This window comes from Ranitomeya imitator, chromosome 7, assembly GCF_032444005.1.
Source record: "Ranitomeya imitator isolate aRanImi1 chromosome 7, aRanImi1.pri, whole genome shotgun sequence".
NCBI classification, from domain to species: Eukaryota; Metazoa; Chordata; class Amphibia; order Anura; family Dendrobatidae; genus Ranitomeya; species Ranitomeya imitator.
Window position 1 is genome coordinate 209312712 of NC_091288.1, and position 72089 is coordinate 209384800.

Genomic DNA, 72089 nt, shown 5'->3' on the forward strand with positions numbered 1-72089 from the left:
ATATATAGATAGATGATAGATAGATGATAGATAGATAATAGATAGATAGATAGATAGATAGATAGATAGATAGATAGATAGATAGATAGAGTGCACATATGACGGGTGCCCCCATTACGGCCCCTCTCGGGGATTATTATTTCCTTCTTCTCGTGGATCATATCTTCTGTATCATGGAGAAGTTGGGGCAGGATACTAGTTTGGGATATGGGCGGCTGTGACTTTGTTTTTTTCTTGCAGTATTTATTACTTTATCCCCAGAGTGCGGGTGACAGAAAGCGTTCAATCTCGGCTGGCGTGTTTGAACGGTGGAGACCCACTTATCAGGAGCGGAATGAAAGCCCCACAACTCCACACCACGACGTCTCCTCCCACCATGGAGACCAGGGCGACGTCTGCTAATGAAAAATCCCCAATGTGTCAGTGTTCCCAGTGTGACTCCGCGCTGCTCGCCCCGAACCGCCACTCACCGTCCTCTGTTCTGATTTGTTTGGCAAACCAATTACGCCTCAATAATTACCATCCGAGGGGAAATACTACAAGACGGGAAGCGAAACGTACAACAACAACAATGTGTAAGATGAAAACGAAGAACCCGGAGTGTGAAATCTACATACAGGCACCAGAGAGGAATAATCTTCACAAATTGTGCACAAAAATATATGGCTATGCTGTGGCTCCCAGGGCCAGGTTATAGCATGGGTGTAGAAGCCCAGAGCCCCAAGATCTGCGCTGTTATGGGGATGTTCCATGAAGATGAACCCTGTCTAGAAGCCCCTCTAGGACCCCTGTATGTGGCTAGTCAAAGCTTCAGCTCATGGGCGGCTTGTCTCGGAATTGTCTACTTGTCAAAAGTTCTGATTTTGCTTGTACAGCCTGAGCTAAGAAAAAAAAAATGGCCGAAATGTCAAACTGTTTTAGTGGATCCCTCCTGCTTTCTTTCTATTTGCAATAAGCAGATTATTTCAGCATCGAACATTGGAGTTCTGAATTCTTTTTTACCTGTTTATGGGCTGGAACCCTATTTAAGCACCCTATAAGAGTGCCTGCCACACAGCCATTCAACAATAATAAGTGGGCTTGATGTCACCGGACAATTCAAAGGTGACATCAACCCCACAACTATGAACCCCACTTGCCACCGCTACAGGGCAAGTGGGAAAAGCCGGGCAAAGCATCAGAATTGCTGCATCTAATAGATGTGCCTTTTCTGGGCGGCTGCGGGATGCTATTTTTAAACTGGGGGCCAATATCTATGGTCCTTTACCAGCCTGAGAATACCAGCTGTCTGCTTTAACAAGGCTGGTTGTCAAAAATGGGGGGGACCCCACACGTTTTTTTTTAAATTATGCATTTAAATAATTTAAAAAACAGTGTGGGGACCCCTGTATTTTTGATAACCAGCATTGCTAAAGCTGACAGCTGAGGGCTGCAGCCCCCAGCTGTCAGTTTTGCCTGGCTAGTTATCAAAAATACAGGGGAACCCATGCCGTTTTTTTAACTATTTATTTAACACGCAGGCGCTGGCTGACGAATACTCCCATCAGACGCCACCTGCTCTCACTGTTATTAGCAGCAGCAGCAGGGGTAGGCTGATGGGAGCAGCAGTCCCACCAGCCGACCCCAGTGACCGGAGGTAAACTTTTTACCTCCAATTATAGCACGGGAACCCCGGATATCTGACAGGCGGTAATGATTTTACCGTCGATCAGAAGCAGTGTCTGCCGTGTTGTCATATACATGGCTGTGCGACAAACATCCAGTGTTCGGGGGGCCGAACCCGAACAGTAACACAGACTTCTTGGTGAAGTCTGTGTTCGATGTCCGAACAGTAAGTGTTGGGTACAGACGCCAAACTTTACAATTCGGGTTCACCCATCTCTACTTATTATCATCTGTTGCTGGCACTTTTTTCCCGGTAGATATATCTTTCATGCGGTCATTTAGTCATAAATGATCAGGAAGGAGCTTTAGGAAGGACAAATAAAAGAGTTCCAAACTTTTGGAACTTGCTCACTGACTGATTCATTGGTTAACTCAATCTGCTGCCAGCAAAATTGTGGTTGTAGAAGGGAAACTGTGCAAAATTTGGATCGAAAAATTATTTTTCGTGAAAAATATATCAATTTAGGTCAAATAAAATTGTTTCCAAAGTTGGACAACCCCTTTAAGAGTGCCATCTTCGTTCATCCAGGTGCAAGGATTGCTCTTGCCACGCTCCCCCGCTTATAAATATCCTGTAAATGATATGATCTCCTCTTCTTCAAGGCAGAAAGGACAAGCTGTTTGGTGAAGCCTTGGTGGGACTAGTGAGCCAATAAACTAGGAAAAAATACAAATTTTTCCTCCATTTTTGTTTTTCTTCCCAGGGATCACAGGAATGACCTAAAATTTATCTGGCCACTATCGCAAAGAGAAATGACACTCCCTAAATATGAACACGCTGACGAAGGTAGAGTACCTAAATGGGGTAGGACCCCAGCACCCAGTGACTTCTCAGGGAGGAGAGCAGATCTAGACTAAGCTCCCTGGTCTCCTGGGGTGTTGGCCCAGGAGGATGGTTTCTCCCCAAACTTAGGGAATGGGAGGGTTCCATTTCATGACCATCACTGTGCTTTTCTTGTACAGAGAGAAAGGTCTTTTTTTAACATCCTTCTGTTTACCCAACCCTTGATGAGGCCTTCTAATCACTTATTTTGCACTTGGGTGAAGAAAGTCTTGATCCAATGTCTTTTCCATCAAATTTGGATTCAGAAGTAACGTGGTCCGTCCTCCGAAATGTACTGACATCCGTGGATTTCTACATCATGTGGCAGCGACTACAAAACGAGATGTGAAAGCCGAGCTAAGGACATGAATCTAAGGAGAATGCGAGTGCGTCCTCCTCCCCAACGCCAACCTGGCACTTGCTATAGATCCCTGCACATCCGGCTAATTTACAGAGGAGGACACTAAATCACCAGCCAGGAGCTGCCCCAGAGCCGCACTGCTACTGACCAGCATCTTCCCCCATAACAAGTCCTGACGTCTGCGACCTATGAGAAAGACGAGGAATCAGAGGAACAATCACCCTCATCTGTCCGAGCCTGGTCACCAATAACGCTCAATCTACAGCAGAAAATATACGTTACTGTATTATATCGCTGTACAGAGGGGGCAGTATTATAGTAGTTATATTCTTGTACATAGGGGCAGTATTATAGTAGTTATATTCTTGTACATAGGAGCAGTATTATAGTAGTTATATTCTTGTACATAGGAGCAATATTATAGTAGTTATATTCTTGTATATAGGGGCAGTATTATAGTAGTTATATTCCTGTACATAGGGGGCAGTATTATAGTAGTTATATTCTTGCACATAGGAGGCAGTATTATAGTAGTTATATTCTTGCACATAGGGACAGTATTATAGTAGTTATATTCATGTACATAGGGACAGTATTATAGAAGTTATATTCCTGTACGTAGGAGCAGTATTATAGTAGTTATATTCTTGTACATAGGGGCAGTATTATAGTAGTTATATTCTTGTACATAGGAGGCAGTATTATAGAAGTTATATTCCTGTACGTAGGAGCAGTATTATAGTAGTTATATTCTTGTACATAGGGGCAGTAATATAGTAGTTATATTCTTGTACATAGGAGGCAGTATTATAGTAGTTATATTCCTGTACATAGGAGGCAGTATTATAGTACTTATATTCTTGTACATAGGGGCAGTATTATAGAAGTTATATTCCTGTACGTAGGAGCAGTATTATAGTAGTTATATTCTTGTACGTAGGGGCAGTATTATAGTAGTTATATTCCTGTACATAGGAGGCAGTATTATAGTAGTTATATTCTTGTACATAGGGGCAGTATTATAGTAGTTATGAAAGGTTTAGTACACCAATGGTGTGAATATTAATAGTGACTGGGATTTTGGCTTTCCTATATATCTGGCGCTGACTCCCAGACAACGCCACCTGTAAGTAATAGTCATACGGACATTTTTATTACTAAATCTTTGCTCTTGCAGACAGATGAATGCCTCGCTCAGTTGACTGTTTCCTATTAGTAAATTGCCTCCAGTAGGACGTGGCAGCCATTGGGCACTGGGTAATTAGGATATTTCCTAAAACTCCAGGACACGGGTGATGAGATTTCTAGTAATACATCAGTCTCCGCGCTCGGCCCAGTCATCACTCATGTGTCATCACCGTTCCTCACTCCTATCACATTATTACACCGGTCAGTGACAGGGAATGAATCCGCCGCGGCTTCTACCTAATAAACGGACACAATCCATTCCGTTCCCTGCAGAGCGAGGCCGGATCGAGTCCCTCAGACATCGGGGATCTGCAGGATACGGAACATTTCATGTTTCTGATCTCAGTCTCATTAATTCCAGAATGTTCTGATGATTTGGTTATTTTACATCTTGTTTTTGGGGCGACGGAAAAGGAGGAATTTATTGTCGGCATCAATGGAACTGAATCAGGACGAGGTCCTCATCAGGGACCATGGAGCGGCAGGGGGGCTGTATACTGAGCCAGGGGGGCTGTATACTGAGCCAGGGGGGCTGTATACTGAGCCAGGGGGGCTGTATACTGAGCCAGGGGGGCTGTATACTGAGCCAGGGGGGCTGTATACTGAGCCAGGGGGAGCTGTATACTGAGCCAGGGGGGCTGTATACTGAGCCAGGGGGAGCTGTATACTGAGCCAGGGGGGCTGTATACTGAGCCAGGGGGAGCTGTATACTGAGCCAGGGGGAGCTGTATACTGAGCCAGGGGGAGCTGTATACAGAGCCAGGGGGAGCTGTATACTGAGCCAGGGGGGCTGTATACTGAGCCAGGGGGAGCTGTATACTGAGCCAGGGGGGCTGTATACTGAGCCAGGGGGGCTGTATACTGAGCCAGGGGGAGCTGTATACTGAGCCAGGGGGAGCTGTATACTGAACCAGGGGGGCTGTATACTGAGCCAGGGGGAGCTGTATACTGAGCCAGGGGGAGCTGTATACGGAGCCAGGGGGGCTGTATACTGAGCCAGGGGGGCTGTATACTGAGCCAGGGGGAGCTGTATACTGAGCCAGGGGGAGCTGTATACTGAGCCAGGGGGAGCTGTATACTGAGCCAGGGGGGAGCTGTATACTGAGCCAGGGGGAGCTGTATACTGAGCCAGGGGGGAGCTGTATACTGAGCCAGGGGGAGCTGTATACAGAGCCAGGGGGGCTGTATACTGAGCCAGGGGGAGCTGTATACAGAGCCAGGGGGAGCTGTATACTGAGCCAGGGGGGCTGTATACTGAGCCAGGGGGAGCTGTATATGAAGCCAGGGGGAGCTGTATATGAAGCCAGGGGGAGCTGTATACTGAGCCAGGGGGGTTGTATACTGAGCCAGGGGGAGCTGTATACGGAGCCAGGGGGAGCTATATACTGAGCCAGGGGGAGCTATATACTGAGCCAGGGGGAGCTATATACTGAGCCAGGGGGGCTGTATACTGAGCCAGGGGGAGCTGTATATGAAGCCAGGGGGAGCTGTATACTGAGCCAGGGGGGCTGTATACTGAGCCAGGGGGGCTGTATACTGAGCCAGGGTAGCTGTATACTGAGCCAGGGATAGCTGTATACTGAGCCAGGGGGAGCTGTATACTGAGCCAGGGGGAGCTGTATACTGAGCCAGGGGGAGCTGTATATGAAGCCAGGGTAGCTGTATACTGAGCCAGGGGGAGCTGTATACTGAGCCAGGGGGGCTGTATACTGAGCCAGGGGGAGCTGTATACTGAGCCAGGGGGAGCTGTATACAGAGCCAGGGGGAGCTGTATACTGAGCCAGGGGGAGCTGTATACTGAGCCAGGGGGAGCTGTATACTGAGCCAGGGGGGAGCTGTATACTGAGCCAGGGGGAGCTGTATACAGAGCCAGGGGGGCTGTATACTGAGCCAGGGGGAGCTGTATACTGAGCCAGGGGGAGCTGTATACTGAACCAGGGGGGCTGTATACTGAGCCAGGGGGAGCTGTATACTGAGCCAGGGGGAGCTGTATACGGAGCCAGGGGGGCTGTATACTGAGCCAGGGGGGCTGTATACTGAGCCAGGGGGGCTGTATACTGAGCCAGGGGGAGCTGTATACTGAGACAGGGGGAGCTGTATACAGAGCCAGGGGGAGTTGTATACTGAGCCAGGGGGAGCTGTATACTGAGCCAGGGGGAGCTGTATACTGAGCCGGGGGGCTGTATACTGAGCCAGGGGGAGCTGTATACAGAGCCAGGGGGAGCTGTATACAGAGCCAGGGGGAGCTGTATACTGAGCCAGGGGGAGCTGTATACTGAGCCAGGGGGAGCTGTATACTGAGCCAGGGGGAGCTGTATACTGAGCCAGGAGGAGCTGTATACTGAGCCGGGGGGCTGTATACTGAGCCAGGGGGAGCTGTATACAGAGCCAGGGGGAGCTGTATACAGAGCCAGGGGGAGCTGTATACAGAGCCAGGGGGGCTGTATACTGAGCCAGGGGGGCTGTATACTGAGCCAGGGGGAGCTGTATACTGAGCCAGGGGGAGCTGTATACTGAGCCGGGGGGCTGTATACTGAGCCAGGGGGAGCTGTATACAGAGCCAGGGGGAGCTGTATACAGAGCCAGGGGGAGCTGTATACTGAGCCAGGGGGGCTGTATACTGAGCCAGGGGGAGCTGTATACTGAGCCAGGGGGGCTGTATACTGAGCCAGGGGGGCTGTATACTGAGCCAGGGGGAGCTGTATACTGAGCCAGGGGGAGCTGTATACTGAACCAGGGGGGCTGTATACTGAGCCAGGGGGAGCTGTATACTGAGCCAGGGGGAGCTGTATACGGAGCCAGGGGGGCTGTATACTGAGCCAGGGGGGCTGTATACTGAGCCAGGGGGAGCTGTATACTGAGCCAGGGGGAGCTGTATACTGAGCCAGGGGGAGCTGTATACTGAGCCAGGGGGGAGCTGTATACTGAGCCAGGGGGAGCTGTATACTGAGCCAGGGGGGAGCTGTATACTGAGCCAGGGGGAGCTGTATACAGAGCCAGGGGGGCTGTATACTGAGCCAGGGGGAGCTGTATACAGAGCCAGGGGGAGCTGTATACTGAGCCAGGGGGGCTGTATACTGAGCCAGGGGGAGCTGTATATGAAGCCAGGGGGAGCTGTATATGAAGCCAGGGGGAGCTGTATACTGAGCCAGGGGGGTTGTATACTGAGCCAGGGGGAGCTGTATACGGAGCCAGGGGGAGCTATATACTGAGCCAGGGGGAGCTATATACTGAGCCAGGGGGAGCTATATACTGAGCCAGGGGGGCTGTATACTGAGCCAGGGGGAGCTGTATATGAAGCCAGGGGGAGCTGTATACTGAGCCAGGGGGGCTGTATACTGAGCCAGGGGGGCTGTATACTGAGCCAGGGTAGCTGTATACTGAGCCAGGGATAGCTGTATACTGAGCCAGGGGGAGCTGTATACTGAGCCAGGGGGAGCTGTATACTGAGCCAGGGGGAGCTGTATATGAAGCCAGGGTAGCTGTATACTGAGCCAGGGGGAGCTGTATACTGAGCCAGGGGGGCTGTATACTGAGCCAGGGGGAGCTGTATACTGAGCCAGGGGGAGCTGTATACAGAGCCAGGGGGAGCTGTATACTGAGCCAGGGGGAGCTGTATACTGAGCCAGGGGGAGCTGTATACTGAGCCAGGGGGGAGCTGTATACTGAGCCAGGGGGAGCTGTATACAGAGCCAGGGGGGCTGTATACTGAGCCAGGGGGAGCTGTATACTGAGCCAGGGGGAGCTGTATACTGAACCAGGGGGGCTGTATACTGAGCCAGGGGGAGCTGTATACTGAGCCAGGGGGAGCTGTATACGGAGCCAGGGGGGCTGTATACTGAGCCAGGGGGGCTGTATACTGAGCCAGGGGGGCTGTATACTGAGCCAGGGGGAGCTGTATACTGAGACAGGGGGAGCTGTATACAGAGCCAGGGGGAGTTGTATACTGAGCCAGGGGGAGCTGTATACTGAGCCAGGGGGAGCTGTATACTGAGCCGGGGGGCTGTATACTGAGCCAGGGGGAGCTGTATACAGAGCCAGGGGGAGCTGTATACAGAGCCAGGGGGAGCTGTATACTGAGCCAGGGGGAGCTGTATACTGAGCCAGGGGGAGCTGTATACTGAGCCAGGGGGAGCTGTATACTGAGCCAGGAGGAGCTGTATACTGAGCCGGGGGGCTGTATACTGAGCCAGGGGGAGCTGTATACAGAGCCAGGGGGAGCTGTATACAGAGCCAGGGGGAGCTGTATACAGAGCCAGGGGGGCTGTATACTGAGCCAGGGGGGCTGTATACTGAGCCAGGGGGAGCTGTATACTGAGCCAGGGGGAGCTGTATACTGAGCCGGGGGGCTGTATACTGAGCCAGGGGGAGCTGTATACAGAGCCAGGGGGAGCTGTATACAGAGCCAGGGGGGCTGTATACAGAGCCAGGGGGGCTGTATACTGAGCCAGGGGGGCTGTATACAGAGCCAGGGGGGCTGTATACCGAGCCAGGGGGAGCTGTATACCGAGCCAGGGGGAGCTGTATACCGAGCCAGGGGGAGCTGTATACTGAACCAGGGGGGCTGTATACTGAGCCAGGGGGAGCTGTATACTGAGCCAGGGGGAGCTGTATACTGAACCAGGGGGGCTGTATACTGAGCCAGGGGGAGCTGTATACTGAGCCAGGGGGAGCTGTATACTGAACCAGGGGGGCTGTATACAGAGCCAGGGGGGCTGTATACTGAGCCAGGGGGGCTGTATACAGAGCCAGGGGGGCTGTATACTGAGCCAGGGGGAGCTGTATACCGAGCCAGGGGGAGCTGTATACCGAGCCAGGGGGAGCTGTATACTGAGCCAGGGGGAGCTGTATACTGAACCAGGGGGGCTGTATACTGAGCCAGGGGGAGCTGTATACTGAGCCAGGGGGAGCTGTATACAGAGCCAGGGGGGCTGTATACTGAGCCAGGGGGAGCTGTATACCGAGCCAGGGGGGCTGTATACTGAGCCAGGGGGAGCTGTATACTGAACCAGGGGGGTTGTATACTGAGCCAGGGGGAGCTGTATACGGAGCCAGGGGGAGCTATATACTGAGCCAGGGGGAGCTATATACTGAGCCAGGGGGAGCTATATACTGAGCCAGGGGGGCTGTATACTGAGCCAGGGGGAGCTGTATATGAAGCCAGGGGGAGCTGTATACTGAGCCAGGGGGGCTGTATACTGAGCCAGGGGGGCTGTATACTGAGCCAGGGTAGCTGTATACTGAGCCAGGGATAGCTGTATACTGAGCCAGGGGGAGCTGTATACTGAGCCAGGGGGAGCTGTATACTGAGCCAGGGGGGCTGTATACTGAGCCAGGGGGAGCTGTATACTGAGCCGGGGGGCTGTATACTGAGCCAGGGGGAGCTGTATACAGAGCCAGGGGGAGCTGTATACAGAGCCAGGGGGGCTGTATACAGAGCCAGGGGGGCTGTATACTGAGCCAGGGGGGCTGTATACAGAGCCAGGGGGGCTGTATACCGAGCCAGGGGGAGCTGTATACCGAGCCAGGGGGAGCTGTATACCGAGCCAGGGGGAGCTGTATACTGAGCCAGGGGGAGCTGTATACTGAGCCAGGGGGAGCTGTATACTGAACCAGGGGGAGCTGTATACTGAGCCAGGGGGAGCTGTATACTGAACCAGGGGGAGCTGTATACTGAGCCAGGGGGAGCTGTATACTGAGCCGGGGGGCTGTATACTGAGCCAGGGGGAGCTGTATACAGAGCCAGGGGGAGCTGTATACAGAGCCAGGGGGAGCTGTATACTGAGCCAGGGGGAGCTGTATACTGAGCCAGGGGGAGCTGTATACTGAGCCAGGGGGAGCTGTATACTGAGCCAGGAGGAGCTGTATACTGAGCCGGGGGGCTGTATACTGAGCCAGGGGGAGCTGTATACAGAGCCAGGGGGAGCTGTATACAGAGCCAGGGGGAGCTGTATACAGAGCCAGGGGGGCTGTATCCTGAGCCAGGGGGGCTGTATACTGAGCCAGGGGGAGCTGTATACTGAGCCGGGGGGCTGTATACTGAGCCAGGGGGAGCTGTATACAGAGCCAGGGGGAGCTGTATACAGAGCCAGGGGGGCTGTATACAGAGCCAGGGGGGCTGTATACAGAGCCAGGGGGGCTGTATACTGAGCCAGGGGGGCTGTATACAGAGCCAGGGGGGCTGTATACCGAGCCAGGGGGAGCTGTATACCGAGCCAGGGGGAGCTGTATACTGAGCCAGGGGGAGCTGTATACTGAACCAGGGGGGCTGTATACTGAGCCAGGGGGAGCTGTATACTGAGCCAGGGGGAGCTGTATACTGAGCCAGGGGGAGCTGTATACTGAACCAGGGGGGCTGTATACTGAGCCAGGGGGAGCTGTATACTGAGCCAGGGGGAGCTGTATACTGAACCAGGGGGGCTGTATACAGAGCCAGGGGGGCTGTATACTGAGCCAGGGGGGCTGTATACTGAGCCAGGGGGGCTGTATACAGAGCCAGGGGGGCTGTATACTGAGCCAGGGGGAGCTGTATACCGAGCCAGGGGGAGCTGTATACTGAGCCAGGGGGAGCTGTATACTGAACCAGGGGGGCTGTATACTGAGCCAGGGGGAGCTGTATACTGAGCCAGGGGGAGCTGTATACAGAGCCAGGGGGGCTGTATACTGAGCCAGGGGGAGCTGTATACCGAGCCAGGGGGGCTGTATACTGAGCCAGGGGGAGCTGTATACTGAACCAGGGGGGCTGTATACTGAGCCAGGGGGAGCTGTATACTGAGCCAGGGGGAGCTGTATACTGAACCAGGGGGGCTGTATACCGAGCGAGAGGGAGCTGTATATCGAGCCAGGAGGAGCTGTATATTGAGCAAGAGGGAGCTGTATACTGAAACATATTATTCGAGCACTGAGAATATATGTTAAGGGGGCACCACAGACAAATAGATCATGGGATCCTAACCTTTACCTATGAAAAATGTATTGTACTCAACCAAGAAGCACACCGAAGACCCTCGGTTAGCCCCCGAGCATGCTCCGATGACACCTTATCCCAGCACGCTCGCTCATCACTGGTCTCCAGCGCTGAGTCTAATTCCTGCAAAACCAATTATAGCTGTGTACGTAAATGAGATCCGGGCGCACCCCGAGTGTCATTATCCCGTACCCCGAGTGTCATTATCCCGTACCCCGAGTGTCATTATCCCGCACCCCGAGTGTCATTATCCAGTACCCCGAGTGTCATTATCCCGTACCCCGAGTGTCATTATCCCGTACCCCGAGTGTCATTATCCCGCACCCCGAGTGTCATTATCCAGTACCCCGAGTGTCATTATCCAGTACCCCGAGTGTCATTATCCCGTACCCCGAGTGTCATTATCCCGCACCCCGAGTATCACTATCCCGTACCCTGAGTGTCATTATCCCGTACACCATGTCTCAGTGACTGCCTGTGCCTGGACCAACAGGATCAAACTTTCAGTATTTTGGATGTCACATCGACAGCTCACGTCACCACTGCAGCCAATCACTGAGCTCAGCAGCTGTACCAAAGGAAACGTTGCCAACCAGCTTGGTGTTTAGCCGCAGCGGTGACGTGGGAAAGGGGCCTTGTATTTGTTCTTTCAGGTATTAGGGTAAGTTCACAGGGTAAGTTCACACAGGGCGTTTCTGCTGCGTTTTTTATGCTAATTTTCAGCTGGTTTTTACAATACCATATAGAATAGCAATTGGATAAAACGTAACCTTTATTAGGTCTTACATATAAAATCTGAAGATCAAATAAACTAAAACAATGGGGAAAAGAAACCAAGTGCCAATGTGACCCTCACCAAACACAGAATGGGGAAGACAAATATATACAAAAAATGACAAAGTCACATACCCCTATATGGAGATAGCCTTAATGGTTTGTCTACCCTATCTCTAAACCAGAGATGAATTACTGGAGATGTGCTTTACACTATTTATGGACATATGATATGAAAACCATTAAGGCTAATGGCAACCCTCAGTAACTGCAAGCAGTGGTGCTCATATATAGCCAATAAAGTAAGGTCTGTATGTATGACTTGGATCATAGAGCTAAAATAACCCAAAGTACTTTCTTAATATGTCATGAGTATGCTCTATATTGATCCAATGCCGCTAGATATAGGTCCTGTATATTATATATAATGGTGATTATCTCATTAATATACCATTAATAACAGAGCACATCAGCCAAAACAAACACGAAGGCTACAATGTGACCTAGAGCATGTACCAAGCTCATTCAAAGCGGCAGTGACACATATACTGTGCGTCATATGTGACTGTCAAATAACATGGCAGCGTATCGGAGGCATTTGAGCAAAAAATGACCATACAAAGTGTTTAGAAAACCAACATCAGAACGGGACCATGCTGCCCCATGAAACTGATCATGAGCATCCCTCTGTGTGTATCAATACACTTCTGGTTCTTATGGAGAAATAACCTTTGTTGTCCGACACATTAGAGTCAATCTCCATATAGCTCAAAAAATGATGGATGGATCTCACCCAATGTTGGAGAGCCTGATCCTAACTCTCAAAGGGTGAGACTGCCTCCGCTAGACCGTCGCGTCTCCCGACGCGTTTCGTCCAGATGGACTCATCAGGGGAGTATAAAGAACTGTTGCTGCTGCTTACCGAGCTCCCCGCTACTGTGCCATACAAATACTCCAAGCGTGTAAGCGCGCCCAGGAGACTCCGCCCCTGGCGTGTGACACGCTTCCCATGCTTCGTTCCATACTTCCGGTATTACGGAGCTCCACAAAGCAGACAGCGCCGGGCGCCATGGAAACGGGACGCCAAGCCGTTCCCCTCCACGGACCACCCGGTATCATCCGAATTGAGACTCATGTAGCTGCGCACCGGAATGTGTATTGTGTAGGATCCAACAAGGGATCTTATATATTATATGCGAGTGAATTATATTCCATGTCAAGAAGGACAAATGGCCAGACAACATACACCGCATATAAAAAGATGGACAATATCTTATCATAGCAGTCACATCTACCCTATGATATGGTCCAGTATTCTACAGGCTCCTTTATTTCAAACAGTATTTTAAAGGCCCACAGAGGCCAAACACGATCTCCAATACAAGAAACGATCCTAGTAAAGAAAAAGATGATGAAGGACTTAGTGAATATACCGAACTCGGTATGCGCAACCCAAGGCAAAGGTTACCAGGGGAGATAATGAACCAGACTAATTCGTCCCTGAGGGCCCAAAGGGCACATATACTTGAGAGATGAGGCAATAAGAAAGAGGAGAGAGACACCCCATATATAGACTGCAAAAAAGTAAAAAAATAAAGATAAGAAAAATGCGAGACACCACCGAACAATGAGCCAAAAAGAGATGAAGGAAGGCCCCCTATTGTACCCCTATATGACTCCTTATCTCACTGTACCCTACCTGTCGCGGAGGTTGGCACCCTAAAAAGACCCTGCGCAAATGGCGCCCCCACTCAACGTAGGCTGACCCTGCCTACCTGACCCTATTTACCCTAATACAGATAGACAGGGGTGAAAAAAATGGCCATGTGCTCCTGGGATGTAAGTATATATATATAATATACGGGGCAAAAGGTAATGTGCCTAAGTAGTTGTAAACACGCTTATAAACCTGCCTATCGCGGGGGTTGGCACCCTAAAACCTGACGCCTTGGCGCCCCCACTCCTCGACGGCTCTCCCTCCCTAAATGTCCCTAAGGCATCATAAAAGACATAAAAAAATGTGTTGAAGGGGGAGCAAATAGGGTACTTGACAGAAACTCTATAAGAAGCAGCTGTAGGGTTGTAACTCATTAAGTCCTAATGGTTGGACCGTTTTTAAGTAGAAGATCCATCTGCTTTCTTTTTGCAAGATTAATTTGTCCCAGTCTCCTCCTCTCGCAGGTGGCTGAATTTTATCTATTCCCACAAACATGATTTTTTTGGTGTCACCCTGATGGAAAGAGTTCATATGGGTTGCCACTGGGGTTTCTCTCTTATTAACCATGTCTCGGAGGTGCTCTCCCACCCTCTTACGAAACTCTCTTTTGGTTTTACCCACATACTCCAAACCACACTCGCACTTTGCTTTATAGATAACGCCTTTTGTGCGGCAATTAATGAAGTGCCTAATGGAGTATGTGGTGCCCGTTACATTACTCGAGAATTCCTTTGCAGTCTGGATAGAGGAACAAGCCTTACAGCTGCCACATCTAAAACAGCCTATAGTATGGCCAAAGTATGGAGTCAAATTACCGGATCAGAGCAATTCCTCCGAATTCTCAAATATTGGCCTTTGGGAATCCCTCTTTTAAGTGGGGCCGGGTGATTACTTTCCCACCGAAGGAGGGAATTGGTCGCTGTATCTTTCCTATGTGTTTTAGTTGAAATAGCACCGTTCCTACCTCTTTCAATACAGATGTCCAGGAAAGCCAATTTTGTTGGACTGGCCTCGTAAGTAAAATGTAGGCCAATATTGTTCTTGTTCAAACCCTTTACGAATGTGCCAAAATCATCAAGGCACCCCCTCCAGATGACCAGCACATCATCAATGTACCTTAACCATAATATTATCCTCTCATCTGGACCGGAGGCATGTTCTCCAAAAACCACTGTTTCCTCCCACCAGCCCAGGATTTGCATACGAAGGTGCACAAGGGCTCCCCATCACGGTGCCCCTGAGCTGGTGGAAGTAATTGCGGCCCGGCCCCACTTAAAAGAGGGATTCCCAAAGGCCAATATTTGAGAATTCGGAGGAATTGCTCTGATCCGGTCTCTTTTCATGAACAGGCCAAGGATCTTCGAGGCAGATTCTTGAATAGGGGTTACCCCGAGGGAGTATTAAAAAAAGCCTACAATGATACCATTGCAAAAGACAGGAAAGATCTCTTAACAACTCGAGTAAAATCGGATAATGATACTATTCGTTTTATCACGAGGTATTGTAATGGGGCAAGCGACATCAGGGACATTTTTCAGAAACATTGGCCAATCCTCCTAATGGATAAGGACATCAGGGAACATGTGGCCCCATATCCACAAATTACCTACAGCAAAGGAAAATCTTTGGGGGATAGGTTGGTTCACAGCCATTACGACCCTAAAAGTAATTTGACTCCATACTTTGGCCATACTATAGGCTGTTTTAGATGTGGCAGCTGTAAGGCTTGTTCCTCTATCCAGACTGCAAAGGAATTCTCGAGTAATGTAACGGGCACCACATACTCCATTAGGCACTTCATTAATTGCCGCACAAAAGGCGTTATCTATAAAGCAAAGTGCGAGTGTGGTTTGGAGTATGTGGGTAAAACCAAAAGAGAGTTTCGTAAGAGGGTGGGAGAGCACCTCCGAGAAATTGTTAATAAGAGAGAAACCCCAGTGGCAACCCATATGAACTCTTTCCATCAGGGTGACACCAAAAAAATCATGTTTGTGGGAATAGATAAAATTCAGCCACCTGCGAGAGGAGGAGACTGGGACAAATTAATCTTGCAAAAAGAAAGCAGATGGATCTTCTACTTAAAAACGGTCCAACCATTAGGACTTAATGAGTTACAACCCTACAGCTGCTTCTTATAGAGTTTCTGTCAAGTACCCTATTTGCTCCCCCTTCAACACATTTTTTTATGTCTTTTATGATGCCTTAGGGACATTTAGGGAGGGAGAGCCGTCGAGGAGTGGGGGCGCCAAGGCGTCAGGTTTTAGGGTGCCAACCCCCGCGACAGGCAGGTTTATAAGCGTGTTGACAACTACTTAGGCACATTACCTTTTGCCCCGTATATTATATATATATACTTACATCCCAGGAGCACATGGCCATTTTTTTCACCCCTGTCTATCTGTATTAGGGTAAATAGGGTCAGGTAGGCAGGGTCAGCCTACGTTGAGTGGGGGCGCCATTTGCGCAGGGTCTTTTTAGGGTGCCAACCTCCGTGACAGGTAGGGTACAGTGAGATAAGGAGTCATATAGGGGTACAATAGGGGGCCTTCCTTCATCTCTTTTTGGCTCATTGTTCGGTGGTGTCTCGCATTTTTTTTATCTTTATTTTTTTACTTTTTTGCAGTCTATATATGGGGTGTCTCTCTCCTCTTTCTTATTGCCTCATCTCTCAAGTATATGTGCCCTTTGGGCCCTCAGGGACGAATTAGTCTGGTTCATTATCTCCCCTGGTAACCTTTGCCTTGGGTTGAGCATACCGAGTTCGGTATATTCACTAAGTCCTTCATCATCTTTTTCTTTACTAGGATCGTTTCTTGTATTGGAGATCGTGTTTGGCCTCTGTGGGCCTTTAAAATACTGTTTGAAATAAAGGAGCCTGTAGAATACTGGACCATATCATAGGGTAGATGTGACTGCTATGATAAGATATTGTCCATCTTTTTATATGCGGTGTATGTTGTCTGGCCATTTGTCCTTCTTGACATGGAATATAATTCACTCGCATATAATATATAAGATCCCTTGTTGGATCCTACACAATACACATTCCGGTGCGCAGCTACATGAGTCTCAATTCGGATGATACCGGGTGGTCCGTGGAGGGGAACGGCTTGGCGTCCCGTTTCCATGGCGCCCGGCGCTGTCTGCTTTGTGGAGCTCCGTAATACCGGAAGTATGGAACGAAGCATGGGAAGCGCGTCACACGCCAGGGGCGGAGTCTCCTGGGAGCGCTTACACGCTTGGAGTATTTGTATGGCACAGTAGCGGGGAGCTCGGTAAGCAGCAGCTACAGTTCTTTATACTCCCCTGATGAGTCCATCTGGACGAAACGCGTCGGGAGACGCGACGGTCTAGCGGAGGCAGTCTCACCCTTTGAGAGTTAGGATCAGGCTCTCCAACATTGGGTGAGATCCATCCATCATTTTTTGAGCTATATGGAGATTGACACTAATGTGTCGGACAACAAAGGTTATTTCTCCATAAGAACCAGAAGTGTATTGATACACACAGAGGGATGCTCATGATCAGTTTCATGGGGCAGCATGGTCCCGTTCTGATGTTGGTTTTCTAAACACTTTGTATGGTCATTTTTTGCTCACATGCCTCCGATACGCTGCCATGTTATTTGACAGTCACATATGACGCACAGTATATGTGTCACTGCCGCTTTGAATGAGCTTGGTACATGCTCTAGGTCACATTGTAGCCTTCGTGTTTGTTTTGGCTGATGTGCTCTGTTATTAATGGTATATTAATGAGATAATCACCATTATATATAATATACAGGACCTATATCTAGCGGCATTGGATCAATATAGAGCATACTCGTGACATATTAAGAAAGTACTTTGGGTTATTTTAGCTCTATGATCCAAGTCATACATACAGACCTTACTTTATTGGCTATATATGAGCACCACTGCTTGCAGTTACTGAGGGTTGCCATTAGCCTTAATGGTTTTCATATCATATGTCCATAAATAGTGTAAAGCACACCTCCAGTAATTCATCTCTGGTTTAGAGATAGCCTTAATGGTTTGTCTACCCTATCTCTATATAGGGGTATGTGACTTTGTCATTTTTTGTATATATTTGTCTTCCCCATTCTGTGTTTGGTGAGGGTCACATTGGCACTTGGTTTCTTTTCCCCATTGTTTTAGTTTATTTGATCTTCAGATTTTATATGTAAGACCTAATAAAGGTTACGTTTTATCCAATTGCTATTCTATATAATTTTCCTCTTGGATTTGGTACCCAGCTGCAATACATTTTTACAATACCAGCAAAGCCTATGAAATGTCAGAAATCTCATGCACACACATTGGTTTTTTGTGTGATCAGGATTTTGTGCTTTGCTGCGTTTTTTGGACATAGGGCATGTTGCTTCTTTCAGCGTTTTTAACTGCGTTTCTGCTGCGTTTATTCAGCTTTTTTCACCCACTGACTTGAATGGGTCTTGAAAAAACGCAGCAAAAACGCAGGTATCATTATTTGCTGCGTTTTTGCTGCTGAAAATCCAAGGACATTAGCAAGGACAAAGAGAAAAAAAAACACACCAAAAAACGCACCTAAACCTGCGTTTTTGACGCAGCTTCTTTCCTGCCAAGAAGATCAGGTTTTTGCTGCAGTAAAAAAAAGCAGCAAAAACGCCCTTCTGAACTTACGCTTAGTGCTCCACTTTCCTGAACATGTACAATCCCTTTTAATTTAATTCCCAGCCTCCCAGTAATGGTGCAGTCTGCCCTCTACTGACAGAAAAATGTCCGACATGATAAACATTCACATTTCCCACAGCCCATAGGTGAAATTTTGGGAAAACCGCAGCCTTCACCCCAGTGTCAGTACCTGTGACCTTCCCGTTACTGGATCTACAGCTTCTCTCATTATGAAGCCGAGGAGATTGTTAGAGATCTTCATCCACAGACCCTTACAGCACATGCAGAGAATGGACGATTATTCTCCTTCATCTTCTCCAGGGGAAAGAAAACCAATCTTACAGCCTTTACTCATCATCCCGAGACCTTCTGCCCCTCCTGAAGTATTTAGCTGCCCCTCTCTGCACTCTGTACAGTATGCAAAGTCTGTGGGGGTCCTTACTATGCACAAATGACAACATACAGTGCAGATATAATACCGCCATACGGTGCCCATAAAATACTGCCATACAGTGGAGACATAATGCAGCTATATGGTGCCCATAAAATACTGCCATACAGTGGAGATATAATACAGCCATATGGTGCCCATAAAGTACTGCCATACAGTGCAGATATAATACCGCCATATGGTGCCCATAAAATACTGCCAGACAGTGGAGACATAATGCAGCTATATGGTGCCCATAAAATACTGCCATACAGTGGAGATATAATACAGCCATATGGTGCCCATAAAGTACTGCCATACAGTGCAGATATAATACCGCCATATGGTGCCCATAAAATACTGCCATACAGTGGAGACATAATGCAGCTATATGGTGCCCATAAAATACTGCCATACAGTGGAGATATAATACAGCCATATGGTGCCCATAAAATACTGCCATACAGTGCAGATATAATACTGCCATATGGTGCCCATAAAATACTGTCACACAGTGGAGATATAATACCGCCATATGGTGCCCATAAAATACTGCCATACAGTGCAGATATAATACAGCCATAAGGAGCCCATAAAATACTGCCATACAGTGCAGATATAATACTGCCATATGGTGTCCATAAAATACTGCCATACAGTGCAGATATGCCACCACATGGTGCCCACAAAATACTGTCATACAGTGCAGATATAATACCACCACATGGCACCACTAACATACTGCCATACAGTGCAGATATAATGCTGCCATAGTGGCCCTAACATACTGCCATATGATGCCCATAAAATACTGCCAAATAGTGCAGATATAATACCACAATATGGTGCCCCTAACATACTGCCATATAGTGCAGATATAATGCCGCCATATGGTGCCCCTAACATACTGCCATACAGTGCAGTTATAATACTGCCATATGATGCCCATAAAATGCTGCCATACAGTGATAAAATACCGCCATATAGTGCCTCTAACATACTGCAATACAGTGCATATATAATACTGCCATATGATGCCCATTAAACACTGTTATATAGTGCAGATATAATACTGCCATATGATGTCCCTAACATACTACCATATAGTGTAGATATAATACTGCCAATATGGTGCCCCAAACATACTGCCATACAGTGCAGATATAATACTGCCATATGGTGCCCCAAACATACTTCCATACAGTGCATATATAATACTGCCATATGATGCCCATAAAATACTGTTATAAAGTGCAGATATAATACTGCCATATGATGCTCCTAACATACTGCCATACAGTGCAGATATAATACTGCCATATGATGCTAACATACTGCCATACAGTGCAGATATAATACTGCCATATGGTGCCCCAAACATACTTCCATACAGTGCATATATAATACTGCCATATGATGCCCATAAAATACTGTTATAAAGTGCAGATATAATACTGCCATATGATGCTCCTAACATACTGCCACACAGTGTAGATATAATATCGCCATATGGCGCCCATAAGATAATGCAATACAGTGCAGCTATTATAACACAATTTGGGGCACTTATTTAAACTGTCACATAGGCAAGATATTGTTCCACCATTCATTGTCCTTAAAATACTACCATCCGGTGCACATATCTTCCCACTATATGGTACCTTTCAAAGACAGAGACACCGCCATCAAACGTGAAGACTGATTTCTCATTCTTTATTAATTCACACAAAATATCTTCTCCGCTGACTCTACTGATAGCCGGAGAGCTTCATGACCACGGGGTAGCGGGTGCGGTGGGTCATGCACTTTTCCCGATCAATGAAGAGAGTGTTGGCCTTGTTGGCGATGTCCTTCTCCAGAGACATCCTGGTGTCCTCCAGGTTCCTCAGAGACTGCTCTGCCTCCTCCAGCTTCTGCTTCAGGAACTCCACCGACTCCGTCAGCTCCCCGACCTCACTGACCAACCTGGAGGAAGAACCGGCCAGAGGATTACTACATGCTCCAGATACAGACTCACCAACACCTGTGCTGGGGGATGTACAAGTCCCGCCTCCGAGGAACACCCCAACCTACAATGGAATGGCCAACAATGGGTGGAGATTACATAGGCCACGCCCCTTCATGGCCCCATTGAAAATTGGCTGGGACTATATAAAAAAATTACTGTGCTCCACGTAGGTCTTGTGGGGTGTTCCCTGTATGCAGCAGGTCTTGTGGAGTGTTCCCTGTATATGTAATCAGGGATACCACCAGGGATACTGGCATCTACCCCTTCATCACTATAGACCACCAGAGATACCGGCATCTACCCCTTCATCACTATAGACCACAAGGGATACCGGCATCATCCCCTTCATCACTATAGACCACCAGAGATATCGGCATCTACTCCATCACTATAGACCACCAGGGATACCGGCATCACCTCCTTCATCACTATAGACCACCAGGGATACCGGCATCTACCCCTTCATCACTATAGACCACCAGAGATACCGGCATCTACTCCTTCATCACTATAGACCACCAGGGATACCGGCATCAACCCCTTCATCACTATAGACCACCAGAGATACCGGCATCTACTCCTTCATCACTATAGACCACCAGAGATACCGGCATCATCCCCTTCATCACTATAGACCACCAGGGATACCGGCATCATCCCCTTCATCACTATAGACCACCAGGGATACCGGCATCATCCCCTTCATCACTATAGACCACCAGGGATACCGGCATCAACCCCTTCATCACTATAGACCACCAGGGATACCGGCATCATCCCCTTCATCACTATTGACCACCAGGGATACCGGCATCATCCCCTTCATCACTATAGACCACCAGGGATACCGGCATCATCCCCTTCATCACTATAGACCACCAGGGATACCGGCATCATCCCCTTCATCACTATAGACCACCAGGGATACCGGCATCTACCCCTTCATCACTATAGACCACCAGGGATACCGGCATCTACTCCTTCATCACTATAGACCACCAGGGATACCGGCATCATCCCCTTCATCACTGTAGACCACCAGAGATACCGGCATCTACTCCTTCATCACTATAGACCACCAGGGATACCGGCATCATCCCCTTCATCACTATAGACCACCAGGGATACCGGCATCTACTCCTTCATCACTATAGACCACCAGGGATACCGGCATCAACCCCTTCATCACTATAGACCACCAGAGATACCGGCATCTACTCCTTCATCACTATAGACCACCAGAGATACCGGCATCATCCCCTTCATCACTATAGACCACCAGGGATACCGGCATCATCCCCTTCATCACTATAGACCACCAGGGATACCGGCATCATCCCCTTCATCACTATAGACCACCAGGGATACCGGCATCAACCCCTTCATCACTATAGACCACCAGGGATACCGGCATCATCCCCTTCATCACTATTGACCACCAGGGATACCGGCATCATCCCCTTCATCACTATAGACCACCAGGGATACCGGCATCATCCCCTTCATCACTATAGACCACCAGGGATACCGGCATCATCCCCTTCATCACTATAGACCACCAGGGATACCGGCATCTACCCCTTCATCACTATAGACCACCAGGGATACCGGCATCTACTCCTTCATCACTATAGACCACCAGGGATACCGGCATCATCCCCTTCATCACTGTAGACCACCAGAGATACCGGCATCTACTCCTTCATCACTATAGACCACCAGGGATACCGGCATCTACTCCTTCATCACTATAGACCAACAGAGATACCGGCATCAACCCCTTCCTCACTATAGACACCGGCATCAACCCCTTCATCACTATAGACCACCAGAGATACCGGCATCAACCCCTTCATCACTATAGACCACCAGAGATACCGGCATCAACCCCTTCATCACTATAGACCACCAGAGATACCGGCATCAACCCCTTCATCACTATAGACCACCAGAGATACCGGCATCAACCCCTTCATCACTATAGACCACCAGGGACACCGGCATCAACCCCTTCATCACTATAGACCACCAGAGATACCGGCATCATCCCCTTCATCACTATAGACCACCAGAGATACCGGCATCAACCCCTTCATCACTATAGACCACCAGAGATACCGGCATCAACCCCTTCATCACTATAGACCACCAGAGATACCGGCATCAACCTCTTCATCACTATAGACCACCAGAGATACCGGCATCAACCCCTTCATCACTATAGACCACCAGGGATACCGGCATCAACCCCTTCATCACTATAGACCACCAGAGATACCGGCATCAACCTCTTCATCACTATAGACCACCAGAGATACCGGTATCAACCCCTTCATCACTATAGACCACCAGGGATACCGGCATCATCCCCTTCATCACTGTAGACCACCAGAGATACCGGCATCACCCCCTTCATCACTATAGACCACCAGAGATACCGGCATCAACCCCTTCATCACTATAGACCACCAGGGATACCGGCATCAACCCCTTCATCACTATAGACCACCAGGGATACCGGCATCATCCCCTTCATCACTGTAGACCACCAGAGATACCGGCATCATCCCCTTCATCACTATAGACCGCCAGGGATACCGGCATCATCCCCTTCACCACTATAGACCACCAGAGATACCGGCATCTACTCCTTCATCACTATAGACCACCAGAGATACCGGCATCAACCCCTTCATCACTATAGACACCGGCATCAACCCCTTCATCACTATAGACCACCAGAGATACCGGCATCAACCCCTTCATCACTATAGACCACCAGAGATACCGGCATCAACCCCTTCATCACTATAGACCACCAGAGATACCGGCATCAACCCCTTCATCACTATAGACCACCAGGGATACCGGCATCATCCCCTTCATCACTGTAGACCACCAGAGATACCGGCATCATCCCCTTCATCACTATAGACCACCAGGGATACCGGCATCATCCCCTTCACCACTATAGACCACCAGAGATACCGGCATCTACTCCTTCATCACTATAGACCACCAGAGATACCGGCATCAACCCCTTCATCACTATAGACACCGGCATCAACCCCTTCATCACTATAGACCACCAGAGATACCGGCATCAACCCCTTCATCACTATAGACCACCAGAGATACCGGCATCAACCCCTTCATCACTATAGACCACCAGAGATACCGGCATCAACCCCTTCATCACTATAGACCACCAGGGACACCGGCATCAACCCCTTCATCACTATAGACCACCAGAGATACCGGCATCATCCCCTTCATCACTATAGACCACCAGAGATACCGGCATCAACCCCTTCATCACTATAGACCACCAGAGATACCGGCATCTACTCCTTCATCACTATAGACCACCAGAGATACCGGCATCAACCCCTTCATCACTATAGACACCGGCATCAACCCCTTCATCACTATAGACCACCAGAGATACCGGCATCAACCCCTTCATCACTATAGACCACCAGGGACACCGGCATCAACCCCTTCATCACTATAGACCACCAGAGATACCGGCATCATCCCCTTCATCACTATAGACCACCAGAGATACCGGCATCAACCCCTTCATCACTATAGACCACCAGAGATACCGGCATCTACTCCTTCATCACTATAGACCACCAGAGATACCGGCATCAACCCCTTCATCACTATAGACACCGGCATCAACCCCTTCATCACTATAGACCACCAGAGATACCGGCATCAACCCCTTCATCACTATAGACCACCAGAGATACCGGCATCAACCCCTTCATCACTATAGACCACCAGAGATACCGGCATCAACCCCTTCATCACTATAGACCACCAGGGACACCGGCATCAACCCCTTCATCACTATAGACCACCAGAGATACCGGCATCATCCCCTTCATCACTATAGACCACCAGAGATACCGGCATCAACCCCTTCATCACTATAGACCACCAGAGATACCGGCATCAACCCCTTCATCACTATAGACCACCAGAGATACCGGCATCAACCTCTTCATCACTATAGACCACCAGAGATACCGGCATCAACCCCTTCATCACTATAGACCACCAGGGATACCGGCATCAACCCCTTCATCACTATAGACCACCAGAGATACCGGCATCAACCTCTTCATCACTATAGACCACCAGAGATACCGGCATCAACCCCTTCATCACTATAGACCACCAGGGATACCGGCATCATCCCCTTCATCACTATAGACCACCAGGGATACCGGCATCAACCCCTTCATCACTATAGACCACCAGAGATACCGGCATCAACCTCTTCATCACTATAGACCACCAGAGATACCGGCATCAACCCCTTCATCACTATAGACCACCAGGGATACCGGCATCAACCCCTTCATCACTATAGACCACCAGAGATACCGGCATCAACCTCTTCATCACTATAGACCACCAGAGATACCGGCATCAACCCCTTCATCACTATAGACCACCAGGGATACCGGCATCAACCCCTTCATCACTATAGACCACCAGAGATACCGGCATCATCCCCTTCATCACTATAGACCACCAGAGATACCGGCATCAACCCCTTCATCACTATAGACCACCAGGGATACCGGCATCAACCCCTTCATCACTATAGACCACCAGGGATACCGGCATCATCCCCTTCATCACTATAGACCGCCAGGGATACCGGCATCATCCCCTTCATCACTATAGACCACCAGGGATACCGGCATCAACCCCTTCATCACTATAGACCACCAGGGATACCGGCATCATCCCCTTCATCACTATAGACCACCAGGGATACCGGCATCAACCCCTTCATCACTATAGACCACCAGGGATACCGGCATCATCCCCTTCATCACTATAGACCACCAGGGATACCGGCATCAACCCTTCATCACTGTAGACCACCAGAGATACCGGCATCATCCCCTTCATCACTATAGACCACCAGGGATACCGGCATCATCCCCTTCATCACTATAGACCACCAGGGATACCGGCGTCAACCCTTCATCACTATAGACCGCCAGGGATACCGGCATCATCCCCTTCATCACTATAGACCACCAGGGATACCGGCATCAACTCCTTCATCACTATAGACCACCAGGGATACCGGCATCATCCCCTTCATCACTATAGACCACCAGAGATACCGGCATCAACCCCTTCATCACTATAGACCACCAGGGATACCGGCATCATCCCCTTCATCACTGTAGACCACCAGGGATACCGGCATCATCCCCTTCATCACTGTAGACCACCAGGGATACCGGCATCAACTCCTTCATCACTATAGACCACCAGAGATACCGGCATCAACCCCTTCATCACTATAGACCACCAGGGATACCGGCATCATCCCCTTCATCACTATAGACCACCAGGGATACCGGCATCATCCCCTTCATCACTATAGACCAACAGGGATACCGGCATCATCCCCTTCATCACTATAGACCACCAGAGATACCGGCATCATCCCCTTCATTGTACTGTGTAATACAATATAATAGACCCATATGATTATTGGAAATAACCCCTTTACTTCCCTAGCCCACCAGGAAAGCTGTTATTAACCCCTTCAAAGCATTAAAAGAATGCAACCCATGTGTCCTTATTAGTCACAGAAAATGGATGATTGTTCTTCACCGTGATGGTGACTTTGTCTTCACTTTCTGTGCATTAACCCTGTTATTTCTGGGACCGTTTCTTGCCTCTCTTCTCCGGTGGGAGTATGACTTTTCTGGCGGGATCTCGCCCTCCGATATTCGGAGACATCCGGCTTTTCTGCCCTCCAGGTAAAAGCTTAAATGGGAACGGACTGATGATAATCCTCATTTACGTGCCGGCCAGCGGGCGGCTTTCATGTCCACATTCCCCTTATTAGCGGCTTCCTCGTGTCGGATGATTTAGCATTTTGCTGTCATACTGATGCGTTCTCCGGCCCCATCTTAGACTTCGAGACTTCATTTTTTTCCTCTGTGATCAAAGGCAGCAGCTTCATGAAGTGATCTCGGTGGGCACGACGCCGGCCCTGATAAGTGACTCACGGCTCCTCAAGCCTCAGAAGTGGGGTCTGATCTGAATGGGCCGAGGCGGATTATTAACAGCGGACTCATCACTCTTCAAACACTCGGCCAACAATCAAATGGTTGGAAGATCACCGAGGGATCAGCGACTGCCAGCACAACGGAGGAAGACACGGCCCCGGCACAGGCAGCTCTGCTGGCCAGACATTGGCTGACAACTCGAGGTACTACAGGTTCAAGCATGCCACGTCACAGAAGTGGAGTCACAGACCTGCCATTCACCTCAATGAGGCTTAGCTGCAATACCAGACACAACCCGTGGACAAGGGTGGCGCTGTGCCTGGACTGGAGGACTGGGAGTGATCTCCATCCTTGTAGTAACCTGACGACGGCCGAGCACATAATATAAAGCCTTTTACAGAGATGTCAGCTGTCAAATTATGCGGTGACACTAAAAGGCTGCAGACGATCAACGGCTGCTGATCGGCTGCAGTGGTGACAGCGCCGACATCACAGGAGCAATGACAGTCCCGGATGGAAGTTTATTGCTTTTTTTAATCATTTTAGGGAGGAGTTGTTCAGTAGTTGGCATCTCCTTGGAAGGTTTAAAAAGATTGTCTCACCATACCAGTGGGAGACAATTGGCACCACCGATCCCGAGGTGGCGGCTCGGCATTGCCCCTATTGATTGGAGCTATGGTCCCTAAGGGAGCAGCACTGCTCCACTCATTGTCTAAACGGGACTGATGGAAATAATGGAGTCCCAGTGATCAAATCCCCAGCGATCAATGATCCACGTTTAATAGATCAGTCTATAACCTGCTGCGATAAATCATCGACCCTTCATCTAGTCAGGACCCATGTAGGTGCCGTGACCAGAAGATCCTGGTGATGACTCCATCTAGTGTCAATCCCAGAAACAGAGCTCGGACTAATATTCCCTACACTTACCGGAAGTCACCTGCTACGTTTTTTGGGTTCTCTCCACGGTAAATTTTTAGAACTTTGATTGTCCGGTTGCCACCCAATTGAGTACCATAACCTGGACATGATCATCGTGATGACTCCATCTAGTGTCAATCCCAGAAACAGAGCTCGGACTGATAATCCCTACACTTACCGGAACTCACCTGCTACATTTTTTGGGTTCTCTTCATAGTAAATTTTTAGAACTTTGATTGTCCGGTTGCCACCCAATTGAGTACCATAGCCTGGACATGATCATCGTGATGACTCCATCTAGTGTCAATCCCAGAGTGCACTTCAGAAACAGAGAACTCGGCGTGATCGTCCGCATCCCTACATTTATTGGAATTCATCTGCTTGCGTTTTTTGGGGGGGTTATTTTCAAAGTCAATTATTAGACCCTTCATCCAGTAGGCACCCAGTTAGGAGCCATGACCAGGAGAAGGTCAATATGAAGACTCCATCTAGTGTCAATCCCTGAGGGAATCTCAGAATCAGAGAGCTCGGAGTGATATTCCCGACATTTATTGGGACTCACCTGCTAAGTTATTGGGACCTGTTCTCTTCAACATATTCATTAATGATCTGGTAGAAGGTTTACACAGTAAAATATCGATATTTGCAGATGATACAAAACTATGTAAAGCAGTTAATACAAGAGAAGATAGTATTCTGCTACAAATGGATCTGGATAAGTTGGAAACTTGGGCTGAAAGGTGGCAGATGAGGTTTAACAATGATAAATGTAAGGTTATACACATGGGAAGAAGGAATCAATATCACCATTACACACTGAACGGGAAACCACTGGGTAAATCTGACAGGGAGAAGGACTTGGGGATCCTAGTTAATGATAAACTTACCTGGAGCAGCCAGTGCCAGGCAGCAGCTGCCAAGGCAAACAGGATCATGGGGTGCATTAAAAGAGGTCTGGATACACATGATGAGAGCATTATACTGCCTCTGTACAAATCCCTAGTTAGACCGCACATGGAGTACTGTGTCCAGTTTTGGGCACCGATGCTCAGGAAGGATATAATGGAACTAGAGAGAGTACAAAGGAGGGCAACAAATTTAATAAAGGGGATGGGAGAACTACAATACCCAGATAGATTAGCGAAATTAGGATTATTTAGTCTAGAAAAAAGACGACTGAGGGGCGATCTAATAACCATGTATAAGTATATAAGGGGACAATACAAATATCTCGCTGAGGATCTGTTTATACCAAGGAAGGTGACGGGCACAAGGGGGCATTTTTTGCGTCTGGAGGATAGAAGGTTTTTCCACCAACATAGAAGAGGATTCTTTACTGTTAGGGCAGTGAGAATCTGGAATTGCTGCCTGAGGAGGTGGTGATGGCGAACTCAGTCGAGGGGTTCAAGAGAGGCCTGGATGTCTTCCTGGAGCAGAACAATATTGTATCATACAATTAGGTTCTGTAGAAGGACGTAGATCTGGGGATTTATTATGATGGAATATAGGCTGAACTGGATGGACAAATGTCTTTTTTCGGCCTTACTAACTATGTTACTATGTTACTATGTTCTCTAAATAGTCAATTTTCAGACCCGTCATCTAGTCGGCACCAAATTAGGACCAGGAGAAGATCCCAATGATGACTCCATCTGGTGTCAACCCTAGAGGGAATCTCAGAAACAGATGTCGGAGTGATATTGCCTACGTCTACACTTACCGGAATTGTACGGGATCCCTGCAGAGCTCCACGTTGGGCCTGTAGGACCTCTGGTAGAGCCGCGTCTGGGCGACTTTCATGGGCGCCTCCTTATCCTTTATAGCCTGCTTCAGAGCCGCCATGTTGTTCTCCTGGTCTCCGATCTCCTTCAGGGTCTGCGCAGAGAGAAATGACAATACACCTACATAATGACGCGCCGCTTGTACGCAGAACCTGGACAGATCTCATCTCCGCAATAACCGCGCTCTGGAGCCTCCGCAGGTGATCAAATATTTGTGAGGATATCATCGTGTATTGCCAGAAGGTCGAGCCCTGAATATCCGAGTGGATTTATACAGGGGTCATGTGCAAAACAGATCGCCGCTGCTAAAGGTCCCGCCATAACACTGTATAGAAGTATGGACTTAAAGGGATTGTCCACTTTTGTTAGTAGTTGTCCTCTGATCAAGGGGTATCCTGCGCGCATCGATCAAAAGTGTTCAGGTTTCCTGCAGTGCCCCCAAAGGCGAAATTAAGTACTACACATTTCTTATTTGACTGAAAGGACTGTCTTTATAATGCACAGGTATCTCGGGCCTTCCAGAGAAATCTAGGGGTATCTCGGACCCCTGTGGAGCAGAGATTATCAGATGGGTGCTCAGTGATCGATCCCACATGAGGCGGCCACAGACCGCAGTGATCTACCAGAACTTCATAAGGTAAAAATCCCCAACAAATTCTCCCTCCATTGCTTATAGGATAAGGATCTACACATCAGGGGGACACGAGCCGCCCCACGAACCGCCCCACGAACCGCCCCACGAGCCGCCCCATGAGCCGCCCCATGAGCCGCCCCACGAGCCGCACAGGACACCGCCGGGTCGCCTAATGAACGAGTGTCAGCGGCCGGGCGAGCTGCGCGACCAGAGAGCGGGAAAACAAGCGACTGAAACAAACAGCGGCGCTCAGGGTCTAATCATCTGTCAGACAACTGTTTACTGGGAACGTTGTCATGGAAACCGAAGGGAAGAGTGACCCGGGGCGAGAGGAGAGAGGGGGCGACGGGAATACCGGGGCAAAATAATCACAAGACAGACGGGGATCCGACACAGCGAGGGGTCAGAAGGAGGAGAGTGGGTCACACGGATGGATGGACGGACGGATAGATGATGGAAGGATGGATAGAAGGATGAATGGATAATAGATGGATAGATAAATGGATGGATGGAAGGATGGCTAGATAGATGGATGATGGAAGGATGAATAGAAGGATGGATAATAGATGGATAGAAGAATGGATGGATAGATAGATAGATAGATGGATGGATGATACATGGATAGAAGGATGGATAGATAGATAGATAGATGGATGGATAATACATGGATAATAGATAGATGGATGGATGGATAATAGATGGATAGAAGGATGGATGGATAGATAGAAGGATGGATGGATAGAAGGATGAGTAGATAGATGATGGATAGAAGGATGGATGGCTGCATGGATAGATCGATAGATGATGGATAGAAGGATGAATAGAAGGATGGATAGAAGGTTTGGTAGATGGATGATAGATGGATAGATGATGGATAGAAGGATGGATGATAGATGATGGAAGGATAGAAGGATGGATGGATGGATGATGGATGGATAGAAGGATGGATAGAAGGATAGATAGAAGGATGGATAGAAGGATGGATGGATGATGGATAGAAGGATGGATAGAAGGATGGATGGATGATGGGTAGATGATGGATAGAAGGATGGATGGATAGAAGGATGGATAGAAGGATGGATAGATGATGGATAGATCGATAGATGATGGATAGAAGAATGAATAGAAGGATGGATAGAAGGTTTGGTAGATGGATGATAGATGGATAGATGATGGATAGAAGGATGGATGATAGATGATGGAAGGATAGAAGGATGGATGATGGATGGATAGAAGGATGGATAGAAGGATAGATAGAAGGATGGATAGAAGGATGGATGGATGATGGATAGAAGGATGGATAGAAGGATGGATGGATGATGGGTAGATGATGGATAGAAGGATGGATGGATAGAAGGATGGATAGAAGGATGGATGGATGATGGGTAGATGATGGATAGAAGGATGGATGGATAGAAGGATGGATAGAAGGATGGATAGATGATGGATGGATACACACAGTCTGAGCCTCATCTCTATGTTCGGCCTCCATCTGCCGTATAGGAGACACAGGCGCCTCCTGGTGGGGTTGCGGCGCCCTCCACTGTTCACATTGGACAGTACTGTGGTTGAATGTTTGGGCCTTGGTTCCGCTGTATCTATACAATGACAGATCTATCTCTTTAGCAGGAGATATCCGCCGGCTGTTCTCAGGGCATGCTGGGACGTATAGTGGAGCCACAGGGGAGGAGGCATCAGACGTACCTTCTTCAGGTGGTCCTCCAGCTTCCTTTTCACGTCCTCCACCTCCTGGCAGCGATCAGCGAGGGCGCTGTTGACGGTGTCGCACTGGGCTCGCAGGTCCTCGGCCGTGTCCTGCAGGATGTGCCCGATCAGGGAGCGCAGGTTGATGGAGGCCATCCGCTCTCTCTCAGCCTTGTAGATGTTCTCGTGGCTGTACTGAGCCCAAGACTCCGGCGTGGAAGTGCTGGAAGCACAAAAGGGGGCGACTTTGTTAATGGGGCTGAGCGAAACAGCAAGAGTGACCCCAAAGTGTCCAGTGCTGCCGGATGTGGGCGAGGCTGGGGTGTGATTGACACATAATTCTGTGTCAGGACGGTGCACGAAAAGCTTTTTTTTATTTTTTTTTATTTTACATAAATGAATGTATTTGGGACTAAACATAATTTTTGCCATTGGGTTTCATTAAATATTGGGAACTGCTCCACTTTCAATTGGATGTCTCCATGTTTTTCTGAGCCTCTTGGAATGTCCAAACTTGACAAGTAAGAACTACGGGGACATCCTGCGTCTTTGGTCTCTACACACTGGAAGCAAAAGTATAGACACCCCCGATCGCCAGTATAACAGGAAACCAGCCGCGGTCGACACTCAGCGCTAGAGATGGCGGCCACTAGTGGTCATAAATATATTGCAGTATTTTTTAATCTTTTTTTTTTATTTTTTATTTTTTTTTTTTACAGATTTCCCACTTAGGGTTAATTTCATTTATTAAATTGCTGCGTCTGATACGGGACAGGAAAGTATAATAAACGATCTATTTAAATCTAGGAAGGCCGGTGCCTGTAAATAACGGTTTAATTACCGCTCCGGGTGATGAATGAGCGTTTATTACATCCGCCGAGATCTGACGGCTTCTCATTTAATAGAGGGGAGTCCTGCGTCCCCCTAAAGTGGTATCCGGTCAGACTAATACTAATGTGCCACAAATACATAATACATTGGCGCCAAACTCATCAGGTTATCAGCGCCGTTGGCTAATAGTCCTGAGAAGGAAGGAGCCGAGGGAGGGACAGAGAAAGTCCCATGTTGTGGGGTCCTATATGGGATAATCTAAGACCCCCAAAGACATAATTTAACCAAGTACTCTGACCCGAAGCCGAAAAAGCCATAAACGGGGTCCGATCCTAAGCAAGTGCCGATGGGGGTCTGCCGCCATCTAGTGGTCACTTCACAAAAGGTAAAAAATTGTCAAAATGTAAACGTAAGATGTAAGAAGTGAAGATTCTGGTCTGATATTGTTCATGGATTTATGTTGTCTCCTTCCCCCCCTTACAGAGCTGCAGCGATGGGAAAAGCAGGAATAAAAACCCCCGATGTGTGACAGACCCCGGCTCCTAGTAGGTTCCTACAAAAGTCCGCTCCGAGATCGGCCTGGTGGTACCATGGACCATACGATATAGTGGTGAGCAGGACCAGGATGCGGGCAAGCACAGGGAGGCACCGCTTGCATCAGATGCTGGAAATTATTTTAAAAAGTCTCTTTTAGTCTAGGAGCTGCCACAGTGGGTCCTGTACAAACATCAACTCTCGTCACACACGGCCATGACCTCCGACACTTCTCCTCTACTGCCTCTCACAAACACAGCTCTGCTACATCACACAGGCACTGCTTTACGGCTCTGACAAACACAGCTCTGCTATTTCCTGAATCTTCCAGGGTCTCCAAAGTGCAGTGTCCGACCCTCGCCGCAGAGGAGATGACACAACACACACATGACCACAAGCTGCATGGAAGGCGACAGTAAAACCAGGCACGTCTCAGGACCAATAGTAAAAAAAATGAACCCGCTACTACCCAAGAGCATACTATAATACTGCCACTATGTACAAGAATATAACTACTATAATACTGCCACTATGTACAAGAATATAACTACTATAATACTGTCCCTATGTACAAGAATATAACTACTATAATACTGCCCCTATGTACAAGAATATAACTACTATAATACTGCCCCTATGTACAAGAATATAACTACTATAATACTGCCCCTATGTACAAGAATATAACTACTATAATACTGCTCCTATGTACAAGAATATAACTACTATAATACTGCTCCTATGTACAAGAATATAACTACTATAATACTGCTCCTATGTACAAGAATATAACTACTATAATACTGCTCCTATGTACAAGAATCTAACTACTATAATACTGCCCCTATGTACAAGAATATAACTACTATAATACTGCCTCTATGTTCAAGAATATAACTACTATAATACTGCCCCTATGTACAAGAATATAACTACTATAATACTGCCTCTATGTTCAAGAATATAACTACTATAATACTGCCCCTATGTACAAGAATATAACTACTATAATACTGCCCCTATGTACAAGAATATAACTACTATAATACTGCTCCTATGTACAAGAATATAACTACTATAATACTGCTCCTATGTACAAGAATCTAACTACTATAATACTGCCCCTATGTACAAGAATATAACTACTATAATACTGCCTCTATGTTCAAGAATATAACTACTATAATACTGCCCCTATGTACAAGAATATAACTACTATAATACTGCCTCTATGTTCAAGAATATAACTACTATAATACTGCCCCTATGTACAAGAATATAACTACTATAATACTGCCGCTATGTACAAGAATATAACTACTATAATACTGCCCCTATGTACAAGAATATAACTACTATAATACTGCTGCTATGTACAAGAATATAACTACTATAATACTGCTGCTATGTACAAGAATATAACTACTATAATACTGCCCCTATGTACAAGAATATAACTACTATAATACTGCTCCTATGTACAAGAATATAACTACTATAATACTGCTCCTATGTACAAGAATATAACTACTATAATACTGCCCCTATGTACAAGAATATAACTACTATAATACTGCTGCTATGTACAAGAATATAACTACTATAATACTGCCCCTATGTACAAGAATATAACTACTATAATACTGCCCCTATGTACAAGAATATAACTACTATAATACTGCCCCTATGTACAAGAATATAACTACTATAATACTGCTCCCTATGTACAAGGATATAACTACTATAATACTGCTCCCTATGTACAAGGATATAACTACTATAGTACTGCTCCCTATGTACAAGAATATAACTACTATAATACTGCCCCTATGTACAAGAATATAACTACTATAATATTGCCCCTATGTACAAGAATATAACTACTATAATACTGCCCCTATGTACAAGAATATAACTACTATAATACTGCCCCTATGTACAAGAATATAACTACTATAATATTGCGCCTATGTACAAGAATATAACTACTATAATATTGCCCCTATGTACAAGAATATAACTACTATAATACTGCCCCTATGTACAAGAATATAACTACTATAATATTGCGCCTATGTACAAGAATATAACTACTATAATACTGCCCCCTATGTACAAGAATATAACTACTATAATACTGCCCCTATATACAAGAATATAACTACGATAATACTGCCCCTATATACAAGAATATATCTACTATAATACTGCTCCTATGTACAAGAATATAACTACTATAATACTGCCCCTATGTACAAGAATATAACTACTATAATACTGCTCCTATGTACAAGAATATAACTACTATAATACTGCCCCCTATATATAAGACTATAACTACTATAATACTGCCCCTATATACAAGAATATATCTACTATAATACTGCTCCTATGTACAAGAATATAACTACTATAATACTGCCCCCTATATATAAGACTATAACTACTATAATGCTGCCCCCTATGTACAAGAATATAACTACTATAATACTGCTCCTATGTACAAGAATATAACTACTATAATACTGCCCCTATGTACAAGAATATAACTACTATAATACTGCCCCCTATATATAAGACTATAACTACTATAATGCTGCCCCCTATGTACAAGAATATAACTACTATAATACTGCTCCTATGTGCAAGAATATAACTACTATAATACTGCCCCTATGTACAAGAATATAACTACTATAATACTGCCTCATGTGCAAGAATATAACTACTGTAATACTGCCCCTATGTACAAGAATATAACTACTATAATACTGCCCCTATGTACAAGAATATAACTACTATAATACTGCCTCATGTGCAAGAATATAACTACTATAATACTGCTCCTATGTACAAGAATATAACTACTATAATACTGCCCCTATATACAAGAATATAACTACTATAATACTGCTCCTATGTACAAGAATATAACTACTATAATACTGCCCCTATGTACAAGAATATAACTACTATAATACTGCTCCTATGTACAAGAATATAACTACTATAATACTGCCCCTATGTACAAGAATATAACTACTATAATACTGCTCCTATATACAAGAATATAACTACTATAATACTGCCCCCTATGTACAAGAATATAACTACTATAATACTGCTCCTATGTACAGGAATATAACTACTATAATACTGCTCCTATGTACAGGAATATAACTAGTATAATACTGCCCCTATGTACCAGGATACAAGTACTATCAGACGTACATATGGATGTATATTTGTAGGGTGACATTTCTTATTTCCGCAGTTTATGAATATTCAGAGATCTATTTAGTGAAGTCTTTTCGGATGAGAGGACAGATGTAATAGGACTGTGCTGCTTCGATGCTGGGAAATAATTGATTCTGTGTTACCGCCACGGTTTAGTATTTGCACCTCGTAGACCCGCAGAGGGGGAGATGACGATCCGCACGCTGGAGGGACTCAATAAAGATAAGAGCCATTAGTCCATCAGATGCTTCTGCAGAGAAAACAGCCTCAGGGCAAAACCATCAGCGCCGGTGATCGTCATTCCCTAAATATTGGACTTATAATGTGAGGAACCCGACACACAGCCCCTCGTATCTCCCCAGACCCTGATAAGTGTGATACCGGGGGAGCCGCGGTTATTTGTGGACTTACTTGTCCTCATATTTGGATGAGCTGTGATGGAGCTGGACGTCGGTGCTCTGATTGTTGTACCGCCCGCACTGGTTGTCGATGTCGTACGCCTCCACCTTGTCGGACCAGTCCAGCTCCAGCTTCTCTTTCGCATCCCTGTTCTGCCTGAAGGGAAAGAAAACAAAAGGATTCAAATCCATTTTAAAGGGTCCGTCCATATGTGCGTAATGGGAATGATCCTATCGGGGGTCTTCTTAAAAATGCTTCCACTGTATGAAAATAGAACCCAGTTTACAGAGGGCGATGGGGTTTCCAAAAGTGAAAAAGAATCCAGTCCTGACTGTCAGATGGGTTCTTTTCCCATTCCATTGCTCCAGATCTTTGGAGAAATGTAAGAAATCTTAGGTAAAAATGTGTTGATGTTCCCCAGGGGAGGCGTTATGTCAGCGCTCCTCAGGGGAGGCGTTATGTCAGCGCTCCTCAGGGGAGGCGTTATGTCAGCGCTCCTCAGGGGAGGCGTTATGTCAGCGCTCCTCAGGGGAGGCGTTATGTCAGCGCTCCTCAAGGGAGGCGTTATGTCAGCGCTCCTCAGGGGAGGCGTTATGTCAGCGCTCCTCAGGGGAGGCGTTATGTCAGCGCTCCTCAGGGGAGGCGTTATGTCAGCGCTCCTCAGGGGAGGCGTTATGTCAGCGCTCCTCAGGGGAGGCGTTATGTCAGCGCTCCTCAGGGGAGGCGTTAAGTCAGCGCTCCTCAGGGGAGGCGTTATGTCAGCGCTCCTCAGGGGAGGCGTTATGTCAGCGCTCCTCAGGGGAGGCGTTATGTCAGCGCTCCTCAGGGGAGGCGTTATGTCAGCGCTCCTCAGGGGAGGCGTTATGTCAGCGCTCCTCAGGGGAGGGGTTATGTCAGCGCTCCTCAGGGGAGGGGTTATGTCAGCGCTCCTCAGGGGAGGGGTTATGTCAGCGCTCCTCAGGGGAGGCGTTATGTCAGCGCTCCTCAGGGGAGGCGTTATGTCAGCGCTCCTCAGGGGAGGGGTTATGTCAGCGCTCCTCAGGGGAGGCGTTATGTCAGCGCTCCTCAGGGGAGGCGTTATGTCAGCGCTCCTCAGGGGAGGCGTTATGTCAGCGCTCCTCAGGGGAGGCGTTATGTCAGCGCTCCTCAGGGGAGGCGTTATGTCAGCGCTCCTCAGGGGAGGCGTTATGTCAGCGCTCCTCAGGGGAGGCGTTATGTCAGCGCTCCTCAGGGGAGGCGTTATGTCAGCGCTCCTCAGGGGAGGCGTTATGTCAGCGCTCCTCAGGGGAGGCGTTATGTCAGCGCTCCTCAGGGGAGGCGTTATGTCAGCGCTCCTCAGGGGAGGCGTTATGTCAGCGCTCCTCAGGGGAGGCGTTATGTCAGCGCTCCTCAGGGGAGGCGTTATGTCAGCGCTCCTCAGGGGAGGCGTTATGTCAGCGCTCCTCAGGGGAGGCGTTATGTCAGCGCTCCTCAGGGGAGGCGTTATGTCAGCGCTCCTCAGGGGAGGCGTTATGTCAGCGCTCCTCAGGGGAGGCGTTATGTCAGCGCTCCTCAGGGGAGGCGTTATGTCAGCGCTCCTCAGGGGAGGCGTTATGTCAGCTCTCCTCAGGGGAGGGGCTTAAAATAGCTGTATCGTTTTGTTTGTGTATTAAAACTGCTTAGGGGAGAATTGGTCATTGACGTCCTCAGCAACAAATTAAAAATCATCTTTAGCTGATAAGTGGACTGTAATCTGAGGTGTTACAGCGCTGGACTGTACATTACATGGACCCCGGACTGTCACAGCGCCGGACTGTACATTACAGGGACCCCGGACTGTCACAGTGCCGGACTGCACATTACAGGGACCCCAGACTGTCACAGTGCAGGACTGTACATTACAGGGACCCCGGACTGTCACAGTGCAGGACTGTACATTACAGGGACCCCGGACTGTCACAGTGCCGGACTGTACATTACAGGGACCCCGGACTGTCACAGTGCAGGACTGTACATTACAGGGACCCCGGACTGTCACAGTGCCGGACTGCACATTACAGGGACCCCGGACTGTCACAGTGCAGGACTGTACATTACAGAGACCCCGGACTGTCACAGTGCAGGACTGTACATTACAGGACCCCGGACTGTCACAGTGCCGGACTGTACATTACAGGGACCCCGGACTGTCACAGTGCAGGACTGTACATTACAGGGACCCCGGACTGTCACAGTGCAGGACTGTACATTACAGAGACCCCGGACTGTCACAGTGCAGGACTGTACATTACAGGGACCCCGGACTGTCACAGTGCAGGACTGTACATTACAGGGACCCCGGACTGTCGAAATACAGGACTGTACATTACAGGACCCCAGACTGTCACAGTGCAGGACTGTACATTACAGGGACCCCGGACTGTCGAAATGCAGGACTGTACATTACAGGGACCCCGGACTGTCACAGTGCAGGACTGTACATTACAGGGACCCCGGACTGTCGAAATGCAGGACTGCACATTACAGGGACCCCGGACTGTCGAAATACAGGACTGCACATTACAGGGACCCCGGACTGTCACAGTGCAGGACTGTACATTACAGGGACCCCGGACTGTCGAAATGCAGGACTGTACATTACAGGACCCCAGACTGTCACAGTGCAGGACTGTACATTACAGGGACCTCGGACTGTCACAGTGCAGGACTGTACATTACAGGGACCCCGGACTGTCACAGTGCAGGACTGTACATTACAGGGACCCCGGACTGTCAGTGCAGGACTGTACATTACAGGGACCCCGGACTGTCGAAATGCAGGACTGTACATTACAGGACCCCAGACTGTCACAGTGCAGGACTGTACATTACAGGGACCCCGGACTGTCGAAATGCAGGACTGTACATTACAGGACCCCAGACTGTCACAGTGCAGGACTGTACATTACAGGGACCCCGGACTGTCACAGTGCAGGATTGTACATTACAGGGACCCCGGACTGTCACAGTGCAGGACTGTACATTACAGGGACCCCGGACTGTCACAGTGCAGGACCGTACATTACAGGACCCCAGACTGTCACAGTGCCGGACTGTACATTACAGGGACCCCGGACTGTCACAGTGCCGGACTGTACATTACAGGGACCCCGGACTGTCACAGTGCAGGACTGTACATTACAGGGACCCCGGACTGTCACAGTGCAGGACCGTACATTACATGGACCCCGGACTGTCACAGTGCAGGACTGTACATTACAGGGACAGACTCGATGCCGCGACTTCTCCGAGCTTAGTTGTCAAAGTCTTGTACTAGTCAGTATTTTGTCTACAAGAGACTCCGACTCGTCCACAATGGAGAGGACCCTCATCCTCATCATCACTTGTTTCCCGTCACTTTCTCTCTCTGCTTTTTGCTTTTGTATATTCCTCCATGACCTGGAAGATAAAACCGAGATCCTTCTTCAGGCTTCAAAGTCTCCTCGGATGTTGTGCTCCCTCCTGCCTCCTCCGTGGCCTCCCGGAGAGCGGAGCTGTCACTCCATCCATCAGGGACTTTTCCTCTCCTGTAACCTCTGACCTCTCTTTTCTCCAAGACGTCTTCTGTCTTCTTGTCACACACGATCAAACCAACGCCGACCGCTCTTCTCCAGACACCTTCAGTGACTGCAACAAAAGCGAGCTCCATTCTGCTGGTAAAGCGCAGTGCATCTATGGGAACCTGTGTAATACCGTAGCTCCTTCAGGGGAAAACTGCATCTTCTACACCAGTCGCTCCCCTCGTCCTGTCTGTGGATAAGACGCCTCTCTATAAGCAGGAAAACTTCTAGAATAAGAGTAGAGAGGGAGCAGGGGGATGCAGCTGCAGATTCTCCAGCTTAGAGAGGGAGCAGGGGGATGCAGCTGCAGATTCTCCAGCTTAGAGAGGGAGCAGGGGGATGCAGCTGCAGATTCTCCAGCTTAGAGAGGGAGCAGGGGGATGCAGCTGCAGATTCTCCAGCTTAGAGAGGGAGCAGGGGGATGCAGCTGCAGATTCTCCAGCTTAGGCTGGGATCACACATACGCGAGATACCGCAGAGTCTTGCAGGTGAAATCCCTCCTCTGGCGCCGGCACTTGGGAGCGGAGCGTACGGCTCCATGTGTTGCTGTGAGGCTGCACGCTCCGCTCCGGAGTGCCGGCGCCAGAGGAGGGATTTCACCTGCGAGACTCAGCCCTATCTTGCGTATGTGTGATCCCGGCCTTAGAGAGGGAACAGGGGGATGCAGTTGCAGATTCTCCAGCTTAGAGAGGGAGGAGGGGGATGCAGCTGCAGATTCTCCAGCTTAGAGAGAAAGATGCAGCTGCAGATCCTCTCCAGCACAGAGAGGGAGATGCAGCTGCAATTTCTCGAGCGTAGAGAGGGATCAGAGAGATGAAACTGCAGATTCTCCAGCATAGAGAGGGAGCAGGGGGATGCAGCTGCAGATTCTCCAGCATAGAGAGGGAGCAGGGGGATGCAGCTGCAGATCAGATTCTCCAGCATAGAGAGGGAGATGCAGCTGCAGATTCTCCAGCATAGAGAGGGAGATGCAGCTGCAGATTCTCCAGCACAGAGAGGGAGATGCAGCTGCAATTTCTCAAGTATAGAGAGGGAGGAGGGGGATGCAGCTGCAGTTTCTCGAGCGTAGAGAGGGAGCAGGGAGATGCAACTGAAGATTCTCCAGCATAGAGAGGGAGATGCAGCTGCAGTTTCTCAAGCGTAGAGAGGGAGGAGGGGGATGCAACGGCAGATTCTCCAGCTTAGAGAGGGAGGAGGGGGATGCAGCTGCAGTTTCTCCAGCATAGAGAGGGAGGAGGGGGATGCCGCTGCAGTTTCTCCAGCATAGAGAGGGAGGAGGGGGATGCAGCTGCAGATTCTCCAGCGTAGAGAGGGAGGGGGATGCAGCTGCAGTTTCTCCAGCATAGAGAGGGAGGAGGGGGATGCAGCTGCCGCTTCTCCATCTATGACACTGTGCACTGTGCGAGGGGAGGAAAGAGGAGAAACTTATGACTCTGATATAGAGATGAAATAATGGTAGGTGATCCAGATCCTTAAAAGCTGAACATCTTGTATAGAGGACTCAGGTTTCATGCTGCTCTCTAAATACTAGCACAACTTGATGTTGGGGGATTGGCAGATAGAGGCTGCCGGAGACACTGGAGAAAAGTAAAAAGCGATTTTCATCTGTGTTCTGTGTATAAGGTAGAGACTGACAGTTGTCCCAGTTAGTCCCAGTGATCATGTGACTGGTCACTGCTGGGTCTCAGTATATCCTACACAGTGACGATAGTCAGGCAGATTTCCCCTCTAACTAGGAAAGTATATTGTAAGCCATAAAAGTGATGCTGCACCTGCAGTACTGTCTGCAACCAGCAGGTGGAGACAGATTGCAGCATTAGATCATTTCTGCATTTATTGCCATCTGCTGGTGATGAGCAGTACTGCTTTTTTTAATTCTTCCATTATTACTTTTGACAAGGTATGTGACACCCAGACTTCTGCTCTCACGCTGTGACCCGTCTGTACGTGCAGCCACCAGGGACGCATCAATCACATCATTACTTATCAATGATTCTAACCTATTACAGTTAATGATTAAGCAGAGTCTTAAGAAACCAGATGGTGAAACGGACAGAAAAGATGACCTGCGATGCTTATCTCTCATCAGATCCTGTGTTTCCACCTCTCGGCTGTATGGATAGGGTTTATGATCCTGAGGGTTATCAGCACCGTTCAATTTTAATGCAGGATGTTTTAAAACCACTCTGAGGCTCTATTATGTGCTTGCAGGCTGCTTAAAGGGGTAGCGTGCTGGTAATCTGCCTCTCTGTCGGTAATCTTCTGACTGTGAGACCACCCTGTACAAATATGGATCTGTACAGAGCCCCTATAGCCACAGTCATAGCCTACAATTATATGAGGGGTGTAATGAGTAGCTTGTTATAGAGGTACGGTAACTATTCAGGGGGGCCAAGGTGAGGGTCTGACACCAGAGCGCTGCCCAATCTCAGGGAGGACGGCTGTGAGGGTCTTTACTTAATTCATGTAAAATTTACTATTACTGTAACAAGAACAGATGGAAAATCCCAACATAAGTCAGTAGAGAGGAACTGACGTCATACAAGATGTGGCCACCAGGTGGCAGCGCAGGACAAGACCTGACAGCTGAGGAGTATATAGTATATACTGCATACAGAGGGGGGCGACGGCGCAGACCCCGGACCCCACCAGTACCTGATCTGCTGCACGCTCTGCTCCAGGGTCCTTCGCAGGAGATCTTGGACGTTTCTAATCAGCTCTACCTCCTAAAAGGAAATAACAGAAATCATCAGAAAATGAAGGGGACACATGTAGGGAGGATGATGGTGGCCGTGGTGTAACTACAATAGGTGCGGGGGCTGCAACACCACCCACGCCCTGGAGACTGGGGGGCTCTATTACTAGTAAACACCTCCCATAGTCGGGGGCCGAGTCAGAGTTTGCATTATGGCCCCACAAGCTTCAAGACATGTCACTGGATGGTGGTGATGTTATGGGTGATGATGATGGGGGTGATGGGGTGAAGGTAGAGGTGATGAAGATGGAGGTGGTGACAATAGAGGTGTTGATAGTGTAGGTGATGAGGGGTTAATGGCACATGTGGAGATGATGATGATGATGGAGGTGATGGTGATAGTATAAGTGATGATGATGGAGGTGATGGTGATAGTGGAGGATGATGGGGGTGATGATTATGGAAGAGATGAAAGAGTTGATAATGGAGTATGATGCAGGTGATAACTACTAAGAGGGTGATGATGGCGGATGTGATTATAATGGAGGTGATTGTGAGGGTGATGATGGCGGAAGTAATGAAGAGGATGATGATGGCGATGTGATGATAACGATGATGGAGGTGCTGGTGTAGATGATAGAACTGGTCATGATGGAAAATGATGATGGGGATGATAGGGGTACGGGTGATGATGATTTTGGGGGTGATGATGGGAGTGATGGAGATGATAGTACTGGTGATGATGCCGGTGGTGATGGTGATGATTGTTGAGGTAATAGTACTGTGGATGATGGGGGTCCTGGTGGTGATGATGATAGGAGTGATGATGATGGGTGTGACAGTACTGGTGGAGGTGATGATGATGGGAGTGACAGTACTGGTGAAGGTGGCGTGATGATGATAATGATGGTGATGATGATAATGGTGTGGATGATGCTGGTGATGATGATGGGGTGATAGTACTGGTGATGATGATGATGATGATGGTGATGATGATGGTGATGATAGTTCTGGTGACGATGCTGGTAATGATGGGGGTGACAGTACTGGTGATGATGATGATGGGGGTGATAGTACTGGTGATGGTGATGATGGGGGTGATAGTACTGGTGATGATGATGATGATGGGGGTGATAATGATGATGGTGATGATGGTGACAGTAGTGGTGATGATGATGATGATGATAGTACTGGTGATGATGATGATGGGGGTGATAGTACTGGTGATGATGATGCTGGTGATAATGGTGGGGATGATGATGATGGTGATGATAGTACTGGTGGAGGTGGGGGTGATGATGATGATAATGGTGTGGATGATGATGGTGATGATGATGATGGGGGTGACAGTACTGGTGATGATGATGATGGGGGTGATAGTACTGGTGATGGTGATGATGGGGGTGATAGTACTGGTGATGATGATGATGATGATGATGGGGGTGATAGTACTGGTGAGGATGATGATGGTGATGATGGTGACAGTAGTGGTGATGATGATGATGATGATAGTACTGGTGATAGTACTGGTGATGATGGGGGTGATAGTACTGGTGATGATGATGATGGGGGTGATAGTACTGGTGATGATGATGATGCTGGTGATAGAGACAGTAGTGGTGATGATGATGGGGTAATAGTACTGGTGATGATGAAGCTGGTGATGATGCTGGAGATGATGATGATGGGGGTGATGATGGGGGTGATGATGCTGGTGATGATGCTGGAGATGATTGGGGTGATAGTACTGGTGATGATGATGGTGACAGTAGTAGTGATGATGATGGGGTGATGATGATGGTGATGATGATAATGGAGATGATGGGGGTGGCAGTAGTGGTGATGATGCTGGAGATGATGGGGGTGATAGTAGTGGTGGTGATGATGATGGTGATAGTAGTGGTGATGATGCTGATGGTGATAGTAGTGGTGATGATGCTGATGATGATACTGGTGATGCTTGTGATGATGATGGGGGTGATAGCACTGGTGATGATGATGATGGGGGTGATAGCACTGGTGATGATGATGATGGGGGTGATAGCACTGGTGATGATGGGGGTGATAGCACTGGTGATGATGATGGGGGTGATAGCACTGGTGATGATGGGGGTGATAGCACTGGTGATGATGATGATGGGGGTGATAGCACTGGTGATGATGATGGGGGTGATAGCACTGGTGATGATGCTGATGGGGGTGATAGTACTGGTGATGATGATGATGGGGGTGATAGCACTGGTGATGATGGGGGTGATAGCACTGGTGATGATGATGGGGGTGATAGCACTGGTGATGATGATGATGGGGGTGATAGCACTGGTGATGATGGTGGGGGTGATAGCATTGGTGATGATGATGGGGGTGATAGCACTGGTGATGATGATGATGGGGGTGATAGCACTGGTGATGATGATGATGGGGGTGATAGCATTGGTGATGATGATGATGGGGGTGATAGCATTGGTGATGATGATGGGGGTGATAGCACTGGTGATGATGATGATGGGGGTGATAGCACTGGTGATGATGATGATGGGGGTGATAGCACTGGTGATGATGATGATGGGGGTGATAGCATTGGTGATGATGATGATGGGGGTGATAGCACTGGTGATGATGGGGGTGATAGCACTGGTGATGATGATGATGGGGGTGATAGCACTGGTGATGATGATGGGGGTGATAGCACTGGTGATGATGATGATGGGGGTGATAGCACTGGTGATGATGATGATGGGGGTGATAGCACTGGTGATGATGATGGGGGTGATAGCATTGGTGATGATGATGGGGGTGATAGCACTGGTGATGATGATGATGGGGGTGATAGCACTGGTGATGATGATGGGGGTGATAGCATTGGTGATGATGATGGGGGTGATAGCACTGGTGATGATGATGATGGGGGTGATAGCACTGGTGATGATGATGATGGGGGTGATAGCACTGGTGATGATGATGATGGGGGTGATAGCACTGGTGATGATGATGATGGGGGTGATAGCACTGGTGATGATGATGATGGGGGTGATAGCACTGGTGATGATGATGATGGGGGTGATAGCACTGGTGATGATGATGGGGGTGATAGCATTGGTGATGATGATGGGGGTGATAGCACTGGTGATGATGATGATGGGGGTGATAGCACTGGTGATGATGGTGATGATGGGGGTGATAGCACTGGTGATGATGATGATGGGGGTGATAGCACTGGTGATGATGATGATGATGGGGGTGATAGCACTGGTGATGATGATGGTGATGATGATGATGGGGGTGATAGCACTGGTGATGATGATGATGGGGGTGATAGCACTGGTGATGATGATGGGGGTGATAGCACTGGTGATGATGATGATGGGGGTGATAGCACTGGTGATGATGATGATGGGGGTGATAGCACTGGTGATGATGATGATGGGGGTGATAGCACTGGTGATGATGATGGTGATGATGATGATGGGGGTGATAGCACTGGTGATGATGATGATGGGGGTGATAGCACTGGTGATGATGATGGTGATGATGATGATGGGGGTGATAGCACTGGTGATGATGATGATGGGGGTGATAGCACTGGTGATGATGATGATGGGGGTGATAGACTTGGTGATGATGATGGGGGTGATAGCACTGGTGATGATGATGGGGGTGATAGCACTGGTGATGATGATGGGGGTGATAGCACTGGTGATGATGATGATAGGGGTGATAGCACTGGTGATGATGATGATGATGATGGGGGTGATAGCACTGGTGATGATGATGATAGGGGTGATAGCACTGGTGATGATGATGATGATGATGGGGGTGATAGCACTGGTGATGATGATGGGGGTGATAGCACTGGTGATGATGATGATGGGGGTGATAGCACTGGTGATGATGATGATGGGGGTGATAGCATTGGTGATGATGATGATGGGGGTGATAGCACTGGTGATGATGATGATGGGGGTGATAGCACTGGTGATGATGATGATGGGGGTGATAGCACTGGTGATGATGATGATGGGGGTGATAGCACTGGTGATGATGATGATGGGGGTGATAGCACTGGTGATGATGATGATGGGGGTGATAGCACTGGTGATGATGATGATGGGGGTGATAGCACTGGTGATGATGATGATGGGGGTGATAGCACTGGTGATGATGATGATGGGGGTGATAGCACTGGTGATGATGATGATGGGGGTGATAGCACTGGTGATGGTGATGATGGGGGTGATAGCACTGGTGATGATGATGATGGGGGTGATAGCACTGGTGATGATGATGGGGGTGATAGCACTGGTGATGATGATGATGGGGGTGATAGCACTGGTGATGATGATGATGGGGGTGATAGCACTGGTGATGATGATGATGGGGGTGATAGCACTGGTGATGATGATGATGGGGGTGATAGCACTGGTGATGATGATGATGGGGGTGATAGCACTGGTGATGATGATGATGGGGGTGATAGTACTGGTGATGATGATGATGGGGGTGATAGCACTGGTGATGATGATGATGGGGGTGATAGCACTGGTGATGATGATGATGGGGGTGATAGTACTGGTGTCTGGTGCTGGCGGCCCCGTTCTTACCGTCAGCAGCTCCCGCTCCGCGCCGTCCCGCACCAGCTCCGCCCCCGTCCTCCGCTCCCGGCACTGCAGGTTGTCCCGGGCGATGCTGTACGGGACCTCGGTGGCGTCCAGCGCCCTCTGCAGGCGGCCCTTCTCCCGGAGGAGCAGCTCGGTCTCGGCCGCCACCTCCCGCACCTCCCGCTCCAGCTCCGCCCGCCAGAAGTGCAGCTCCAGCAGCCGCTGCCCCAGCCCCCGGGTGGCGTCCGCCTGGCTCCGCTGCGCCCGGGCCTCGCACTCCGCCGCCAGCTGCTTGGCCTCATGCCGCAGCCTCTCCGAGCTGTCCCGGTCAGAGAGCGCCCGGTAGGAGGCCGCGTACCCGCCCTGCGCCCACTCCTCCAGCAGGTACTTGGCGGTGCGGAAGCCGGAGGTGGCCAGCCCGGAGGACGAGTGCTCCCCGGTGTTGTAGGCCGGCTCCGCCCGGTGCACGGGCAGGCTCTCCGCGGGGACGCTCTGCGGGGCCGGCGGGCGGGAGACGAGCACCTGAGCGGCGGACATGGCGACCGGACGCTTCTGTCAGGCTCAGTCGCTATGGTAACGCTGTAAACTATCGGGGAGCGCGGCGTCCTGTTGCTAGGAGATTAACATTCAAAGCGAGCATGCGTCAGGTGACCTAGGAAGAGGCAGCCAATCACAAAGAGAAAGGCGTGGCTGAACCTGTTACTATGGTGACACTCAGGGGCGCACCTATAACGAGGCAGGTGGTCACTTCGCCTCAGGCGGCATTGAGTTCCTGAAGACCGAGGAGGTGTGGACAGCGCAACAGCGCCCCCTGCAGTCTGATCACGTGGTGCTGTCGGCCCGACACATATAAGTCGGCCTGTGTGCAGAGCCCGGGATGTGTCAGCAGAGCACTGTGTGCAGAGCCCGGGATGTGTCAGCAGAGACTGTGTGCAGAGCCCGGAGTGTGTCAGCAGAGACTGTGTGCAGAGCCCGGGATGTGTCAGCAGAGCGCTGTGTGCAGAGCCCGGGATGTGTCAGCAGAGACTGTGTGCAGAGCCCGGAGTGTGTCAGCAGAGACTGTGTGCAGAGCTCGGAGTGTGTCAGCAGAGACTGTGTGCAGAGCTCGGAGTGTGTCAGCAGAGCTCGGAGTGTGTCAGCAGAGCACTGTGTGCACAGCCCGGAATGTGTCAGCAGAGCACTGTGTGCACAGCCCGGAGTGTGTCAGCAGAGCACTGTGTGCACAGCCCGGAATGTGTCAGCAGAGCCCGGAGTGTGTCAGCAGAGCACTGTGTGCACAGCCCGGAGTGTGTCAGCAGAGACTGTGTGCAGAGCCCGGAATGTGTCAGCAGAGACTGTGTGCAGAGCCCGGAATGTGTCAGCAGAGCTTTGTGTGCAGAGCTTAGAATGTGTCAGCAGAGCACTGTGTGCAGAGCCTAGAATGTGTCAGCAGAGCACTGTGTGCAGAGCCCGGAGTGTGTCAGCAGAGCACTGTGTGCAGAGCCCGGCGTGTGTCAGCAGAGCACTGTGTGCAGAGCCTAGAATGTGTCAGCAGAGCACTGTGTGCAGAGCCCGGGATGTGCCAGCAGAGCGCTGTGTGCAGAGCCCGGGATGTGTCAGCAGAGCACTGTGTGCAGAGCCCGGGATGTGTCAGCAGAGACTGTGTGCAGAGCCCGGAGTGTGTCAGCAGAGACTGTGTGCAGAGCTCGGGATGTGTCAGCAGAGACTGTGTGCAGAGCTCGGAGTGTGTCAGCAGAGACTGTGTGCAGAGCTCGGAGTGTGTCAGCAGAGCACTGTGTGCACAGCCCGGAATGTGTCAGCAGAGCACTGTGTGCAGAGCCCGGGATGTGTCAGCAGAGACTGTGTGCAGAGCCCGGAGTGTGTCAGCAGAGACTGTGTGCAGAGCTCGGGATGTGTCAGCAGAGACTGTGTGCAGAGCTCGGAGTGTGTCAGCAGAGACTGTGTGCAGAGCCCGGAATGTGTCAGCAGAGCACTGTGTGCACAGCCCGGAATGTGTCAGCAGAGACTGTGTGCAGAGCCCGGAGTGTGTCAGCAGAGCACTGTGTGCACAGCCCGGAGTGTGTCAGCAGAGACTGTGTGCAGAGCCCGGAATGTGTCAGCAGAGACTGTGTGCAGAGCTCGGAGTGTGTCAGCAGAGACTGTGTGCAGAGCTCGGAGTGTGTCAGCAGAGCACTGTGTGCAGAGCCTAGAATGTGTCAGCAGAGCACTGTGTGCACAGCCCGGAATGTGTCAGCAGAGACTGTGTGCAGAGCCCGGAGTGTGTCAGCAGAGCACTGTGTGCACAGCCCGGAGTGTGTCAGCAGAGCACTGTGTGCAGAGCCCGGAATGTGTCAGCAGAGCCCGGAGTGTGTCAGCAGAGCACTGTGTGCAGAGCCCGGAGTGTGTCAGCAGAGCACTGTGTGCACAGCCCGGAGTGTGTCAGCAGAGACTGTGTGCAGAGCCCGGAATGTGTCAGCAGAGACTGTGTGCAGAGCCCGGAATGTGTCAGCAGAGCTTTGTGTGCAGAGCTTAGAATGTGTCAGCAGAGCACTGTGTGCAGAGCCTAGAATGTGTCAGCAGAGCACTGTGTGCAGAGCCCGGAGTGTGTCAGCAGAGCACTGTGTGCAGAGCCCGGCGTGTGTCAGCAGAGCACTGTGTGCAGAGCCTAGAATGTGTCAGCAGAGCACTGTGTGCAGAGCCCGGGATGTGCCAGCAGAGCGCTGTGTGCAGAGCCCGGGATGTGTCAGCAGAGCACTGTGTGCAGAGCCCGGGATGTGCCAGCAGAGCGCTGTGTGCAGAGCCCGGGATGTGTCAGCAGAGCACTGTGTGCAGAGCCCGGGATGTGTCAGCAGAGCGCTGTGTGCAGAGCCCGGGATGTGCCAGCAGAGCGCTGTGTGCAGAGCCCGGGATGTGTCAGCAGAGCACTGTGTGCAGAGCCCGGGATGTGTCAGCAGAGCACTGTGTGCAGAGCCCGGCGTGTGTCAGCAGAGACTGTGTGCAGAGCCCGGAGTGTGTCAGCAGAGACTGTGTGCAGAGCCCGGAATGTGTCAGCAGAGACTGTGTGCAGAGCCCGGAATGTGTCAGCAGAGACTGTGTGCAGAGCCCGGGATGTGTCAGCAGAGCACTGTGTGCAGAGCCCGGCGTGTGTCAGCAGAGACTGTGTGCAGAGCCCGGAATGTGTCAGCAGAGCCCGGAGTGTGTCAGCAGAGCACTGTGTGCAGAGCCCGGAGTGTGTCAGCAGAGCACTGTGTGCACAGCCCGGAGTGTGTCAGCAGAGCACTGTGTGCACAGCCCGGAGTGTGTCAGCAGAGACTGTGTGCAGAGCCCGGAATGTGTCAGCAGAGACTGTGTGCAGAGCCCGGAATGTGTCAGCAGAGCTTTGTGTGCAGAGCTTAGAATGTGTCAGCAGAGCACTGTGTGCAGAGCCTAGAATGTGTCAGCAGAGACTGTGTGCAGAGCCCGGAGTGTGTCAGCAGAGACTGTGTGCAGAGCCCGGGATGTGTCAGCAGAGCACTGTGTGCAGAGCCCGGCGTGTGTCAGCAGAGACTGTGTGCAGAGCCCGGAATGTGTCAGCAGAGCCCGGAGTGTGTCAGCAGAGCACTGTGTGCAGAGCCCGGAGTGTGTCAGCAGAGCACTGTGTGCACAGCCCGGAGTGTGTCAGCAGAGCACTGTGTGCACAGCCCGGAGTGTGTCAGCAGAGACTGTGTGCAGAGCCCGGAATGTGTCAGCAGAGACTGTGTGCAGAGCCCGGAATGTGTCAGCAGAGCTTTGTGTGCAGAGCTTAGAATGTGTCAGCAGAGCACTGTGTGCAGAGCCTAGAATGTGTCAGCAGAGCACTGTGTGCAGAGCCCGGCGTGTGTCAGCAGAGCACTGTGTGCAGAGCCTAGAATGTGTCAGCAGAGCACTGTGTGCAGAGCCCGGGATGTGTCAGCAGAGCACTGTGTGCAGAGCCCGGGATGTGTCAGCAGAGACTGTGTGCACAGCCCGGAGTGTGTCAGCAGAGACTGTGTGCAGAGCCCGGCTTGTGTCAGCAGAGCACTGTGTGCAGAGCCCGGAATGTGTCAGCAGAGCTTTGTGTGCAGAGCTTAGAATGTGTCAGCAGAGCACTGTGTGCAGAGCCTAGAATGTGTCAGCAGAGCACTGTGTGCAGAGCCCGGGATGTGCCAGCAGAGCACTGTGTGCAGAGCCCGGCGTGTGTCAGCAGAGCACTGTGTGCAGAGCCCGGAGTGTGTCAGCAGAGCACTGTGTGCAGAGCCCGGCGTGTGTCAGCAGAGCACTGTGTGCAGAGCCTAGAATGTGTCAGCAGAGCACTGTGTGCAGAGCCCGGGATGTGTCAGCAGAGCCCGGAGTGTGTCAGCAGAGCACTGTGTGCAGAGCCCGGAGTGTGTCAGCAGAGCACTGTGTGCACAGCCCGGAGTGTGTCAGCAGAGACTGTGTGCAGAGCCCGGAATGTGTCAGCAGAGACTGTGTGCAGAGCCCGGAATGTGTCAGCAGAGCTTTGTGTGCAGAGCTTAGAATGTGTCAGCAGAGCACTGTGTGCAGAGCCTAGAATGTGTCAGCAGAGCACTGTGTGCAGAGCCCGGCGTGTGTCAGCAGAGCACTGTGTGCAGAGCCTAGAATGTGTCAGCAGAGCACTGTGTGCAGAGCACGGGATGTGCCAGCAGAGCGCTGTGTGCAGAGCCCGGGATGTGTCAGCAGAGCACTGTGTGCAGAGCCCGGGATGTGTCAGCAGAGACTGTGTGCACAGCCCGGAGTGTGTCAGCAGAGACTGTGTGCAGAGCCCGGCTTGTGTCAGCAGAGCACTGTGTGCAGAGCCCGGAATGTGTCAGCAGAGCTTTGTGTGCAGAGCTTAGAATGTGTCAGCAGAGCACTGTGTGCAGAGCCTAGAATGTGTCAGCAGAGCACTGTGTGCAGAGCCCGGGATGTGCCAGCAGAGCACTGTGTGCAGAGCCCGGCGTGTGTCAGCAGAGCACTGTGTGCAGAGCCCGGAGTGTGTCAGCAGAGCACTGTGTGCAGAGCCCGGCGTGTGTCAGCAGAGCACTGTGTGCAGAGCCTAGAATATGTCAGCAGAGCACTGTGTGCAGAGCCCGGGATGTGCCAGCAGAGCGCTGTGTGCAGAGCCCGGGATGTGTCAGCAGAGCACTGTGTGCAGAGCCCGGGATGTGTCAGCAGAGCGCTGTGTGCAGAGCCCGGCGTGTGTCAGCAGAGCACTGTGTGCAGAGCCCGCAGTGTGTCAGCAGAGCACTGTGTGCACAGCCCGGACTGTGTCAGCATAGACTGTGTGCAGAGCCCGGCGTGTGTCAGCAGAGCACTGTGTGCAGAGCCCGGAATGTGTCAGCAGAGCTTTGTGTGCAGAGCTTAGAATGTGTCAGCAGAGCACTGTGTGCAGAGCCCGGAGTGTGTCAGCAGAGACTGTGTGCAGAGCCCGGAATGTGTCAGCAGAGCACTGTGTGCAGAGCTTAGAATGTGTCAGCAGAGACTGTGTGCAGACCCCAGAGTGTGTCAGCAGAGACTGTGTGCAGACCCCGGAGTGTGTCAGCAGAGATTGTGTGCAGAGCCCGGAGTGTGTCAGCAGAGCACTGTGTGCAGAGCCCGGAGTGTGTCAGCAGAGCACTGTGTGCAGAGCCCGGAGTGTGTCAGCAGAGCGCTGTGTGCAGAGCCCGGAGTGTGTCAGCAGAGCGCTGTGTGCAGAGCCCGGAATGTGTCAGCAGAGCGCTGTGTGCAGAGCCCGGGATGTGTCAGCAGAGCACTGTGTGCAGAGCCCGGAGTGTGTCAGCAGAGCACTGTGTGCAGAGCCCGGGATGTGTCAGCAGAGCACTGTGTGCAGAGCCTAGAATGTGTCAGCAGAGCACTGTGTGCAGAGCCCGGAGTGTGTCAGCAGAGCGCTGTGTGCAGAGCCCGGCGTGTGTCACCAGAGCGCTGTGTGCAGAGCCCGGAATGTGTCACCAGTGCGCTGTGTGCAGAGCCTAGAATGTGTCAGCAGAGCGCTGTGTGCAGAGCCTAGAATGTGTCAGCAGAGCGCTGTGTGCAGAGCCCGGAATGTGTCACCAGAGCGCTGTGTGCAGAGCCTAGAATGTGTCAGCAGAGCACTGTGTGCAGAGCCCGGAGTGTGTCAGCAGAGCGCTGTGTGCAGAGCCCGACGTGTGTCAGCAGAGACTGTGTGCAGAGCCCGGGATGTGTCAGCAGAGCGCTGTGTGCAGAGCGCGGAATGTGTCAGCAGAGCGCTGTGTGCAGAGCCCGGGATGTGTCAGCAGAGCGCTGTGTGCAGAGCGCGGAATGTGTCAGCAGAGCACTGTGTGCAGAGCCTAGAATGTGTCAGCAGAGCACTGTGTGCAGAGCCCGGAGTGTGTCAGCAGAGCGCTGTGTGCAGAGCCCGACGTGTGTCAGCAGAGACTGTGTGCAGAGCCCGGGATGTGTCAGCAGAGCACTGTGTGCAGAGCCCGGAGTGTGTCAGCAGAGCACTGTGTGCAGAGCCCGGGATGTGTCAGCAGAGCGCTGTGTGCAGAGCCCGGGATGTGTCAGCAGAGCGCTGTGTGCAGAGCCCGGAGTGTGTCAGCAGAGCGCTGTGTGCAGAGCCCGGAATGTGTCAGCAGAGCTTTGTGTGCAGAGCCCGGAGTGTGTCAGCAGAGCGCTGTGTGCAGAGCCCGGGATGTGTCAGCAGAGCGCTGTGTGCAGAGCCCGGAGTGTGTCAGCAGAGCGCTGTGTGCAGAGCCCGGAATGTGTCAGCAGAGCCCGGAGTATGTCAGCAGAGCGCTGTGTGCAGAGCCCGGGATGTGTCAGCAGAGCGCTGTGTGCAGAGCCCGGGATGTGTCAGCAGAGCGTGTGTGCAGAGCCCGGGATGTGTCAGCAGAGCGCTGTGTGCAGAGCCCGGGATGTGTCAGCAGAGCGCTGTGTGCAGAGCCCGGGATGTGTCAGCAGAGCGCTGTGTGCAGAGCCCGGGATGTGTCAGCAGAGCGCTGTGTGCAGAGCCCGGGATGTGTCAGCAGAGCGCTGTGTGCAGAGCCCGGGATGTGTCAGCAGGGCTTTGTGTGCAGAGCCCGGAGTGTGTCAGCGGAGCTTTGTGTGTAGAGCCCGGAGTGTGTCAGCGGAGCTTTGTGTGTAGAGCCCGGAGTGTGTCAGCGGAGCTTTGTGTGCAGAACTCGGAGTGTGTCAGCAGAGCTTTGTGTGCAGAGCCCGGCGTGTTTCAGCAGAGCTTTGTGTGCAGAGCCCAGAGTGTGTCAGCAGAGCTTTGTGTGTAGAGCCCGGAGTGTGTCAGCGGAGCTTTGTGTGTAGAGCCCGGAGTGTGTCAGCGGAGCTTTGTGTGCAGAACTCGGAGTGTGTCAGCAGAGCTTTGTGTGCAGAGCCCGGCGTGTTTCAGCAGAGCTTTGTGTGCAGAGCCCAGAGTGTGTCAGCAGAGCTTTGTGTGTAGAGTGCTGTGTGCCGGCCTATGTGCAGAGCCCGGAATGTGTCAGCAGAGCCCAGAAAGATGGAGAAATAACATGAGAAGAGAAATAAAACCGCAACACGTCATTGAACCGTGATGACGCTTTCGACAGTTTATGTGCTTAATAATAATGGTGACATTTATACATTCATGATGCTGAAAGCTGACAAACATCATCTCTATAATCTGAGGAGAATGGCTCCTTAGCTACAGGGGAACTACAAGCCCCAGCGGTCACTCCTATTATGCGCTCCACCCGAGTCCTCTCATGTAAGAGCTCTCCTCAAAAACCTCTATTTCGCGCCTAGAATTGATCACGCAGTGATTTCTGGGATTTGTAGTGAAACTGTCCCTGTCTGGCGTTTGTTACTGCATTCTCTGGACGACAGTTCCCAGAAACCATTTGTAGCGCATGGGTTTCTGGGAACTGTAGTTCACGTCTGCTCTTATCTAATGCACAGAAGTGGTTATTAAACTACGACTCCCAGCAATCATTGCGAAAACTGCCGACTTTCCTCAGATGCTGTACATTTCTAGGCGGGAAATGCTCCTGAGGTGAATGATGATACAGGTAGTTCTGTCCTTGTGGTGAATGGTGCTGATAATGGTTTCTGAGGTAAATGTCACCGTTATTGGTCTTTATTCCTGTAATCTGCCTTGAAATGTGAAAACACAACTAATAGCATTTGTTTTACCTGTGCTGTGAGATGTTTCCCTGTCTGGTGGGTGGCAGAGTGTCTTGTGGTAAAAAAAAACCCCCATAAATGCATCCCACAGCCCCAAATGCTGGAGCGCTCCCATTAACCCCTTCCCAATGCAGCCATTTTTAAAAAATTTTCACTTTACCATAAAAGCTGAAAAAAATGGAAAAATAATTCACTGTGCAGTGAAATGATTGAAAAAAACAAACACATTTTTTTTCCTATTTATGACATTCATTCTGCGCTAAAAATGACCTGGTGACACGATTCTCTGGTACAATTATGACGATAACAAATTATTTTTTTTTTGTGGTTTAAAAAAAAAGTCGCCATTTTATAAAAATCAGCATCTCTACATGTGTGAGCCAGTCCATTCATTACTGGATACCATTCAAAGTACTTGTTCTCCCCCACAAAGCTCTCCACAGTGCGGCCCCCCTTACATCTCCTCCCTCATTTCTGTCTATTGGTCTAACCGACCGCTGCGCTCTGCAAACGACTCTCGACTAACCTCTGCACTAATCCGTACCTCCCGACTCCAAGACTTCTCCCGTGCTGCACCAATCCTCTGGAATGCTCTACCCCAAGATATTAGGACCATCCACAATTTGCAGTTTTAGGCGCTCGCTCAAAACACATTTGTTCAGAGCGGCCTATCACGTTCCCTAATCAAAGTCATGTTATGTTTGTGTGTGTGTAGCCCATTCACTATCTCCATCTATCCTCCGCTCCCTGAAGATGGCTGGACCATCATTGTAAACACACACCTGTACTTTGTATCTCCCCCACCTCATTGTAGATTGTAAGCTCTCACGAGCAGGGGCGGATTATTTTGCTTTATTACTGTATTATTAACATTGTTACCTATGACTGTTGTGTTTGAAACTGTTAGGCTACGTTCACATTTGCGTTGTGCGCCGCTGCGTCGGCGACGCAACGCACAACGCAAATAAAAACGCACGCAAAAACGCTGCCTTTTGCGACGCATGCGTCCTTTTTTGCCGAAATTTGGACGCAAGAAAAATGCAACTTGTTGCGTTTTCTGCGCCCGACGCTTGCGGCAAAAAAAACGCATGCGTCGCACAACGCATGTCCATGCGTCCCCCATGTTAAATATATGGGCGCATGACGCATGCGTCGCCGCTGCGTCGTCCGACGCAAACATGCAAAACGCTAATGTGAACGTAGCCTTAAACTGTAAAGCGGTGCGGAATATGTTGGCACTATATAAATAAAGATTATTATTATTCCAGCGTCAGGTGAATTCCAACCAGTGAGGGGGGAAAATGGGAGGAGTGATGGGAAAATGGGAGGAGTGAGGGGGAAAATGAGAGGAGTGATGGGAAAATGAGAGGAGTGAGGGGGAAAAATGAGTGGGTGGGAAATGAGAGGAGGGGGGAAAATGACGAGTGAGGGGGAAAATGAGAGGAGTGCCGGGAAAGGTCAGAGAGGCCTGCGCAGTGCAGTACTTTATGCTGCCCTCAACAGGGCAGATAAAGTACGCCTGCGCAGGAGCCGTGGCAGGAAGCAAAGAAGAGGACGTCATCGTATGAAGATGGGAGGCGCCGGACCTGTGATGCCCATTGGACCGCACCGCCCCTGGGTGAGTATAATCTAACCTGTTTTTCTTATCTTTCAGGATACAGAATGCTGTGGATAGGCCCCTGATGCCGGTGGCCCTAGCTTATAGGCCTAAAATGGGGTGACAGATTCCCTTTAATAGGCAGTGTTCATCTTTGCACCGAAAGGAAAAACCAAAAATGTTGTTTATCAAAAGGCTCTTGAATGAGTTGAAAATAAAATACTATCAATACTTGGGTAATCATTTAGTTAATTTGTGTTGCAAATCTGTAGTGTTGAATATATATGATGTGAAATGTTTTTATATGCAATATAATTAATATCATTTGTTGTAACTAACTAACCAGAGTTAGGTACTATGCCCGGGCTCTACATCTAGTAATGTAATATATACATATTACATATACTGTATATCGCACACAGTTCTCCCCCTCCCATATACTAATGTGCCACAAACGGGAAGTTGATATCACCAACCATTCCCATTTTATTTAGGTGTATCTATATATAAATGGCCCACCCTGTGTGTGTGTATATATGTATATATATAGATATAGATATAGTCCGGCTCAACAGGACTGGATTTTCTTTTTCTTTCAAAAGAAACTATAGTGCATACAAAAGAAAAATGTACATGGTCAACATGACCCAGTCGACGTGTTTCGACTGCACTAAGCAGTACTCATGACCCCTTACCCTATAAACCCTCTCCCCTGCACCCTTTGCAGTTTGCCTCAGGCAGCCGAGAGGCTAGGTCCGGTTCACCCCGGTGACACTATCAATAACTTCTGCGTCCTGTTGCTAAGTTTCCTAGTGACAAGCAGCCAATCACAGACTGTCCTTATGAATATTTAATAACGAGAAGGGGCGGGGCTGAGCTCATGAATATTTAACAGAAAATTGCCTTCTCATTATTACCCAGCGTTCCAAGCTGAGGCAGCTCCCTTCCTGTGTCCTCTGTTGCTAAGCAACAACAAAACCCATAGATAGGTCTAAAATTATGTATTAGGGCAACTCACTGGAGGCGGAGCATGCTGGGGGTTGTAGTACTACCAGTTGTAGAATGAAAGATGCTTCTATATGTGTGATTTTTGCAGCAGGAGCCATCGGTGGGGTTTTTTTGTACCATTTTGGGGTCCGTCTGAGTTTTTGTTCTCTTTTTATTCCATCTTTTTTGGGACAGGTGACCAAAAAACTGCAATTCTGGTGTTTTATTTTCCCAGTGTTTGTCATTTTGGGATTTTATTAGATAAGAGGCCCAATGTGGTAGAAAGCGAGGAATGGGGGGACGGTTATAAATATCTTTTACAGCGCCGTCACCTCTGACCCGACCCTGGGTGGCTTCAGCTCAGCGCTTACAAGCTACACAGCAGCGGTGGTTGGTCTCCAAGGCAACAAGCTGTAAACAAAAGTCTTATTAAGAAAGGCTGAAAATTCTAAGCAGGATACTGTAAAAGTTCTTCTATTTATGAGAGCGATCTGACAACAATCATTGTGCCCCCTACGTGTAGAAGAAGGGGCCCTGGTCAGATGAGACCAAAGGAGAACAGTATGGGCTGAACGCAAAACGAAAAAGAAAATCCAGCTCACCATAGTAACAGTTCCACTCGGAGCACGGAAACGCTGTGTCAAGGCGTGGGGAATCCAAAAAGCATAAAAAGAATATCCAGCTCAACGAGACAGTGAAAAGTAAAAACTTGGTACTTTATTCACTTCATGTAGAAGCAGAGGATAAAAACATCAGCACAATAAGGATAAAAACACTATCTATCTACGCGTTTCAGGTGGCAAAGCACCCTTAATCATGATATCTAGTGTCTAGCCTGTTCCGTGCTTTTTATGTAAGAATCCATTGATCACACCGGTGTGTTGAGCTGGATATTCTTTTTTTGCTTTTTGAATGCAAAACGCCATGGGTGGGGGAAACACAACACATCACAGTGAAAACACCATTCCCACTGTCACTCATGGTGGCAGCATCCTGCTGTGGGGAGGCTTTTCTTCAGCAGGGGCAGGGAAGCTGGTCAGAGGTGATGGGAAGATGGATGGAGCTAAATACAGGCGTAGGTTCACCTTCATGCATGACAACGACCCTAAACATCCTGCCAGAGCCACAATAGATGGTTTAGATCAGAGCATATTCCTGTTTGTGAATGGACCAGTCCCAGTCCAGTCCTAAATCCTAGTGAATCTGAGGGAAGATGTGAAAATTGCTGATCACAGACGTCTCCATCCAATCTCACTGAGCGAGAGCGAGTGTGGAAAGAAAGGGGCAAAAATGTCTCCTCTAGATGTGATGTAATGGCAGCCAAAGGTGGTCCTACGAAGTACTGACTCGGGGCTGAATACAAACTCGCGTCATAATTTTTAGATTATATTAATAAAATAATGATCAAACCCTGTATCATTTCCTAAATACTTCACAAATACCAAGAAACTACATTTACGTTTGTGGGTGTAATCTGAAAAAGTTCCCAGAGTGTGAATAATTTTTCAAGGATATATATATAATTGTCTAAGGAGTACTTCTGTCTTTCTGTCCTCATCTTCCGTAACGGAAATCCCGCGTCGCTGATTGGTCTCGGCAGCTGCCTGTCATGGCTGCTGCGACCAATCAGCGACGGGCACAGTCCGATTAGTCCCTCCCCTACAGTCACAGTGCCCGCCGCCCGCTCCATACTCCCCGCAGTCAGTGTCCCCGGCGCTCCGCTCCATACTCCCCGCAGTCAGTGTCCCCGGCGCTCCGCTCCATACTCCCCGCAGTCAGTGTCCCCGGCGCTCCGCTCCATACTCCCCGCAGTCAGTGTCCCCGGCGCTCCGCTCCATACTCCCCGCAGTCAGTGTCCCCAGCGCTCCGCTCCATACTCCCCGCTATTAACCCTGTGTGACCAAGTTTTTACTTATGATGCTGCATAGGCAGCATCAATAGCAAAAATATGTAATGTTAAAAATAATAAAAAAACAAAAAACCTGCTATACTCACCCTCCGTTTTCTGCTGAGCCGCTCGCGCCGGCCGCCATCTTCCATTCCCAGAGATGCATTGCGAACTTACCCAGAAGACTTAGCGGTCTCGCGAGACCGCTAAGTCATCTGAGTAATTTCGCAATGCATCTTGGGAATGGAAGATGGCGGCCGCATCACACAGCTTCGCTGGATCCCAGGGGTGAGTATATAACTATTTTTTATTTTAATTATTTTTTTTTAACAGGGATATGTGCCCACACTGCTAAATACTGCGTGGGCTGTGTTATATACCTACGTAACTGGGCAATATACTACGTGACTGGGCAATATACTACGTGACTGGGCAATATACTACGTGACTGGGCAATATACTACGTGACTGGGCAATATACTACGGGACTGGGCAATATACTACGTTGCTGGGCAATATACTACGTCGCTGGGCAATATACTACGTCGCTGGGCAACATACTACGTGACTGGGCAATATACTACGTCGCTGGGCAACATACTACGTGACTGGGCAACATACTACGTCGCTGGGCAATATACTACGTGTCTGGGCAATATACTACGTCGCTGGGCAATATACTACGTGACTGGGCAATATACTACGTGACTGGGCAATATACTACGTGGCTGGGCAATATACTACGTGGCTGGCAATATACTACGTAGCTGGGCAATATAGTACGAGGTTGGGCAATATACTACGTAACTGGGCAATATACTACGTAACTGGGCAACATACTACGTCGCTGGGCAATATACTACGTGTCTGGGCAATATACTACGTCGCTGGGCAATATACTACGTGACTGGGCAATATACTACGTGACTGGGCAATATACTACGTGGCTGGGCAATATACTACGTGGCTGGGCAATATACTACGTGGCTGGCAATATACTACGTAGCTGGGCAATATAGTACGAGGTTGGGCAATATACTACGTAACTGGGCAATATACTACGTAACTGGGCAATATACTAAGTGGTTGGGCAATATACTACGTGGTTGGGCAATATACTACGTGGTTGGGCAATATACTGCGTGGACTGTGCAATATACTACGTGGACTGTGCAATATACTACGTGGACATGCATATTCTAGAATACCCGATGCGTTAGAATCGGGCCACCATCTAGTATATATACATGTATACACCTTGTTCCACACCCATTCATTTTTTCCCCAAGGATTGTAGCTCAAGTTTGAAACACTGAGGACAAATCCTTTAAATAGTGTTCATCCTGAGCCCACTTGTTCATGGATTCAAAATGCCAGCACTATGATGAACTTTCATTTTGACCGTCAATAATGACTGAATGTATATTTACATGGAATATGACAACTGATATATCCCCTCCCCCCATTAGCTGATATTGATCCTTCTGACGCTGCCCCCATTAATCATTCTATATTATTTAGAATATTTCATGTAGATTGTGTTGTTACAGATTATTATATCCAGGATAAATGAGGGGGGACTGACAGTGGTGCGGACCCCCCAGCCTGTGCCTCTATGTCCCCTATTATTAGTTCTGCATCACGTGTAGATAAATCACATCCAATATCGATATCTTCTGTAATGGCAGAATGCATCTTATTGTCAGGTTTACTGTAAATATTCCTAAATCATCCACCATAATCTACGAGATGGAAATTAGACAATCGAGCACAAGGCAGAAGAGCGGAAATATTAAGTCCCCGCTACTTACAGTCCATGATCAGAATTACAGGACATTCTACCAAAATCAGAAAATCACCAATAAACTCTGATTGTCCTCCCATGTAAGGCTGGAGTCACACTCGGCGTAAGACAATACGGTCCGTATATTACGGCCGTAATACGCTGAAAAGTCCCCAAAATAGTGGTCCGTAGCTCCTCCGTAGGCAGGGTGTATCAGCGTATTTTGCGCATGGCATCCTCCGTATGTAATCCGTATGGCATCCGTACTGCGTGTTTTTCTCGCAGGCTTGCAAAACCGACATACGGCTATACAAGGGATCCATGTGTAAAAAAAAATAAATATATATATAATATATATATATTTATATATATATATATATATATATATATATATTGTCAGTAGACACATATATGTATATATATATATTAATATTTCATCCAGCGCGAGATAGCTTTAAAGCCGGTAATTCAATTACTGGCTTTTTCTTTCTCCTTCCTAAACCCGACATGATATGTGACATGGTTTACATACAGTAAACCATGTCATATCACCTTTTTTTTTTTTGCATATTCCACACTACTAATGTTAGTAGTGTGTATATGCAAAATTTGGCCGTTCTAGCTATTAAATTAAAGGGTTAAATGGCGGAAAAAATTGGCATGGGCAATTTTCTCCGCCATAGTAGTAAAGCCAGTGACTGAGGGCAGATATTAATAGCCTGGAGAGGGTCCACGGTTATTGGCCCCCCCTGGCTAAAAACATTGCCGCTAGCCACCCCAGAAAAGGCACATCTGGAAGATGCGCCTATTCTGGCACTTGGCCACTCTCTTCCCATTCCCGTGTAGCGGTGGGATATGGGGTAATGAAGGGTTAATGCCACCTTGCTATTGTAAGGTGACATTAAGCCAAATTAATAATGGAGAGGCGTCAATTATGACACCTATCCATTATTAATCCAATACTAGTAAAGGGTTAAAAAAAAACACAACCACATTATTAAAAATTATTTTAATGAAATAAAAACAAAGGTTGTTGTAATATTTTATTCTACGCTCAATCCAATCACTGAAGACCCTTGATCTGTAACAAAAAAAATAAAATAAACCAACAATATCTATACCTTCCGCAGATCTGTAACGTCCAACGATGTAAATCCATCTGAAGGGGTTAAAATATTTTGCAGCCACAAACTCTGCTAATGCAGCGCTGCTCCTGCCTGCAAAACCCCGGGGAATGAAGCTAAAGTAGGTCAATGACCTATATTTACATTCATTTGCGGTGAGGCGCCCTCTGCTGGTTGTCCCTAGATCGTGGGAACTTTCCTAGAAAGCTCCCAGGCTCCAGTTCATAAGATGCGCCCTCTGCTGGTTGTCCTCATATGAACTCGAGCCTGGGAGCTTTCTAGGAAAGTTCCCACGATCTAGGGACAACCAGCAGAGGGCGCCTCACCGCAAATGAAGGTAAATATAGGTCATTGACCTACTTTACCTTCATTCATTCATTAGCAGAGTTCGTGGCTGCAAAATATTTTAACCCCTTCAAATGGATTTACATCGTTGGACTTTACAGATCTGCGGAAGGTAAGGATATTGTTGGTTTATTATCTTTTTTTTGTTACAGATCGAGGGTCTTCAGTGATTGGATTGAGCGTAGAATAAAATATTACAACAACCTTTGTTTTTATTTCATTAAAATAATTTTTAATAATGTGGTTGTTTTTTTTTAACCCTTTACTAGTATTGGATTAATAATGGATAGGTGTCATAATTGACGCTTCTCCATTATTAATTTGGCTTAATGTCACCTTACAAAAGCAAGGTGGCATTAACCCTTCATAACCCCATATCCCACCGCTACACGGGAATGGGAAGAGAGTGGCCAAGTGCCAGAATAGGCGCATCTTCCAGATGTGCCTTTTCTGGGGTGGCTGGGGGCAGATGTTTTTAGCCAGGGGGGGCCAATAACCGTGGACCCTCTCCAGGCTATTAATATCTGCCCTCAGTCACTGGCTTTACTACTCTGGCGGAGAAAATTGCGCGGGAGCCCACGCCAATTTTTCCCCGCCATTTAACCCTTTAATTTAATAGCTAGAACGGCCAAATTTTGCATATACACACTACTAACATTAGTAGTGTGGAATATGCAAAAAAAATGGGGATATGAGATGGTTTACTGTATGTAAACCAGGTCTCATATCATGTCGGGTTTAGGAAGGAGATAGCAAAAGCCGGTAATTGAATTACCGGCTTTAAAGCTATCTAGCGCTGTATGAAGTAATAATATGTATACATATTACAGTGTGTCTCACTGAGATATATATATATATACCTATTCTGTGTGTACACATTTATTCTACCTATTCTACTGGAAGCTGTCAGTGTGATTTTACTGTACACCGCACTGAATTGCCGGCTTTTCTCTCTAACACCGCTGCGTATTTCTCGCAAGTCACACTGCTGGTCCGTGTGTAATCCGTATTTTTGGGGCTTCCATAGACTTTCATTGGTGTTTTTTTTGCGCAATACGGTGACAAACGTAGCATGCTGCGATTTTCTACGGCCGTAGCAAGCCGTATAATACAGATCAGTAAAATGCGGCAGATAGGAGCAGGGGCATAGAGAAGCATTGGGCCGTGTGTAATGCGTGTTTTACGGACGTATTTTATGCGCTCATACGTCCGTAAAACTCGCTAGTGTGACGCCGGCCTTACACCCACATTGTCCTTCATTATTATACCCGCATTGTCCTCCCTTATTAGTCCCACTTTGTCCTCCCTTATTATACCCACACCTGTTCTCCTTTATTACACCCGCATTGTCCTCCTGTTTTAGTCCCACATTGTCCTCCCTTATTACACCCACATTGTCCTCTTTTACAAATTGTCCTCCCTTATCACTCACATTATCCTTCTTTATTACGCCTGCATTGTCCTCCCTTATTATACCAACATTTTTCTCCTTTATTACACCCGTATTGCCCTCCCTTATTAGTCCCTTATTGTCCTCCTTTATTACACCTGCATTGTCCTCCCTCATTACACCCTCATTGCTCTCCCTTATTATACCAGCATTGTCCTCCCTTATTAGTCTATCATCGTCCTCCCTTATTAGTCCAACAATGTCCTCCCTTACTACACCCGTATTATCCTCCCTTATTAGTCCCGCATTGTCCTCCCTTACCACATCTGCATTATCCTCCCTTATTAGTCGCTCATTGTCTTTCCTTATTTATTACACCTGTTTTGTCCACCCTTATTAGCCCTGCATTGTTTTCCCTTATTACACCCACATTATTCTCCCTTATTAGTCCCGCATTGTCCTTCCTTATTTATTACACCTGCATTGTCCTCTCTTATTACACCTGCTTTGTCCTCCCTTATTAGTCCTGCATTGCCCTCCCTTATTACACCCGCATTGTCCTCCCTTTTTAGTCCCCCAACATCTATCACTGCATATAAAAAACCCCAATCTATCGGAATATAACATTAGCCTGTGGACTAAACATCATAAAACACAAAAATCAAAACACCAGAATTGCGGTTTTAATTTTACTTGCCACACAGCTCTAAAAGTGCAAAGAAAAAACATGTAAACGTATGTACCCTAATACAGGTATCCATGACGTGTCATCTCACCACGCACAAAAGAGGCCATCCCCAGCTTCATCAATGGGAAAACGGACTCAGAAAATGGCGACACTAAAAACGCTTTTTTTTTGTCATAAATTTCAGCTTCTTTTACCACTTAAATGAACAAAAAAATAACAAGCGTATAGTTTTTTGATGCAATTGTCCTGATTTGAAGAGTCACGTTTCCAGGTCAATTTTTATTCTACAACTGCCAAAATTAAAACCTCACCCCCCAAATAAAAAAAAAAATAAAAAAAAAAGCAATGACAGAATTATTTTCACCATTTCATCCCATTTTTCCTGTTTTCCAGAAAAGTGAATGGTAAAATGAAACGGTTGAAATGCGTCGCTTTTTCGTTTTAGTCCCACAACTTCTGCCTTCATGGCCCTCCTTGGTCTTTAGGGGGCGCTGGTGTTCTATACAATAGTCCGGCGTCCGTTATGTCACCACTAGTCAGTGAGTGATTCCCGGATCATTGTAATTCTCCGCTTTGATAATTGTGCCGCCATCTCTTGCACAATACATTCTGCGGCCCCGTCTTTTCATCCGAATCTCTCCACTCTTTGTGGAGCTGGATTATTCAGCATCGGATCATCTTGTTTTATGCTTTTCACTTTACATTTCCCTGTGTATAAATCAGCAGGCCGGGAAATAACAGAAGAGACGGTCCGATTACCCTAGGAACACGGACCCATCTTGACCGCATACCGCGTACCAGCTGATCAGCAGCGCTCATGTGTCCCGCTTCGGCTCTAACGGGAAGATGGAAATATTTGTCACCCAAGAAGTTGGACTTTGGTTTCAGAAAATCAGGTTCCATCGTGGTCAGACCTAATCCAAACTAAACAGCACCATAGAGGCCATTATTGCCCCATGCCCCCTCCTGCTGGGCCTGGAGGACCCCTGGGCACCTTTACCATAGCACCCTAAGCTGTCGTATCTCAGGGCATTGCTGCAAAGTGTTGGAGGGACCTGTATGGCGAGGCAGTCTTCTGTCCTCCAGATCCAATGGGACATTTCTGGATTTGGCGAGCTGCCCCGCTGTCCCGGCTAGTGGGGGCTGTCCTGACTTCAACTGTATCTGAAGTCTCAGGGGATCTGCAGTGTAATCCTACTATAGGGGGAATATAATACAGGGGCAAAATATGATGTACGTAGGGGGCACTCTGGGCGCCATACTGTAAGGGAGAATCAATGTGGCGGCATCATACTCTGTGTATGGGGGGCACTGCGGGTGTATTACCCTGTGTGGGTGCCATACTGTAACGGGGGAATCAATGTGGGGGCATCATACTCTGTGTATCGGGGGCACTGCGGGTGTATTACACTGTGTGGGTGCCATACTGTAAGGGTGAATCGATGTAGGGGCATCATACTCTGTGTATGGGGGGCACTGCGGGTGTATTACACTGTGTGGGTGCCATACTGTAAGGGTGAATCGATGTAGGGGCATCATACTCTGTGTATGGGGGGCACTGCGGGTGTATTACACTGTGTGGGTGCCATACTGTAAGGGGGGAATCAATGTGGGGGCATCATACTCTGTGTATGGGGGGCACTGCGGGTGTATTACACTGTGTGGGTGCCATACTGTAAGGGTGAATCGATGTAGGGGCATCATACTCTGTGTATGGGGGGCACTGCGGGTGTATTACACTGTGTGGGTGCCATACTGTAAGGGGGGAATCAATGTGGGGGCATCATACTCTGTGTATGGGGGGCACTGCGTGTGTATTACACTGTGTGGGCGCCATACTGTAAGGGGGAATCAATGTGGGGGCATCATACTCTGTGTATGGGGGGGACACTGTGGGTGTATTACACTGTGGGGGCGCCATACTGTGTATGGGGGGCACTGTGGGTGTATTACACTGTGTGGGCGCCATACTGTAAGGGGGAATCAATGTGGGGGAATCATACTCTGTGTATGGGGGGCACTGTGGGTGTATTACACTGTGGGGGCGCCATACTGTGTATGGGGGGCACTGTGGGTGTATTACACTGTGTGGACGCCATACTGTAAGGGGGAATCAATGTGGGGGAATCATACTCTGTGTATGGGGGGCACTGTGGGTGTATTACACTGTGGGGGCGCCATACTGTGTATGGGGGGCACTGTGGGTGTATTACACTGTGTGGACGCCATACTGTAAGGGGGAATCAATGTGGGGGCATCATACTGTGTATGGGGGGCACTGTGGGTGTATTACACTGTGTGGGCGCCATACTGTAAGGGGGAATTAATGTGGGGGCATCATACTCTGTGTATGGGGGGGCACTGTGGATGCATTATACAGTGTTGAGAAAGCACTGTGGGGGTATCCTGCTTGCCTAGTGTGAGGGGGCACTTTGGGTGAATAATAATATGTATGAGTTAGAAGTATCATTCTGTATGTTGGGGGGACTGGTGCTTCATGTTTGCGTCATGTGCCTGTGATGGGCATCACACTTGAGGAGGCATGGGTAAACATCAAGAGTCTTCTCAACGTATATACCTCTTACGGAAGGCTTAAATGTGGTGTGAACAGGACCTAAATGATAAAACTGTGGCTGCCTTTATCCACCACTAGAGGGAGCTCAGCGCAGTTTTACTGTAATATTACATAGGCCGGAATACAGTGAGCTCCCCCTAGTGATGGCTAATGGTGGATAGATTTTTTTCCCAATTCTAATCCCTGAAAAAGGGAAGTCTTGTGAAAAGTGGCGGCCATTCACCCACATTCAGTTACATAGTTGGCACTATGATAAGCAATGACACTGCTGAAGCTCTGCAGATCAGTCTACTGATGATCGCCGCAATCACAAGGGTTGTATCTCGTGCAGTCACACAAAGATATGCAGACTGGTATCCGCCTTTATGTATGAACAGTACGGGGCGTCTTTGCCGGTCTTCTGCTTGGCACTGATTATGGACTCATGTACTGGCTGCTTTGATGCCACCTGATCCGGGATTATCAGTGCCACTGCCATCAAACCCAATCAGCGAGCAATTCCTCGTGTCTTTATCTCAGCAAACAGTTGTGATTGGTTAGCCACATTTTATCAGTATCCCCTCTGCCAAAAAAAAAAAAAAGCGAAACACTTAAATCCACCATACAGTTCCATATCCCTCAAACCCCTCCATGTAAAATACACCAACAGCAAAGAGAAGTCATGTTCAAAAAGCCGAGTCTGTGTGATTTCACCAATGAATTATTAATGGTTTTCTTCTCCAGGCGTTGCGTGATTGCAATTAGGCGCGCACTTCACTGCGGGCTGTGGGGAAATGCACAATCCTCCTGTAAGAGAAGCATTTTCACATCAAAGGCATCTAATGGGACGCGGTGAAAGTTACTCAGACTCGGCCGCTGAATCTTCTCTCAGTGACTTCATTATATTCACAGGGATCAAGTCTAAAGACACACTCAGAACACAGGAAAATGCTGACTTAAAGGGGTTTTTCCCTTCACCATGACAGCACCGTACGTGAGAGATGGCATCCGCCCCCAGGAACAGGAAACCTGTAGCAGAGATATAAGAATGGGGCGGCCCCTCTCTCCTCAGTTTGGTTTCCTGTTCCTGCAGGTGGACGCCTGTTGCAGAGCTCCTACCTCCGGAGGGATACCCCCTCTGATGAGTCCGGTCCGGAGGCCGAGGTCCGCGGGGGGGGGCAGCCATGCTCGGCGGCGCTGCGTGCGGTGCTGCCCGGGTGAAGGGGCTTCTGTGTGCGCCTGTTTTCTCCCCTCGCCGGACTCCCCGGCGACCGCTCTGGGCAGGAGGCAGGTCCGGGGGGCGTGTCCTTCACTGACGCCGGCCGCCGAAGTGAAGGAGGACGACTTCCGGTCGCGCCGGAAGTAGCGTCACACGCCGAAAGGAGCCGGTGTGCTGGACACTTCCGGATGGAAGCTGCTCCAGAGGCGCGCACACCGCTCCTTCTACTGTATATAATAGAAGCGGCAAGAGGGATCGCTGGTTCTACACTTCAAGCAATCGCCTGAAGATGACCGAACCAGCGATGGATCCAGAGACGCTGCTGATGCCTGCGCCCAGAATGTCTGAGGAGACTCACGCGGTATCTGGGGTCCTGGAGGGGTGAGTGCCTTTGTAAGGCAAACCACACACTGATACCCTGTACACTGTGTTTTTTAGGGAAAGAAAACCACTTCCAAACAGAAAAATAGGGCCTGTCCACTATGTAAGGACACTCTCCCCAAGCTATACAGCAAGAAAATCTGCCAGCCCTGTATCGATAAAACAGTTGCGGAGGAATCATCTTCCTTATTACAAAATATTAAATCGATTATACGAGAGGAAGTTAAGTCCACAGTTAAGGAGCAGCTGAAACATCACACAAAGGGAACCCCCCCTCCTCCAACAAGTGAGCAAGGGTCGGACGTAGATTCAGGGGAAGAGCCGGGAGCCTTAACCCCCTCTGATGCCTCAGATTTAGACTCCTCAGATGAGGAGTATGGTCACCCTTATTTTCAATCAGAAGATATTGGAAAGCTGCTCAAACTAGTCAGAACGACTATGGGAGTAGAGACTCCTAAGGAACCGCGGACAGTCCAAGATACTATGTTTAGTAATTTGGAGGAGAAAAAGAAGAAATTTTTTCCCTTCCATGATAACATAGTCAATTTAATAAAACGGGAGTGGAAAAAGCCTAATAAAAAGATGTCCATCCCTCAGGCTTTGAAACGCAAATACCCCTTTAACGAGGAGGTCTGTGAGAAGTGGGATAAGGCGCCTAAGTTAGATGCAGCCATCGCCAGCACCTCTAAGGGGGTTGCTTTACCATTTGAGGACATGGGAGCCCTAAGAGACCCCCTCGACAAAAAAGCAGATGCTTTTCTAAAGTCGGCCTGGGAAGCAGCAACATGGTCATTTAAACCCGGGGTTGCTGCCACTTGCACGGCACGGGCTATGGTCAAGTGGTTGGAGGAGTTAAGTGACCAAATCAGAAACAAATGCCCGAGAGAGAGACTACTGGAAGCGTTGCCCTCTTTTCAGGGCGCCGCGAGGTTCCTGGCGGATGCCTCAATAGACTCCGTGAGGAGTGCCGCACGTGCATGTGCTTTATCCAATTCAGGACGTAGAGCATTGTGGCTGAAGAATTGGACAGCTGACTTTCAGTCGAAGGTCAAACTCTGCGGAGTACCCTGTGAAGGGCAATACCTTTTTGGCAAGGCTCTGGACGAGATCCTTGAGAAAGCGTCGGACAAGAAAAAGCGGTTTCCACCTCCTTCCTTTCCCAGACGCCGGTGGGAAACCTCTCGTTCGTCCTTTCGTGGATCTGGATATAGAGGGACCCGCGGCCGATCAGATGACAGGTCTAGTCGAGGCAGACCTTGGAGAGACCGGAAAGAAAAAGGATTTCTTTTCAACAAGCCTCCTCCCAAGTCTGATCCCAGACCTCAATGACGCCAGCTTTCCGGTGGGGGGAAGACTCCGGCGGTTTGTCCATCACTGGGCAGCACTGCCGGCTTCTCAATGGGTAACCAACTTGTTGTCAGAGGGTCTAAAACTCAAGTTCTCCATCCTCCCACCAAATCGGGTAAAAATGACCCAAGTGGCGGGGAAAAATCGGGCCACACTAGAGAGAGAAATTCATCTCCTCATCCAAAAAGAGGTATTAATAAAAGTACCTCATCAGGAGATAGGAAAAGGGTTCTACAGCACCTTATTTTTAACACCAAAACCAGACGGCTCGCTAAGGGTAATATTCAACCTGAAGGCCCTGAACCATTATATTCAAATAGAAAAATTCAAGATGGAGACCTTAAAAACCGCAGTGAAAGTACTCAACCCATACTGTTACATGGCAGTGATCGATCTCACAGATGCTTACTACCATGTGCCAATCGCTGTCCAACACCAACAATACCTAAGATTAGTGGTAAACCTTGCAAAGACCCCCGTCCATCTACAGTATCAGTGTCTTCCCTTTGGGGTAGCCATAGCGCCCCGCATATTCACAAAAATTGTTTCCGAGGTGGCATCTTTCATCAGGAAAGAAGACATAATGTTGGTACCATATTTGGACGATTTTTTGGTAATAGCAAACAGCAAAGAAAATTGCGAGAAAGCAGTCGCAAGAGTACTGGAAGTACTAACCAGATTGGGATGGATGATAAACCTGAAAAAATCAAGACTCGTCCCAACACAGACTCAAGAATTCCTCGGAATCGTGTTAGATTCAGTCAAGCAAGAGTGTGTCCTCCCACAGAGAAAAATTCAATCTATTCGGCAGAAGATACAATTGTTTCAACTACAACGGACTATCTCCCTGAGAAATTCAATGTCGCTCTTAGGAGTCCTGACGGCAACGATTCCAGCAACTCGGTGGGCACAAAGCCACACACGAGAGTTACAATGGCAGATTCTGGCCGAACAGGACAGGAGTCCGTACAATCTAAATCGGAAGATTCTTCTATCTCCAACAGTTCAGGACTCACTAGAATGGTGGCTGAAAACAGAAAATTTAAGCAACGCAGTGCCATGGTCAGTACAAGATCCATTAGTCGTTACTACCGATGCGAGTCCATGGGGGTGGGGAGCACACTTGGAGGATCAGGTCCTAC

The 72089-nt window shown here is 48.9% G+C and overlaps 1 protein-coding gene across 1 annotated transcript; it reads right to left on the reverse strand.

Annotated features, from left to right (window-relative positions):
* Nucleotides 1–20268: 20268 nt before the first annotated feature.
* LOC138645375 (tektin-4-like) lies at nt 20269–48348 on the reverse strand. Its single transcript, XM_069734646.1, has 6 exons — nt 47560–48348; nt 42919–42989; nt 36698–36841; nt 31685–31907; nt 29286–29440; nt 20269–20545 (listed from the first exon to the last, which is right to left on the reverse strand). Exons 1-6 carry the CDS (start codon nt 48091–48093, stop codon nt 20329–20331), a joined length of 1344 nt encoding a protein of 447 aa, XP_069590747.1. The 5' UTR covers nt 48094–48348; the 3' UTR covers nt 20269–20328.
* Nucleotides 48349–72089: the final 23741 nt, after the last annotated feature.

Coding starts and splice junctions, on each gene's coding strand:
- LOC138645375 (XM_069734646.1), bottom strand. CDS start 48,093: ATGTCCGCCGCTCAGGTGCTCGTCTCCCGCCCGCCGGCCCCGCAGAGC. Junction 31,908..36,697: donor TCATCCAAATATGAGGACAA/GTAAGTCCACAA, acceptor TTGTGCTTCCAG/CACTTCCACGCCGGAGTCTT. Junction 29,441..31,684: donor TGGAGGACCACCTGAAGAAG/GTACGTCTGATG, acceptor CTCTCTGCGCAG/ACCCTGAAGGAGATCGGAGA.